General features: G+C 39.1%; 2 protein-coding genes across 6 annotated transcripts in view; both read left to right on the top strand.

Moving 5' to 3' along the window:
- Positions 1 to 13,139: 13,139 nt before the first annotated feature.
- ASB15 (ankyrin repeat and SOCS box containing 15) lies at positions 13,140 to 46,899 on the top strand. Of its 4 annotated transcripts, none has more exons than XM_067746884.1 (11): positions 13,169 to 13,249; positions 15,269 to 16,090; positions 23,694 to 23,802; positions 25,380 to 25,432; positions 25,507 to 25,638; positions 26,776 to 26,934; positions 33,410 to 33,655; positions 35,347 to 35,518; positions 37,095 to 37,665; positions 38,173 to 38,326; positions 44,028 to 46,899. In XM_067746884.1, the coding sequence occupies exons 3-11, from the start codon at positions 23,696 to 23,698 to the stop codon at positions 44,198 to 44,200; spliced, it is 1,767 nt and encodes a 588-aa protein (XP_067602985.1). In that variant the 5' UTR covers positions 13,169 to 13,249; positions 15,269 to 16,090; positions 23,694 to 23,695; the 3' UTR covers positions 44,201 to 46,899. The 4 variants fall into 4 exon arrangements, with proteins under 4 accessions (XP_067602984.1, XP_067602983.1, XP_067602985.1 ...); XM_067746885.1 differs by having other exon boundaries at positions 13,187 to 13,249; positions 15,936 to 16,090; XM_067746883.1 differs by lacking the exon at positions 15,269 to 16,090 and having other exon boundaries at positions 13,140 to 13,249; positions 23,624 to 23,802.
- Positions 46,900 to 59,802: 12,903 nt separating this feature from the next.
- LMOD2 (leiomodin 2) overlaps positions 59,803 to 63,401 on the top strand; it is a 7,684-nt gene continuing 4,085 nt past the window's right edge. Inside the window, exon 1 of one of the 2 annotated variants that reach the window (XM_067746886.1) lies at positions 59,803 to 60,198. In XM_067746886.1, the coding sequence (XP_067602987.1) occupies positions 59,926 to 60,198 (273 nt within the window). In that variant the 5' untranslated portion in view covers positions 59,803 to 59,925. The remainder of the gene's footprint in view (positions 60,199 to 63,401) is intronic. The other variant, XM_067746888.1, reaches the window with a different exon arrangement.

A 63,401-nucleotide genomic window follows, 5' to 3' on the forward strand; every position in this document is an offset into this window, starting at 1 on the left:
GGTAGCTGCTCTTCTAACCCTTTCTTTGGAAAGCCCTTCCACCACCACCAGATGGGTGCATGACTCACTCTCTCACCCCTTTCAAATCTTTGCACAGTTTTACCTTCCCAGTGTGGCCCGCCCTGGCCGTGAGATTTAAAACTGCGGATTGCCACAAAGACATTCCTTACCCTCTTCTCTGCTTCAGTTTTCTTCATAGCCCTTAGCAACTTCTAATATGCTATCTAATTATCTTACTTATATTGTTTTTGGGTATCATCCTTTCTAGAATATAAGCCATATGTGAATGGAAATTATTTTCTACTATATCGCATGTGCCTGAAATAGTACCTGGTACATAATAGGCACCCAATTAATATATTTTTAGTGAATACAGTAGAAAAATAAACAAAAAAATGACTAGACAATTGACAGTAATGGAAACAGGATGAGTCAACAGACATGAAAAGGACTCAACCTCCCTGTTAAACAAGGAAATGCAAATTAATTATAATTTTACTGCCATCTTATGGACAAAAATTAAGGACTTACAATACCAAGTGTTAGCAAGGGTGTAAAGCAACAGGAATACTCATACACTGCTGATGGGAATGAATTGGTATAATCACTTTGGGGAATAATTTTACAGTAGTTAGTTGAAGATGTGCAAAACCTATGACTGAAAGCCATGGGTGGATTTGAATTTTGTCCTTTTGGGCACAAACTGACACTGAGTAATAGATTAGCTTGATCATATGCTCCTCTCTTCTCTTAGAATAGCTGCCCCTAGAAACATGAGCTATGGGGATATAATCTTTCCAGTTCAGATTACCCAAGAATTAGGCTTTACCATAACTTGCATCATAAGTTCCAACTTCTAGTATTTAAATCATCCACTATTACAATTCAGGACAGAGTAAATATATAGTAATGAATATGCATGTGTCAATGGCATTTTAAAGATACACATGTGCATGGATGTAAACACATACATAAAGTAACTATTGATTTGGAACAAGTCATCTGATGTACCCATTTACTTCTACAAAGGTGATATATATATTTGGACACACTAGATTAGATTCAGAAAACCACATTAGGACTGGGAAGAAATGCCCCTCTTTTTCAAACCAGACAATGCTGAAATAGTCACTGGAACTTAGATGAATGGAAGTTTATGAGGTCACAGTCTTTGTTCCCTGTCTCTCCAGATTCTTAGAATTTTTGCCGTTGTGGGATGTGTTCTAGAATGTAGAATCATGGGATTATAAAAGATGCATGTGTTTTCATTGGTTGTAACTTTGGGTTCAGGCTTCTGCCGTATGACATTTGCTGAAGACACCACTGCTAAACAGACCTAGCTGATCCTGGCTAAGGTACTGCATAGATAACCAGTTCTATGTGGTGGGAAATTGTGTTAAGTTTTCTGAGCTAATCCCTTTGCAGAGGTGTGGGGCTATGTATGGAAGGGGCTTGATAGTGGTGTCCTATGGCTGGTGGCTGTAGAATTAGCTACAAAGGGAAATCAACCCTGGCATCTGTGATATCAGAAGGGGATTTGGGAATGTCTTAATGTGAGTAGCAAGGGCACCAAATGCACTATATTCTGAGGTAAGAGTTCCCAGATAAATATTGGAATCCTCATCAGGAAGGAGACAGATGTTCAAAAGTTCCTCTGCAAATAAAGTTAGCAGGCCAGGTAACTTAGAGTTAAAATCTGTAACACAATTTTCTCTGCAGGACCTCTAGCCTACCCAACAAGGGAGTTCTTGTTTCTCCAAAATTAATTAACTGGAAGGGTTAGGACCTCCTACACTGCTTCTTAATGACACAGACTCTTTTGTGAAGGGCCAGATCTTACCCAAAGTTCAACAGTTAGAGTATTTGCCTAGAATATCTTCTCAGGAAGATTTTACCTGAGAGAGGGATGAGAAAAGGAAGAAAACATCTCAGTTTTCAGGGCAGGAGGAGCTCATTCCTGAAAATCTAGAGGGGATGAGTACTGCCTTGGTCACTTTCCCCTTAGTTTTCATGTCAGGGGGCAGAAGTGAAAATAATCTCAACTCAGGGAGTGTTCTTTCCTCTCCCAACTTGGTAACCAAAAAAATTCATTTTTCTGAAGTTAGTTCTTAGAACAGACCTGACATATTAAAATGCTAATAGTTTGGATATTATCCATCTCTTATGCCTCCATTCATATCAGGCGTGTTCAAAACGATTTGGATTTTTTTCCTGGATTCTTCTTTATCTATGCTACGGATACTTCTAAAAAGTGTTTGTACCAGATAACTGGGTGTTTCCAATATGGTAGTTTTTAGAACTTCATTCTAAATTGGGCTGTAAGTCAGATAAAAGCCATTACCCAGTTTTATCTGAGTGGCTATTGGCTTCCAGGTGTTTGACTTGTCTAATGTGTAAAAATGGAGCTAACCAACACTCCCACCCAGATTTGAATTAAGTTTAACAATTGAGATTAAACATAGGCTATTGAAAAATAGAGAGAACCTATGGGACGATGGAATAATAAAGATGTCTGTGGGGACATATCTAGCCCCATTTCTATGACGAAATGCTGCCACTTCTTATTTAAAAGCAAGAAGGAGGGACTTCTGTGGTGGCACAGTGGTTAAGAAGCCGTCTGCCAATGCAGAAGACACGGGTTCGAGCCCTGATCCGGGAAGATTCCACATGCCGCGGAGCAACTGAGCCTGTGCGCCACAATTACTGAGCCTGCGCTCTAGAGCCTGCAAGCCACAACTGGACCTGAGCACCACAACTACTGAAGCCCGTGTCCCTGGAGCCCATGCTCCGCAACAAGAGAAGCCACTGCAAGGAGAAGCCTGTGCACCGCAACAAAGAGTAGCCCCCGCTCGCCACAACTAGAGAAAGCCGGCACGCAACAACGAAGACCCAACGCAGCCAAAAATAAATGAATAAATTAATTAATAAAAGCAAGAAGGAAAAAAAATGATGAAAGGCAGGAAGTTGTTTGAGGAAATAAAAACTATTTTGTGAGACTAAAATAAATATTTATTAACATAAGAATATACTAATAAAATGGTAATAAAACAATAATTATTTAAAAAATATTTTAACAGACTTTAGAAATAGGAAGATAAAATTAGGTATAAGAAAAAAGTTGAAAATGATGAAAAGATATAATAAATGTCAATATTGTATTTTTAACTAGTCTCTTCCAAAGTAAAAGGACAAATTAAGTGAAATAAAATAACCAAGATAAAAATGGGAGGAGGGGGAGACAACAGCTAAAGTAGAGAAGGGACTTCAGAAATATGAGAGGAAGCATATGACTATTTTTAAAAACTGGATAAGCAGCAGAAAAACTAAATAATCTTTCATTAAACAAATGTATATTGATTGCTTACTTTGTATCAGAAGCTGCAGTGGGTCCTAGGGTTCTGTCAGTGAACCAGACTGACAGGTCTCAGTCATCAGGGACCTTTGTTCTAGTGGCTGGACACGCAGTAAAAACATAAATCAATTAGTAAATTAAATTACCAAATGAGATTATTTTCAAAAGGGAATGAATTAACTGTGTTAGGACACATGGATACCTAGCGCAAGAAAACCTTTCTGAGAAGGTGACATTTATTCTGAGGCATGAAGAAAAGGATCCAGTCATAAAATGTGAGTTAAAGAGTGTCCAGGCAGGGCTTCCCTGGTGGTGCAGTGGTTGAGAGTCCGCCTGCCGATGCAGGGGACGCGGGTTCGTGTCCTGGTCCGTGAAGATCCCACATGCCGCGGAGCGGCTAGGCCCGTGAGCCATGGCCGCTGAGCCTGCGCGTCCGGAGCCGGTGCTCCTCAACGGGGAGAAGCCACAACAGTGAGAGGCCTGCAAAAAAAAAGAGTGTCCAGGCAGAGGGAGTAGTAAGGGCAAAAGTGTGAGGAGGGAGAGTGCCGTGACTGGAGTGTGACTAGGGTAGAAGGGTGAACAGTAGAGTGGCAAGGACCAGGTTGAAAAGATTGTGCAATGGGAATGGTTTAAACATGGTATTTTACTGTCTAATTTACACTTTTAAAAGACAACTCCAATTAATATTGGGAGAATGGATTGAAGCAGGGAAGGAATAGAACAAAGAAATGGTTAGGAGACTATGCAGTAATCTGCGCAAGAATGATAATGGTTTGAACAATCTTGTAATAAGATTGGCAGTGGAAGAGGGCAGATTCATTGTTTAATTTGAAAATGAAACCAACAAAAGCTACAGCTAGATTGGATATGAGAGGGGAAGGAAAGGACAAATGAAAGAAGAGCTCCTAGGTTTTTGGCTTTAGCAATAAGGCAGGTAAAAATTCATACCAAAGAATTTTTTTTTTAAGGAAAAGAATGAGTTTCAAAAGTTTAAACAGATAAATATTAGCCAAATTATAGACTAGAGAAATAAAATAGCAAAACCAAAAGATGAGGGTTTCAAAAAGGAATATTGGAACTCATCAGACCCAATATTTAACACCCTCACACAAAGTGAAGCAAAGATCTTTGGCTAAAGCAGCTACCAGCACCCAATGGATATTCCACTTCCTACCTCCTCAAAGATAGGGCTCCCTATATTAAGACGCATGGGAGCCTAAGGTGCTTGGGTCATTTCAGGACCAAAAAGAAAAAACTGACTGGAGGGGACCCTTTTAAAAAATAATTATAAAGCCAAATACCGTTAGGTTGTTCTAGTTGCTTTTCCCTTCTACCCTCAAATGCATCAAAGCCCACTTACTCTGAAGAGTCCCACAGAGGAAAGCAAACTGGGAAAAAAGTCATGTTTTACTGGAAGCATTGAGCAAGACTCTCAGAGAGTAAGGAAAGAATAAATTTAAAGAGTTGCTCACACTAGGGACTGGCACAAGGAGAAATGGACGTGAAACCCAGAGTGATGACAAAAGAGAAAGAAAATCGTCAGCGGCCTCCAAAACTTCTCATTAAAACGGTAGAAATTATTATAAAGGTATCACAGTGGAGTTTTAAAAATATCTTTTAGTTTATAAATTTCAAACCTCCTTTTAATATTCTTTTAGGGTCCTGAATATGAATCCATATGCTTTAAAACTTTTTGGAAACTTTTATCTAAATTTCATGGTCAACATAGCTTTAATTCCCAAGAGCTCCTTTATTTCCCATATATAATATTATATAACATATATATACTGTAGTAAAAAATAGTCTCAGGGAGATTATACATTCAGGCAACTTGGCCTTTCTCTATTACAACTGAATCCTGTAATATAGAGATATAAAGTATCCAAAATTACCTTTGTTCCCCATAGAAAGCCAGTTAAGTTGACTTCATAAGCCATGCAGTAAGTTCGCCAGGAGGTGGTGATAAAGAGACAGATGTTAATGGCAATCTTGGTAACCTTATACCATTGACGGGATGAAGAACTTATTTCTTTTAGATGCTCTGGCAAATTCATTTGCTAAGAAACCTAATAAGCAGTACAGCATAAAGGACTTTGGTCTAAAAAGTCTCAGATACATGTAGACAGCAGGAAAAAAAAATCCAGTCCAGGAATGGCTAGGACCCAAAAGAATTAACCTATCATTTCAAAAGTCATTACTAACAACAGTAAATAGCAGGATAAGGCGGCCTTGACTGTGTGGCCTTCTATGACATTCAAATGTTATTGCATGCATTTTTAATAGTTGGAGGATGTATGAGGTTGACTTCAGGGGCAGTAAAAGAAGGAAGGAGGTGGGGAGTCAGTATGGCACTGTCAGCGCCTGGAGGAAGGAAGGCAGTAGGGAAAAGGAACAGGCTGAAGAAAGGTGAGCACAGGTATTAAAAATCCAGCTGTAAGAACTGGAACCTGCATACCCAGCTTAAGGCCAATCAACAAGGTGGAAAAGGGAAGCTAAATGGAATTCAAATAATATCCTACAAGCACGGTATAGCCGTGATGGTTGTAGGGGACATGGTGGTGAGACTCTTTTTTTAAAATATTTATTTATATGTTTATGTATTTATTTATTTGGCTGCATCGGGTCTTAGTTGCGGCACACGGGGTCTTCAATGCCAATCTTCATTCGGAATCTTTACTTGGGAGCTCGGAGTCAGCCGCTGGACCACCAGGGAAGTCCCAGGTGGTGAGACTCTTGAGGAAACTGAGAGGCAAGCATATATATATATATATATATATATATATATATTTTTTTTTTTTTGCCGTACGCGGGCCTCTCACTGTTGTGGCCTCTCCCGTTGTGGAGCACAGGCTCCGGACGCGCAGGCTCAGCGGCCATGGCTCAGGGCCCAGCCGCTCCACGGCATGTGGGATCTTCCCGGACCGGGGCACGAACCCATGCCTGCTGCATCGGCAGGCAGACTCTCAACCACTACGCCACCAGGGAAGCCCCGGATTTATTTTTAGTCATTTCACTCCCAGCTACACCAGATGAAGCAATCAATGCCACTACCTTCTTTCCTTTTTGTCCCAAATTTATGTTAATTATCTCATATCTGTGTTGTCACGGCATATAACATCAACACTCTGTTCTGTAACCTTAATTCTTACATTTCTTTTATTATTAGTTCTACAGTAAATATATTTTTTCAATATTCTCTGCTGTCGAGGATGGGAAATTTTTCCCCTACCCCTCTTGATTATTTTGGCTGGTCTAGTAATTAAATTGACACAAGGCAGATTAACGGGAAAACAATTAATTTTGCATGTACAGGACTTCATAGAAATATGAGACTCAAAGAAGTGACCAGAGCAGGCAGCTTTTATACCTTTTAGACGAAGAAACAATACATTTGTGAAGAACTGACAAGACAAAGAAGTTTGGGCTTGAGGTATTAAATTGGTAAACAAGTACAAGTTTTGTTTATACACCCTTCTTGGCCCTGCACTTCATATCTCTGGAGATAAGGATGTCTCTTCGCCTTCTGGTACAGGGAAGGTACCTTTCACATGAGAGATTTATTTCCTCCTTTCAGGGGAGCAAAAAAGGGTCAGAGTGTCCTTCTCAGGCCAGCCGTTTCTTACATAACTTTAATTCAAAATAATTAATATGCCAAAGTGGCATATTTTGGGGCGTCCTGCCCTGACCTCCATCACTGTTAATGATGTCCATACATCATAGTTACCCGTCATTTATTGTTTGGCTGAATTAATCCCTTAGCCGTTTGTTTTTTTTTTTTCCTACAGGTGATGATCAAATCTCATCTGAATTTATGCTGATTTGTTATACATGTCAGCAATTTCTGATTACAGCAAAGTGATTCAGTTATATATATGCCAAGCATAGTACCTTGCACATAGAAATTACTTTTAAAATATTTTTTTTGTTTGTTTGTTTTTGTTTTTTGTTTTTTGCGGTACACGGGCCTCTCACTGTTGTAGTATCTCCCATTGTGGAGCACGGGCTCCGGACGCACAGGCTCAGCGGCCATGTCTCAAGGGCCCAGCCGCTCCGCGGCATGTGGGATCTTCCCAGACCAGGGCACAAACCCGTGGCCCCTGCATCGGCAGGAGGACTCTCAACCACTGCGCCACCAGGGAAGCCCAAAAGAACTGATTTTTATATTAATGGCCCTTTTTCATAAAATGAGATAAAAATGAGCTGAGAGAGATTTTTTTCAGAGAGAAAAGGAGTAGGAAAAGGAAGTAACGTTCCTAAATTTAGGAGCATTGTATGTGCATCTTATGAGCCCCTAAACGTAAGAACACTGTGTCTTTCTTCTTCATACTGAGAAGCAGGGCAGAGGGGGAGAAAGATGGGAAATCTCTGAAATGAAGCCTGGACAGTTAGTGAGATGATTCTGGAGCAGAAGACAAACCAAAAGGTTGCTAAGTCCTGTGGTCAGTTCTTAGTCTTCATCTTACTTAACCTAGCAGCAGAATTTGATACAGTTGATTGCTCTCTCCTGCTGCAAATGTGTTTCTTTCCTTAGCTTGCATTCTGTCTTGTGGCTTTGGTTAGCCACAGGGCTCATCCCTTGAATGCCTTTATTTTTATGTCCTTGTGTATTCATTTGGTGAGCTCATCTAGCCTCATGCCTTCATGTATCACTAATTTGTTTTTCCAGCTCAGACTCCCCCCACAAATGTGGACTCACGTTCACCTGCCTCGTTAACCTTTCCTCTTGGACTTTAACAGTATTTCAAGCTGTACGTGATCCAAGCTGAGGTCCCTTTCCTCCCCTCTAAACCTGCTCCTTCTGGGACCTTTTCGATCTCAGTTTATGGCAACTCTATCCTTCCAGTTGCTTAGACTCGATCCTGGTCTCCCTTCTCACAAACCCAACATCAAATCTAAGACAAATTCTGTTAATTTTACCTTCAAACAGAGCAAAAAACCTGCATGTTAGATGGTGAAATGTTGTGCTCATTACTGTATCCCGAGTGCCCAGAAAAGAAAGCCCCCTTGAAAGTACTCATTTACACTGACACTGGGTGGTCCAGACCTTCAGGATTGTAGCCAGACTTTCTAAGCTGCATCAAAACACTTTAACAAAACCTCAAAGCTCAACTTGATTTTATATTTTTGAATTATAGTATTCGAATTCAATATTTTTGAATTAATACTTTGAACTATTTAATATTTTTGAATTATAGGAAATGTGAAAAATTGTCTTATTTGTACTGTAATTGCATATGAAATCCTCAAATCAAGCTACAACTAAGCTGCATATAATGTATGATAGTAGAAATTCCATTTTGGAAAAATCAGAGTGTTTTGTCCCAGGACTGACACTATTTACTAGAGGTAAATCTAAGTCTAGCAGAAATAATTACATTTTTCTAGTTTCCTGACAGAATCACTAAGCTTAACTTTTATACTGGAGTTGTTTGAACAAAATGGTGAATCAATTTTGAAATGTAAAAAATAAAGATCTGAATGCAAGTGGGGGGCAATACCAGGATCTCTTAATGGTAATGAATTTACACTGAAATTTTAAAATTTTAGCATGGTAAGTTTTCCTCATCAAATTCATAAAATTTTTCTGAAACAGGTAAGGTCAAAATGCCCTTTTTCATAATTAACTACTAATTGATGGAATATCATGCATGAGCAACTTCAAAAAATCAAAACGTAACGACAGGTGCACATGAAAAGATCAATTCTTTTCAGAAAGAACAGAAGAGAATACTGGATTTTCAGTAATTCAAATTTTACTTTGGTTGTCAATATAAAGCTCTATTATACAGTGTTGAGTATAATGATGTTTAGTTTATATAAAACAAGATACTAAGATTAGTGAGAGTCCCCTTGCCTTAGCACTATCAATTTAGGATATGTAAGAGGTTAGAAATAGGAAAGATTAGAAGAAAAAGATTCAAAATACTTTGAGTATCCATTAATGTAAAACCGATCTCTCTCTCTTTAAAACTCAAATGTGTGTGCGTGTGTGTCTTTTATTCTCTGACCCTCTCCTCCATAGCCTACTTATGTCTTATCTCTCTTACCAAATTTGGGCTTCTTTTCTACTTATTCTCTCTGCACAAAGGGTAAACTTCTTCAGGACTAGAATAGTGTGTCCCACTGTCCCACCCCATCTTGGCATGCATGCCTTGAGCGGTCTAGCACCACATTCTGCATATACTAAAATGTCTGCATGTATAGAATAGACAACTGAATGAGATAGTTGCTTTAATGTCCATTTTATGTCCCAGGAGTATGATACTGTTAGTAAGCCCTGTGTCTGTAGAGTGATTACTATTTTTTCAAAGAACTTCTGTAATTATGCTCTTATTTTATTCTCATAATGATATGAAGTAATGAGAGCAGTATTATTACACAGGTGGGAACTAAGGCCCAGGCATTTCAACGTTTGCCTTAATTCACAAAGACATGGACAAATCTGAGACTAAAATACAGATTCCCTGCTTTCTTTTAATTCAGGGTTCTTTCTCTTGATGCCCTTGAAATGTCTCTCACAGTATTGAAAATTAAGAGCTTTGTTCTAAAAAAAGAAAAAAAGAAAGGTCGACCTGCTTTCTTAAAATTCACTTTGCGTCAGTTTTAATTGAATCAACCTTTAGCTAAGTTAGACAGGATATAACTGCTAACCTACATGAACAAGTCACCAGTGTTCGGCAAACCGTTTAGCACATATTTGATGCGTGCTTTCTATGTGGCAAGGTCTTTACCAGACACTGGTGATGAGGTGGGAAATGTAACTGGGGGCCAGTACAGAATACTCCCCACTTTTTGCCCATTATTGGTTTAGTGTGCTTCTACAGCACTACCTTACTAAAAACTACCCTCGCATCACTTGCCTTTGTGCTGCTGTGTGGAAGCAAAATGACGGAGTGATGTCAGCAATGCAGTTTCTCCCAGGGGCCTGTGACGTCAGCGCTCCTGATAGAAGGCGGTGCTAATACATTTGACTCACAGTTTCAGTTGTGTTCCAGTCTGAAAAAAACAAACAAAACAAAACAGTAGAAAGCACAACAAGAACAAACAACCAATTATCAAAGTAATGGTAAGCATACTAAAATAAACGATTGCTTTTCTCACCATTTTCTACTCTGTTTTATACACAGCTGAAATAAAATATGCATTTAAAAAAAAACAACAGCCCCCAAGACCAAAATAATGAACAAGTGCAGAAAGGAAGGAAGGAGGAGGAGAAAATCTGAAATATACCAAAGTATAAAAATGAAGCCAAGTGAGACATACACAGTACTGCTCTCTAAACTACAAAATAATAGGGCAGAACAAAGTAGGGTTCTCCAACATGTGTGAATGACACCGTTTTGCCCAAGAGTCAAGATAAAGCTGCAGTCTGATAAGGCTTTTATGGAGAATGGGCTGTATCAGAAGGGAATACGGGGTGCCAAATGGCTTTGTGGGGTGGATGGGATAGTAGGGCTCATGGTAACAAGAGCTGTATTTTAAATTCTCAGTCAAAGGCCTGCAAGTCCCATACCTGTTTTCAGGAACACAGAGTACCTGTGGGCAGGTGAGAAGTGTGGTGGCAGTAGGTGCCTTAAATGTGAAGACTGGGAAGCTGCATGGCTCCCTGGAAGTTCACGTACAGCGCTGCCCAAGTCTCCTGTTCCCAAAATACAAGTGGGTGGTTCCAGGGACAGTCCCTTTAACACTTTGCTGCAACCATTTCAACCTAAGTTTCCTCGTATCAGTTGCTAAAATTATCAACTTGACACAGGACATGCATTTCTTGCTATATATATATATAGAAGGGACACCTATTTGGATGTCGGTAACGTTATAGGTACCTTCCTCAGAACAGCGGTAGTATTCAGTAGTCGTTCACTGCTTGATCACATCCTCACTGAAACTCACCCTCACCTATAAACCACGGGTACACTGTTCAAAAATCCAATTCACTTTGTTTCCATTTGAGAAAACCAGCAGAAAAAGCCAATTTCCAAAACAGGCAAATGTGGAAGTGATTATCAGCATTACGAATAGGTCATTCTCTTAAATGTTTGAATTACTCAAAGCCTGCTTTACTGTGTGTGTATAGATGATTAGCTACTTGAGGAATAGATCTCATTGAAATGGTGAGTGCCATGGTTATTGTATTATTATTATTTTTATTACGGTTATTATATTATTACTCCCATATTATAGATGAATAAACTGAGTCTCAGAAATTTTAAATAGCAAATCTAAGGTGACAGAGAGAGTAAGTGGTGAGGCAAGACTTTTTCATAGGTCTATGTCATCAGTAGCATATTTTCATTTATTTACCACACGTTTCTCTTTTTTATTCTTTCTATTATTTTAAATATTGTACGATATAAGTAGATCTATAATAACTGTTATATAAGTGGATAAAACAGGCATAACTTTATTCACATAAGAGCAGAAATGTCCCTGATATGTACCAAACTACATTTTTAAATGTCAAGTATAGGTCTTTTTTCATAAATTGAATTATACTCTAAACCTTCATACGAATTTTTAACATTATAAGTTACAAAGCTGTAAAAATTAGTTTCACAATGTTGCTTGCTTTTTATAAGAAGTCTTTATTGAAAACTTCCAAATCAGATTAATAATTATAAAATGTGCACAATGTTCTAGCCTTCAACCTTAACTATTTCAAGACACAGTTAATGGTGGTATAAATACAAAATATTTCTTGGGGTTTGCTCCAAGGATGACAGAAATACAGCCTCTTTTATCACAAAGAGGAGGTAGAACCTCTGAATTCACATTTATGGTTTCCACATTTTGAAATAAAACTGGTAAATTCACTACAATCCATGTGTTTATTCATTAACACTAAGTACAGAGAATGAATCAGAGAGATAAGAAGAAAAATAAAAAAAAACAAAAATAAAAGCACACACGAAGCCTAGGGAGTAGAGAGTTCCAGGAAAAAAGGGAGGGATCAATGGCAGCAAATCCAACAGAGGGCCTGAAAAATAAGAAATGAAAAGTGTCCATCAACCTTAGACACTAGGAGGTCAGTGAGACCCTTGAGAAGAGTTATTTTAAGGGAGCGGTGGGGATGGAAGCCAGATGGCCTTGTGAATGCTGACAGTGGCCGAGTTAATCCAGGGATACCCATGTCAAAACAAACTTAAGGCAGATTATTTTCATTAGAAAATCAGTAAGACACTAAACTTTATTTTTTAAAAGAAAACAAACAACCCTTCCCAATTAAAATACTAATTTTCTGCTTGCTTTATCTCTGCTGCTCACTTTAGACTCTATGTTTTATAACTTGAGCTAAAAAGTCTTGATCAGATTAGATATCACTGAATGTCATATCCCCATCTGTGTATCAGACTGGCGGGTATGAAATGCAAATCAAATGAAAAACAGTAAATTCCTACAACAAGAAGATCATATTTAATGAGATTTGACATGAGTCTAAAAGACGAAGAATGAGAAAGAGTGTGTGTTAAAATTGACTAAAAGTGGATTTGGATCTGCAGATGCAGAGACTCACAGATTTGTCTCTTGAACAACTGATTTTAAAATATTTTTAAATTCTACTTAAGTGGTTTTGCTTTGTTCCTTCAGCAAGGACCCTCATAGCAGCTGGGTTGGCAGATCATTTGTTTTCATGAGAGCTCTTTGAACCAATCAGGACCCAGATAATCTTATTATACCTCTGTGGCCATGTGTTTCTTGTGATGAGGGTCCAGAGAAATCTCACTTTACTATGTGCCAGGAATCGTTCATATTTCAGTTGTACAAGGTCAGATCTTAATTTAGCCACCAACTGGGTACTTAATTTTAGATACACAGAGGAACACATTGGCTCCAAGACACTTCCTCTGATTTAGGAAGGCAAGATCCTGGATAAGAATGACAAGATGATAATTCCAAAAGGTGAGAGATTATGAAATATTTTACCTGTTCCTCACCAAGTAGCTTCAGTAGTCTAGTATTGGGAATATTTTGAAGAGATGGAAACACGTATTGTGATAGCTTCTCATTACTTTCTTTACCATTGATCACCTGTCTAGGGCCTTTTTAATTACAGAATAAAGCCAGGGTTGTTTCATTCATTTACAGAATATTAACTCAATTGCATAGTTATTAAGCTTAGTAAAAAATAGTATCATGAGAAAAAGAGATCAAGAATGAATATGCTCATAGAAAGTGTCAGCATAGACACTGTGGAATGTCTTAGCTAGCCCTGGTTTCTGAGAAAAAAATTAAATGATTTTTGTGAATAATTAAATTTTTATCAAGGTGTTTTTAAATCACTTATAACAGAAGATGGATGCTTATTATTCAGATTGAAAGAATTCCTTTAAATTCTTTGAAGTCAGATGGAAAAAAAACGATCTCAGTAGAATTGGAAATTAGCTTCTGGAAATTAAATCATAGTCTTGAGGTTGGAAAGTCCTTAGAATTTATTTGAGACCATCACCCATCTGGCTCTTACATGAATAGATAACTTCTAAGGAACATTCTACGTCTAAAATGAAATGATTTCTATGAAATAGCAGTAATGTGGACGAGGAAATCCTAACACTGCTTTGTGCTGAGAATGTTATATTATTGTCATAAAATATCATAATTCTACACTTTGTTATTTTTATGGGAATACCTTGTTTTGAAATGAAAATCTACCTAAAATATTCATATTTCCACTAGAATTGTTTGATAGGTTTGCTAGTTATTTGCTTAAACTCTTTTAAAAAATTTTTTCTGAGGCTTATGAATATTTGGATTATAAAATGAGACACTTTTGTATTAATTCCATCAGAGTAGCTGAGTCATGAGTTACAGTACAGGGGTCAAGCTGTGTGACCTCTAATGTCAAATGACTGGGTTTGTATCTACATCTCTTCCACTCACTAGATGTACAGACTTGGACAAATAACCTAACCATTGTGTTCCTCAGTTTCCTCATCTGTAAAATGGGGGGGAAGTGTGTCATAGAAATTGCATGACATAAAATATTTAACATACTTAGCTTAATGCATGTCACAGGTAGGCACTTAATAGATATTGCTTATAATAAGTATTAAATTCAATAAGACAAATATTTATTGAGGACCTGCTGTGTGCTTGACTCTCTGCTAAACCTTTGAAGGGAGGGGAGTTATTGGTGTTGTTTCTTGGGAAAAGTCTAGAATGCATTATTTAAAGACAGTAAACTCTTTGGTGCATGGATCCTATTGCCTTGTGTCTAGCAATGTGCCTGGAATATAGCAGACACTGAATACATATTTTTGAATGAACGAATAGGATGGTCTGAAAATCCTCAGGAAAAATAATAATTACTGAGAACTGGTGAGTCAACTCTCCTCCTTTGTCTTTTTGACTTAGTAGAGAAGAGGAATGTAGTAGATACTATGCGTCTGTATTTCAACAAGATATTTGACAGTATCTCTTGACGACGGTCTTGTTATCATAAAGGAGACATTAATAGTAGATCGTGGTGTCTTTGGGAGGATTTGTAACTGGATAAACAGCTTTTCTCGAAGGTTGCTAAATAATAGATCAATGTCAACCTGAAGGCCTCTTTCCTGCGCCAATTTCTCTTCAACATTTGCATTATTAATGGAGCAGGTAGACATATAGAAGACATGCAAATAGAACAATATTTGGAGGGATAGAAAATGCATTATCTCTTAGCAGACTGAAATAAAATTCAAATCTAAAAGAAAGAAAGAAACACAATAGGATTAAATAAAGAGTCCTACACAGAATTGTACAGCAATAATGTGGGGGGGAAATATGACTTGTAGAATTTAGGGGAACAGAGGTCCAAATCAAGTCTGTAAATATAATAGCCCCAAATTCGTCTGAACTTGGGCTAAATTAACAGATCTTCAGTTTCTAGCAAAAGGGAGGTGGTCACACCTGCTTACTGTTGTGTTGGTCTGACTACAGCTGTCGTACTGCCATCAGAGCCCATGGTCCAGAGCCACTTTTAGAAAGAGATGGATAAACGAGTGTGTTTACAAGAAAGCAATCAACATGGTGGAGGAAGGTGAACCCACATCATAGGAAGAACAGTTGTCCAGGTCTGGGCGGAGAAGCCTCAGTGGAGACCTGACAGCCTTCCTGAGAGATGTTTTTTTTTTTTTTTTTTTTGCGGTACGCGGGCCTCTCACTGTTGTGGCCTCTCCCGTTGCGGAGCACAGGCTCCGGACGCGCAGGCCCAGCGGCCATGGCTCACGGGCCCAGCCACTCTGCGGCATGTGGGATCTTCCCGGACCAGGGCACGAACCCATGTCCGCTGCATCGGTAGGCGGACTCTCAACCACTGCGCCACCAGGGAAGCCCGTGAAAGATGTTTAAAGGGCTCTCATGTGGCAGAGGAGCACATTTTCTCAACATGGTCCTGAGAACTAGAACTAGGATTATAGAATACTTATTCGAGGAGATGGATTCAACTTAAGTGTATTTCCTAATTGTTAAAGCTGGCCAAAGATGAAGGGCTGTGTGGGATATAGTAAACTTCCTGTCACTTTGCTGTTCAAGCTGAGGCTGGATAATTACTTGTTGGGCATCTTGGAAATGGAATTTACAAGTGGGGCTGCCTAATGCTCTTCAGCTCTGAAATCAGGTGATTGTAGAGAAAAGGAAGGAGAAGGTAATAAGGAGTGTGTCAGCATACCTGTTCAAGAGCGAGGACAGCTGAAACCACCAGACAACCCCTAGACTTCTACTTCCCCGTTCCAGAGGGGTTCAGTCACAGAAAAATAACAGGTAATGTTTGTTGACTACCTGCAACACGTTAGACACAGCTAATAAGGCAGCTAAGCTGGGAGGGCAAATTCAACTACTGTCTCCAGCAGAAAAAAAATCACTGGCCTGTATATAATTTCAGAATAATGTATGAAGAAATGCAATGACTCATTATTGAGTTTTTAATGGAAAAAGATTTGACAAGCGCCGAACAGGAACTTCTGCCCTGTTCAGATGAAACAAATATTTTCAGGAACAAATATTGTTAGAGGGAGAATATATGTATATCTATATATGTATTTGTATTTGTATATGTATATATGTACAAATACACATAAACATATGTATATGAACAATACTTTTTATTAAGGTCTAGAGATATTTAATTTTTATTGTTATTGTAGCTAATTAATGTAGTCAGAACTTTTTTACTCACCCTACAATTCAACTGTGTAAATAAAAGGCAGCTATTTTATAATCTATAACAGGCTTCATCTTCCTCAGGAGCTGCCATTCACTAATTAGTGGAAAATAAGTTTGGTCTCATGCAGACAGACACAATAACTTAGGTAAGGAAGCCTTTGCTTGGATCAGGTAAACAGATCAGTCTTTCATATTTCTGCTCCTCCCCAAGCCAAGACACTCTCTCCACCAGGGTTTACCTGCTTTACTATAAATATGGGTACTTTCCTCTCTTCTCAATGTCACCAAGGTCTGGCCTGCCAGGAAGTGACCTATCTCACCACCTGTAAGGCTCAGTCTGTGAACCAGATACCAGGCCAGTTTTCTGGAAGACTTTGTAAACTTTGGCTCTATAAAATCAACCTTAGTTCCCTCAAAGTGTCTGGTCATATCTGATTAAATGAACCTCATTCTCGTATATGACACTTATCTATGGCATTATTCTTCAAGGATATGAATTTTAATAACTATATAGTTTTCCATAGCTTGGGTGCACAATAATATCTTCTACAAATTCCCTCTTGTTGGACATTTGATAGTGTTTCTAATGTTTTGGCAGTTTACATATGGCAGAGGTGAACATTTTCACATACAAATCTTTTTCCACATCTCTGAATTTCTATATGATAGATCCCTACATTTAGAATTACAGACAAAAGGATAAGTCTTTAAAAGAATTATGTCATCATACCAGCTTGTGATAAGGGCATGTCTGTGAATAATTTGCCTTTTCACGGGCCATGTCTGCTCTATTCTTTTCCATTCTCTTGTTTATATTCCTCTAGAAATCCACATAATTGTGAACCTAAAACTCCTTCCTATTCTATGTGAGTGTCATTTTCAAAAACTAGCATACATCTTCAGCTATCTCTGTCACAATTGAAATTGCCTTGGAAATCAATAGGAGGGAGTAAAAATGTCTAATTTTCTAATATGAAACTAGAGATAAGCAAAACTAGTATGACAGGTTTTATCACTAATGTTTTTACTTAGAAATTAAGCCTCAGTTAGTGCAGCCCCAAAATTGGATGTGAACTTGGCAAAAACAAACATATGACGTGGAGGAAAAATACAAGGTTAATCTATTCTTTTGCTAATTTTAAGAGTAGAATATATTTGATCATTCAATTATTTATTTATTCAGCAAATACTTAGTGAATTCTTATTACATACCAGATATCATACTTAGTGTCTAGAGAACAATATGTCCACTTCACCTTTTTATATCCTTTCTAAAATGTTGAGTTGTAACTTTTTGAGGCAACATAAAAGTAGCATTCATTTTCTGGACTAACATTGTGTGTGTGTGTGTGTGTGTGTGTGTGTGTGTGTGGTTTATCAGAACTAGTTGTGCCGTTAAGGAAGATGCTATTTCAACTGGTCTAGTTCTCCTTGTCATTCATAGGATTTCTCTCTAATAGAAAAGGCAAATACCACGAAGAGGGAATTGCTGTAACTTATTACTTGTAAATAGAAGTTACCTTTGTCTGTGCGTTGGAACCCAATTCTGACAGTTTCATGTCCCTCTGAAATATCTTGGGGACTAGTTGACTCTGTTGCTGAAATCAGCCTAATAAAGCCATTTATCTGATTTGTCACTTTGTGCTACAGGATTCTGAAAAAGCAAAAGTGTGTAGCCACCAAATAAAAAACAAAGCTGTAACAACAATTTATTTATTTTGATTTCCATATGTCTTCAGTATTACATAGATGAAGGTCAAAATGAAGAAAAATGAGAATGAATATTGTTTTGTGTATGAAAACTGTCTTTTTCTAATAAAACCAAAATGTAAAAATGCCTTTTAACTAAAGCTACTCCTCTCATGGGACAAATCCTTAGGATTCCCTCTGGGACCTCTAATAGATAAGCTCCTTGTTCCAGAACCATTGCACTTTCAACGTAAAAGAAAATTTCCTCAGAATATCAGCGTCCCCAGTTCCACACAGCAGAACCTGCACCTCTTTCAGAAACTCAGAGTGTTTATTTTGGGGCTGGCCCTGTATAAAGAACACCAAATATTACTGTATTGCCCTTTTCTTATCCCCTCCTGTCACCTTCCACTAGATTCAGTCTTAGACCCTTTACCGTCTTCCCCACCCCATGTCACCCTCAGCAAATATTCCAAGAGATCCTGGTCCTCCATGGGGGGCCAGTATGGTGTTACTGGCATTTTAAAAGGGACACTGGAAGATGGAACAATAAGCCCCAAGGGACAGACTCTCTCACTGATGTAACAGAATTACACCGATGTGACAGGTGCTGAGGTAGGGTGATATTTATGAACACAAAGTCCTTCCTTGCAACATGGAAGCATCTGTCCACTCTGGGAACTCTTAAGACCAGCCCTGTTTAGAACCCACAGAGACGGTTTCAATTTTTTATGCCTAAGACAGAGCACGTGAGTGAGTGATGTAAGCAGACTTGGATGTAATTGGAAGCAAGCCAACCAAGCAATTCACGGGGAACGAAGTTATGCTGGGCCCTGTCCAGGGGGAAGGAGGACCTTGGTCCCACGCTTTAGGAGCTCACAGGTTTCAAGGGAAGGTCTGAGGGGCCTCACAAACTCGTCAACAGTATTGTGGCAGCCGGATTGTGGATTGAGGGGAGTTTAGAGAATTCAGCGCCGAGAGGCATCATATACCCATGTTCACCCCTGCATCATACCTGCAACATCGTCCCAACCCCTTGGCCACTTCAGTCAGGCACAAACTGGAATGTTGATCCAATTTTTTAGGCAGTAATGTTTAGATTCCAGGACAAAAAGTATAGAATAAAAGCAAGTTTACGATACCTCAGACCACCGTAAGCAACACAAATCTCTATTGCACGGAGCTGACGATAAAGATTGATGTGTCCCTGGAAGCTATTTTTTATTTTTGGAAGTTATTGTCATCAAGAGCTGACTGTTAAGAGCAAGATCAGAATGTTTTCTTTTAAGTACAACAGACTGTGGGTTGTTTTCCTGCAGCTTTGGAAAGACATTAAAAATGAAGTTACCATACTCTATCCAGACCCTACTTAGCAGTTCTGTGACATTGGGTGGGTCTCTCAACCTCTTGAAGCCTAAGTTTCCACTTATGTACAATAAATCTCTAATACCTACAAAGTAGAATTGGAGGATTTAAAGCAAGGCAGTGTACGCAAAGTGCTTTGCGTGGTGCTTGAAACAAAGCAAGCACTCAATAACTTACGGCTATTATCATAATCACCATTTTTATTATTACCAAAGTTATTCTAAAACTTACAGGATAACCAAATCCTTTTCCCACTATCTTACTCTAGGATCTTACTCAGCCCATCTGACAGTAAGCTAAAAATTCTTGATATCTGAATAATACATTTAGCATTTGGAAATCCTTTATTTAGTGGTTCTTTTCCTGGGGTACATGAAAGGGCTTCAGAGGATCCATGAATTCCCTAAAATTTTATGCAGAATTTTGAGTGGGCATGCATCCCTCCAGAGAGAGAATCCATTGCTTTCATCAAACGTGTTCCTGACTCTAAACAAGGTTAACCAGTGCGTGAACTGAAAAGGCTAACTTTCCAATGATAGTCCCAATTATTTTGTAAATCAGCTACTTATGGAGAATAAATAAATCTCACTAATGGGCTTATCCAGAAAAAGACTGACAAATGATTATCTAGAAAAGGTCAATTAATTATCTAGACTGAGAAATGGGTTTTTTGTGAATAGGTCTTAAAGGATGTCAAAATATTATTTGGCCTTTCCTCAGACTCCTGGTTGGTGCTTTATTTAAATAATTTTAAATAAAGGCTGGCAGTAGACAGATATATCTCCTTTTGCTCTTCTCATTGCATCTTGATGTCTCTGGTTCTGTTCCAATGATGCTCCCTTGATTGTCTGTCTGACACCTTAGAGTACCTGCGCACAGGTCTTCAGTTCATCCCAAGCGTTCAGGAAAATGTTGGAGACAGTTTATTTTAGATGGGAGATGTTCCATGTAGTAGCAAGACTTTCCTCACCATTTAGATCCTGCTGTTGTTAGGGATACAAAATATTTAAGAGTCTTAGATAACATCCTTCTGGATGGTAGTTAAAAGGACATAAAAAAAAAAAAAAAACAACTTTCCACAGAGCAACTCAGTTCTCTAAGGAGCCTGTGGTGTCTCACACACTGGAAGCCCAAATTTCAAACAGGTTTAGAGTTAAGCTGGTGATTTAAATAGGCGAAAGTCTCTGGATCCCATTACTAATCCCAGAGCCATGCAATCTCCTCATCTCCACAGTGACATTAGTGAGACAGGCGACGGGTGATGCCACACTGCTAACTTCATCATCTAATCATGCTGCCAGAAGGGACTCAGGACTTGTCTGCCAGTAATGAGTCAACAACTTTTTCCCAGTGGCCACTGAGAATGGCACTTTCCTATAGTTGATTAGGAGGTGGAATTAGAGAGAAAAGACATAAAGGACAAAGAAAGTAAGGTGTTGTTTTTTTTCCCCCTCAGAAAACTAATAGTCCAAGTGAGAATACAAAACATGAAAATGTGAAGAACTTGCAAAGCTAATACAAAATGAGTGTAAATCCAGATGTTGGAAAAATACTATATAAGAGGAGATATTCATGGATGAAGAGGTCCAGAGAGGAGCTGAAGAATTTCAGCAAGGGCTTCCTTCCAAAGGAGGAATGGCTGGAGCCGGGCTTGAGGCCATGGGGACCATGAGTTGGAACAGCTGGGAGGGCCTTGTGAATGAAGGGGAATCAGATGTAGAAGCACAGATGGGAGAAAAATGAAGCCAGATACAGGGTGGGCATCAGATTCATTTAGTTAGAAGATTCCGCACTTGAGGAAAATGGTCAACTCTAAGAATAAAGCAGAACCTAGATTATGTTAGGTTCACTTATTAGCTCATTCATTCATTCAACACCCATTTATAGTCCACATACCTTAAGATGGTACTTCTCTTGGCTCTGAAAGTAGACTAATTCTCTGCTCTTATTGGGTCACGTTCTCGGAGAAGGTAGACAATGAACAGAGAAACAATAGATTTTTTTAAATACCACTTGAGTCTATTTGGTGAATAAGGTCCCTCGGGTACGTGTCAGACCTTTGAGGTTGCTGAGATACCATGGCTTTCTTTCTGAAGGAGAGTAACCAAATCCTGAGGCCCTTCCACTTTGGGAAAAGATTGGAAGACTGGATGGTAAAAGGTGTCATGTCTATCTCTCCTCATTTATTATCCAAAACACTAAATAATCCGGCCTCTTTTTGTTTAACTTTCTGGTGTTAAAAAATTTTTCAGCTGAGTTCAGGAATCCCACAAGCTATAAGCACTTTGGTGTAGATGAAGAAAAGATGCTGCTTCCTCGGGGAAGCACCCTGCCAGCGTGTACAACTCGAGTAGGGGAGATTTGGCTGGATTTCGTCAACCAGGAACACTTGTATAGTGCACATCCTGCACAACCGTTCATGGTGGCTCTGGTTTGGTTGAAACAAGTGGATTAGGGAGAACTGAACTAGCCATCAATAAATGACGTAAGTCAGTCCAGAAGCCTGTTTTCGACTCTTTTCTTCAAAAGCAGGAGTCCATTTTAACCCTGCTTATTGTTTAACAGTTCCCACAATTAAGCCTCACTTAATAAAGCTGGTCCTTACCACACCCGTCCTTATATTAGCAGTTCCAGCCTCCCTAACTGCATTAAGGATGCGCTTCTGTCAAGGTGTGAGAAAGGATCTTTCCATGGCCAGGAATGCATGTAGCACAAGTCCATAAAGGTGGATTTCCTAGAGTGCCCAGAGAGCCATGTGGTCTATCAAACCCATCTAAACTGGTCAGTAAAGAAGTCCTCCAAGTGCCTAAGGCTGTTTTTGTCAGGTTAACGCTCTCCTGTTTTATTTTATGTTTATTATTATTATTTTTTGCGGTACGCGGGCCTCTCACTGTTGTGGCCTCTCCCGTCGCGGAGCACAGGCTCCGGACGCGCAGGCTCAGCGGCCATGGCTCACGAGCGCAGCCGCTCCGCGGCATGTGGGATCTTCCCAGACCGGGGCACGAACCCATGTGCCCTGCATCGGCAGGCGGACTCTCAACCACTGCGCCACCAGGGAAGCCCTCTCCTGTTTTATTTTAAAGTTCTGGACTTCTGAAAGCTGTTCACTTCATTGTGAGACTAGACAGTCTTTTCTCAAGAAGAACAGTGCTTAAAAGTTCTCAGTTCCTTCTATTTGAAGTTTCCTTCGTGTCTTCTCCACTGGCTCTATCAAATTTCCTGAGGGCAGGGCTAAGTTACTACATTTGTGACATCCTGTTCTCTCCAACTGTAATTCAACAGATGTTCATTGGGAAGCTTCCCCATGCCAGGCACCTTTTAGAGTTGCAGGCGATGCAGAGATAAGTGAGGTAGAGCTCTTCACCTCAAAGAACGTAAATTTTGGTAGAAGGAGTTGAACACAAATACAGAAATAACTGCAATTCAAGGCAGCCAACTCAAACCATGGGTGTGAAGAAAGGACTAAATCAGCAAAAAAAAAACCCCCCACACACATGGCTTCCCTGGTGGCGCAGTGGTTGGGAGTCCGCCTGCCGATGTAGGGGGCACGGGTTGGTGCCCCAGGCCGGGAGGATCCCACATGCCGCAGAGTGGCTGGGCCCGTGAGCCATGGCCGCTGAGCCTGCGCGTCTGGAGCCTGTGCTCCGCAACGGGAGAGGCCACAGCAGTGAGAGGCCTGCGTACCACAAAAAAAGCAAACAAAAAAACCACACACAACAGACAGAGAATAAAGAAAAAGTAAAGAATGTGAAAGGCTCACTGTTCTTTATTCCTAACCCTGCCTGTCTTCTCAGAGTTTTGAACTTCTAATGTGCTGTGTAGAACAATGTCTTGAGAAAAAACATGGGCCAAATTAGCATAAGTCAGAAGTGTGGAAAAAGTAATTCCTGTAAGCCCAACTATAGTCATTACTCAAAAGAAAGTCAAAAATTAGAAAATGTAGACACCCAAAGGGCAGGTAATTAAGGTTTCAAAAGTTAGAATGGGTGTTATATATACAATATGGATTAAAATATTCACTGCATTGTGTTTGTTAAGTGAGGAAAAGTGAATGTATTTTCATTTTGCGTCTTTCAGGTGAACTCTGTATGCGGTTCTGTGGCATTTGCTGATAATAAGAATTTGCCTCTTTCAAAATTATATTCAGTCATGGACGCTAATGATGACCCCGATGAAGACCATCTTACAAGTTATGATGTTCAGCTCAGTATTCAAGAATCCATTGAAGCCAGCAAGACTGTGTTTTATCCTGAAAGGTAACATTCGAATTGACTATCCTCACCCAAACTTTTTCATGGCCTTCATTTTGTTGTAAAATGAAATGAATGACATTTCCGGAGCCCTCCTCCAGGAAAATGCTTCCCTTTCTTTTCTGGCGAGGAATTAAATACCGTACAGGAGCTCCTGTGCACAGGTTTAGCTATTTGATCTTCTACACATCCCCATCTCCTGTGGAATATGGAGATTACCTAGATGGGAAATTCCCAGTTGAATTTGGTTGTATATGATTGCCTATTTCCTAAATTCCTACGGAATCAAACAAGACAATAAATAATGTGAACCAATTTGCAAGCACTGGTTATACGACTAACGTATAGCTAAGTATACAGAATCTGTTCTGCTACTGACTCAGGCACCCTTTATAAGAAATGTTGCACCTTTAAAATACGAAGAATAATGCTAACTCACCTAGCCTGTAAGTTTAACGAATGGGAAAATAGTTGAACGATTTCATTATATATGACAAAGTAATATATAAACCAGAGCCTATTTAATTATCTACTATTCAAGTGACAGCAGCAATTTCACATAAAATTGGTGCTTTGTGTTGGCAAGAGTTATAGAGTCTAAAACTGCGAAAGTAAATTTTTGTCTTGAAGAGCACACATTATACTTCTGACAAAAACAAACTTTAGTTTACCTTTACATTCTATTATAGTATTTAGAATCCTGTATTCTGAAATTCTGAAGTGCTTTTGAAAAGGTTCAGTGCTATAAAATTATTGCTTTTGAGCTTTTAAAAAATGGACATATTACATTTAAATTTCTGGTCTCGTTCATTTTTCCCTCATCTGCAACAGATTTTAAAACTTCAGAGTTCCCAGGAAGGCATTTACAGTCCTAGAATACCAGTGGATGCTTCTGCTTTAATAGAATTAAATCAAGTTCTTATGAAATACCTTGTTGCCTCTGAATAAACACACACACCAGAGAACTTCCTTGAGGGCTGACAATGACCTGCTGGGCCAGTGATTGGGAGTTTGTTCGGTAAATGCTCAGCCTATTTTTCACTTGTGGATCAGTTGCTTAAAGACTCTAACATGCAGCGTAGAGCATACACTCCCAAGTAAGCAATCATTCATTAGCAATTCTTAAGTTCAAAGCAACAAACCTTTATTGAGCATAGTGTTTTTAAAGTTGGGAGAAGCCTTAGAGATGTTCCTATTTAATCCCCTCATTCTACCAATGTAGGAACCACCATCCAGAGAGGTTACTGGCCTCCCCAGGATGACAAAACCACAAAACCTGAACCCAGCTCTTCTGACTCTGACTCCAGTTGTTTACCCCTTTTTTCATTGCCTACAACTAATTTCAGAGACGATGTTATAATCTTCTGTTTCTCCATCGTCACTAGTGTTCTTAGGTCCAATGTATCATAAATACACTCTGTATCTGACTTTTAGACATTTATGTTTTTAAAGTAGATAAAATCAGTTGTGTGCATTTCTTTTAGATCTTGATTATTAAAAGTATGTGCAAAAACTAAATAAATGTTTTGGTTCCTTGAAGTATACCATGAATACAAATATGGCTTGTTTTTCTTTCTCTGTAGATTTGTACCACTAAGTGATCAAAAGAGAAAGCTGGTGGAAGCCATAAAGCAAGGTAAGTGGGTGTATCACCTACAGTAGATTCTACTTGGCCAAGAGATTTGTTATCAGCCCATGTGTTTATTTTAGGTCACATTCTTGAGCTCCAGGAGTATGTGAAATATAAATATGCATTGGAGGAGGCTGATGAAAAAGGATGGTTTCCATTGCATGAAGCTGTTGTTCAACCCATTCGACAAATACTTGAGGTTGTCCTGGATGGTAAGAGAACATAAAATCCCCTTGACCAGACTGAAGCCATAATGTAGATGTTATGGAGTAATCCCAATGAACATAACAAGTGAAAAGAAAAATTAGAATAAAAGATAATTTGCAGTTTGGAAAAGGCAGTACTCATGCTTTAAACTGAGTACAAAGATCAGTACATTTTGTGGGGTTCAGGGCTCACCCTTTGCATCCTCCTAAAAGTATGGCACAGGTTGGTGGGAAGATGTTTGGTGATTATCACTTAAAAGTTTGTCTGCAGCATGAATTAATTTATTTAAAATAAAGCTTTTTGCTTTTAGAAGTCAGTTTTAAATTTTCATCTTGAATTGTCTCTTGAGTTAGTGGTATCCAAAAGAGTATTATTTAGTACAACAAGTAGTACTTACAATATCTATCCTTATATTACGTTAATTTTTTCATAATGCAAACATTAATAATTATTGCGGTAAGCCTACCTAGGGTTAAATATTAATAATAATTCTGATGTTCTAACATAGCATTTTTCACATCTCAGCATCTTATAAACGAATTTGAAAGTGTTCTACTTTTCAACCTTCAATGTTGCTTCCTGATTCTGCTGTAGGAGATAATGATAGCTACTGGATAATTAGCTATCCAGCTAGCCAGCCAGCTAAAAAAATGTTAAAAACAGATAATTAGACAGGTAGACAGATAGTCAGACAGACAGAAATAGATGATGTTAAGCATGGTATTTCTTTTCTGACATATTCTGACTGGATACATTTATTCAAATACTTCTCATTCCCACATTCACAGACTTCATTTGATAAAAAGCAATTTCAGATGCAGTTTAAATAATAATACAAAGGATTGGGGATTTGTTTTACAATTTATTCAGAAATGAGAATTCACAACCCTTTATCATTTTTTAAAAAAGGCACCTTGAGACATAGATGTTGGTTTGCTAGATGTCAACTTGATTAGCAAGACCACGCTCATCTACTTCTACTCACTGTCATTTGCTAGACTTTAATCATATCTCCTTTTAGTCTCCCCTTTTTCATCAGTTGACTTTGTTCAATCTACTGTAGATAATATTGCATCATTCTGATCTATATGATATCCTTTAAGTAAAGATTTTTACCTTTACACAATGCTTTCATATCTCAGCATCCTGTAAGACGCTCTGGGAGTTCAAGACCTCTGATGGAGAAACAGCCTTGACTTTGGCAGTCAAAGCTGGTCTGGTGGAAAATGTAAGAACTTTACTAGAGAAAGGAGTGTGGCCAAACACCAAAAATGACAAAGGAGAGACACCCCTTCTGCTTGGTAAATGACCTTTCTTTCTAGAACTTTTATAATTTGAGATAAATAATATTTAATAAGTATTTATTGGAAACCACTGTGTATTGATTGGCTAAAGTTGTGTGACCCCATCTCCTTCCATTCCCTGAGGTCTTCCCCTAACCCCCATCTCACCTGTCCTATGATTTTGTTTTTCTATCCCACAAAGAGGTCAAATGTGAAAGCTCTTTCAGCAACAATTAATCAGGAGGGATCTGAATGAGGAGTTTTATGAGGCCAGGAGTGCCAATTCTAAAGGAATATTCTCTAACTGGGGTCCAGCTATAAGGAAGGTTGCATGTGTGATGTAGCCTGAATACAGAAGCAGAAAGGGAATTCCAAAGAGAGACGTCAGGTCCACAGCAGGACAAGGAAGAAGAACTGAAAGGCAGGAGATCCAACAGATTCTGAGCACACAGGTGCAGCCCTGGGCACCACTAGGGGGTTGCCACTGTGACACAACACAGGAATGCTTGTAAGCCTGAAGGTGTCGATTATCTATCAGCTTCTTCTCAGGCTTGTGTATCCTGCTGCTTGCTGACAGATAAGAATTAGCATGTCTGTTTGTAGAAGTAGAGAGAGATGAGATTAACTACAAATGACTAAAGATAACCTTTCCTTCTCTTAGGGACATAGGTGTGGAGTAAGTGTTTCCTTCTCTTAGGGACATAGATGTGGAGTAAGAGTTTCGGCTTTGGCACCTGAGATCCTTGGATTTATTTTGCCCCCCATTTTATTGAGATATAATTGACATATAACATGGTATTAGTTTAAGGTATACAACATGATTTGATATATGTCTATATCACGAAATGATTACTACAAAAAGCTTAGTTAACATACTTCGCTTCACATAGTTACACATTGTTTTTTCTTGTGTTGAGAACTTTTTCTTTTTTAATTTATTTATTTTATTTTTGGCTGCATTGGGTCTTCGTTGCTGCTCACGGGCTTTCTCTAGTTGCAGCGAGCGGGGGCTGCTCTTCGTTGCGGTATGTGGGCTTCTCATTGTGGTGGCTTCTCTTGCTGTGGAGCACAGGCTCTAGGCGCGTGGGCTTCAGTAGATGTGGTGCTCGGGCTCAGAAGTTGTGGCTTGCAAGCTCTAGAGCACAGGCTCAGTAGTTGTGGTGCACGGGCTTAGTTGCTCCGTGACATGTGGGATCTTCCAGGACCAGGGCTCGAACCCGTGTCCCCAGCGTTGACAGGTGAATTCTTAACCACTGTGCCACCAGGGAAACCCCAAGAACTTTTAAGATCTACTCTCTTAGCAACTTTCCAATATACAATACAGTATTGTTATGTGAATGTTAATTCTAGCTGTGAGATTGTAGTCATGAACCGCAGTTTCCTCCAGTATAAAATGGAAATACAACACCACCATGCAGAATTGTTATAAAAAATTAGAGAAAAATATAAATATGTAAAACTCTTGCCACATGGTAGATGCTCAGGAGAAGAGAGACGTTATGAAATAGTGTAGGCGTGGCAGGAAGAGAGGGAGAAGCCTTGAGATTGTGCACCAGCAGTCACAGAGGAAGCAAATACAGCATCACGAGATGTGGGTACAGCGAGAAAACAATACCACAGCTCCTGTCCACACTAAAAATCACTAAAATTTTTATTTATTTATTTTTTTGCGGTACGCGGGCCTCTCACTGTTATGGCCTCTCCCGTTGCGGAGCACAGGCTCTGGACACGCAGGCTCAGCAGCCATGGCTCACGGGCCCAGCCGCTCCGCGGCATGTGGGATCTTCCTGGACCAGGGCACGAACCCGTGTCCCCTGCATTGGCAGGCGGACTCTCAACAACTGCGCCACCAGGGAAGCCCTGAAAAATCACTAAAATTTTTAAAACAACCTGAATATCAGTAACAACCCGAATATCAGTAACAGAAAACTTAGACAAGTTGAACATCAGTAAAGTATTTACATTTGACAACATTAACTCAACAACATCAGTGCAACCAACGTTTACTGAAAAGTCCCAGTAAGCCAGCAGGTGCTGGACAGCATGGATAGAAAGATGAATGTTATGATCGTCTTCCTCTCAAACAGTCTAGCAGGAGAGCCTATATATGATTGAAATAGAGTATTAGTGTATTAATTAATTATTAATAGTATTAATACATGCTATAACAAAGGCGTATATTCAACGTAAATTGGGGAAATAAGAAAGCAGTGAATTTGTGAAGCTTCCAAAGAGAAAGTTGCTCTTGAGTTGTGACTCGGGCGGATATAAAGGGGATCGTCGGCAGACAGGGGAGGGAAAATCTCCTAGGCAAGCCTATGCCCCTGGACAAAATTGTTACATGAACAGTGTCACCACAGCGTGGGCGCATTCTGATCTGATTCCTTACTTACTCTTGCCCTGTGTTAGAGCTTTCAGCCTTCCCCAATTCAGATTAAGTTGGACAAACTTATTATTACAGTTAGGGTAGAGGTAAAGCTTCCATAACAAAACAAACAAACACAGACACACAACACAAACAAACAGCAATGACTTCAAAAGAAAGAAGTTCATTCCTCTCTCACACAACATTTCAGAAGTGAGTGGCCTAGGGCTGGCAGGGTGGATATGCCTCCTTTACACAAGACTTTCAGATGTTACCTTTTCCAGCCAGCAGGGGGGAGGAAAGAGGCAGCCTTGGGAAAGCATGTTGGCCTCTAAGAAGATGACCTAGACATTGTACACAGCACTTCTGTTCATACCATGTTGTTCAGATTTTGTCACATAGCCACACTTAGGTGCCAGGGAAGCCGGGATATTTAGTCTCTACCTGGATAGACTGTGAACAGCTAAAACTTGGGAGCTTCTCTTGCTCGAGGAAAAGGGGAAACACAAGTACTGAGGAAGAGATGATTTTTCTCTGCATACATGTTACCAGCCTTTATGTCACAGTAACATGGTGCTTTTCATGAATGAACGGAACTGTTTTTCTGAGCAAGGACAGATACTAAATGGAATATCACCTCTGTTTGTTTCACCACTATTAGTGTGATCTATTATTTTTGTAAAGGCATATACCATGGAGTATTTGCACGTATTTGTTGGTGTTTCTACAGTCTTTGATTTCTGCAAAAAAGATACACTTTTCCAGAGTTTGTATACTATCTCACTTTGCAAATATACAATTATATTATTATATTATTCTCTACATGCTATTCTCAATCCACTCATGTTCTTAAGGGACAACTAAGTCATGATTATCACTCATTTGTTTTCTTTGGGCTTCATTTAAATTTTTTTTTACTGCTTAATGCCCACAACAGAGCATTAAGTATTTATATGCATTTCAAAGTCTCCATTGTTGATCTCTCTACTCTAGCAATAACTAAAGTATGGGAAAGGAACTTGATCGTTGAGTTATCAGAGTCAAAATAGAATTAACATTTGGAAATAATATTTTTAAAAACCAACTGGTAACATCAAAGGTAAAACCAAAGTCTCATGAAGGAAATATTATGGAGGTGTTCACTTACGTCCCTATCATCCACATTTCTGGAGAATAGGGACTCTCCTTGGGTTACCTTCTTCAGGACATTCGTTGTGGGATCTATGTCAAGTCTTTTTAAGTTCATAGGAAAATGGATCATCCATGGCACTTTCTCAGTTTTTTCTTGAATTTTGGGGCTAATTTTGGCTACTCACAGGCCATTAACATATAAAGGAGAGATAAGAGAAAAAAGTGCTCTTTTTAAAAAAAAATTTTGATGCGCAATGCCATTTTTATTTGTCTTAACCTGTCACCATTATCTTTGTCTTTATTTATGGAATACTCCTTAGATGGAAAAAAAAATCACTTTTGGTCCCTTCAGGGCCCTTTTTCCCCATCAGCCACCTGGCCCTTACTTATAGTACTTAGATGTATTACAGTCATGTTATACAGTTACTTGCTGAGTGTAGATAACTCATTTGTGATGATCTGACAGTTATTAAATGTTTTTTGCCCCCGGACTCCCTCTCTACCCATCCCTCTGAACCTGGTGTAGCCTTTCTCCAGTAGGATAGCCGCAAGATTATCCTGGCCGGTGGGTCCCAGGGTACAGAGGAAGCCGAGGGAACTGTCTGGCACAACATCTCAGTTCCACTGCCCTCCATTTTCCGAGAACATTATGCCATTTACAATTCAGTTAACTTTACTTCAGACATTTTCTTTCTCACAGATCAATACATATCCTCTCTACTCCATCTCCTCTTTCAATCTTCAAATCCTTGTCAAGATACTGCAAAAAAAAAATCTCTTCTCTATTGGTATGTCATATGAGTCAGAAGATAACTCACTGCCGAGATTAAGTAAATTATATGAACAAAACACATATATCCAGAAAGAAAATGACAGAATTTTTTTTTTTTTTTTTTTTTTTTGCGGTACGCGGGCCTCTCACTGTTGTGGCCTCTCCCGCTGCGGAGCACAGGCTCCGGATGCGCAGGCTCAGCGGCCATGGCTCACGGGCCCAGCCGCTCCGCGGCATGTGGGATCTTCCCGGATCGGGGCACGAACCCGTGTCCCCTGCATCGGCAGGCGGACTCTCAACCACTGCGCCACCAGGGAAGCCCCGAAATTTTTTTTAAAAAAGAAAAGTGCCAGCAGAGTATAAAGTGTTCAATACTGCCTGTAACCAATGCAAAATTCTCTAATTCCCTAACTCTTCCACTGAGGCTTGTTTCCTCTAAGCATATAAAGATACATATATGTGAAATATATTTTTTACTTCATATATTATTTAATTTGTATTTTGCTTAGCTACATTACACAAGTTCTGTACCTTGTTAGTTTTCATTATTTTAGCCAATTATTTGTTAAGAATGTCTTCATGGGTTAGCTTGGGAGGGGTTCCCCATGATTTTGATTATTATTTCTATGAGAAATAAAATGTATTCTTAGTTCCAAAACTTAAACTGCAAGCAAAGTTTTAATTATTTTAAGTTGAATATGGCTTATATATGCTGTTATTTTCTTGACAAAAGACTAATATCTCTAATCAACATGTTCCCTGAGTCAGACAAAAGGAAAACAGATCATGAGGGAAGAGGTTCATTATTTTAATACTAAGTAGAAAAAATGGAATAGGAGCAAGAAGATACATGAGGACACATTATCTCTTAGTTTGTTTAACTTATTGATGTTTGCAAGAGCACCAGCCAGGATGAGGTAATTCACTGTAATTAGAGCTGCCAGTGGCAGGTGGGTGATTCAGAGAAAGGCATTTGTCAGCAGACTCTGCTTCAGACAGTAAGCAGAAGAAAAACTGAAATCTCACTGCCTGATGGCTTGCCTGCCTCCAAATGAAATAGGCCAAGTTTGTCTTCATCCTCCTTTTATGCCTTTTGGAGCCCTTTCCCTTGCCTTGGCCTCAGAGCCTTTCTGGATTCTGCCTCCTAGCTGCCCGGGATGTTCTATGTGGCCCTACATGTCCTCCTGCCTTTCCCAGCAAAGGCCCAGACTCTGAGTCTCTCTTCAAACAGAAGACAGTGTAGGTTTCTTCCCCAGGCTGTAAATTCCACGAGGGAGAACTACGTCTGTCTTTTTCCTGTTGTCCACAGTGCCTAACTCAGTGCCTTTCATATAGCCAGTGCGTATTAACTGCATGAAAGGATGAATGAACGAATGAATGAGTGTTAGAGAGTGGCACTCGTCCTGCTCTGTTTCTTACTAAGATTTTACTTGACTGATAAGAGGAAAATGCATGACCTCTTTGAGAAGTATTTATATCTAAACTGGGACAATCCATTAACAATCCGAAGGGGGGGAAAACTTTTAACAGTGTAATTTCAGCTATTAGAAAAAAACAGAGAGGGAGAGAGACATCCGATTTAGTGAACTTTGGAAAACATAGTACATTAGCTGTCACTTACTTCACCTATAAAAAAGAACAACTGACCTATCTGGATTCTAAACATTCCTATTTCTAACCTCTCATAAGAGTATGGGAAAGAGAAGTTTATTTAATATTTACTGCTGGATTTGGTGGGGAAAAAACTCATTCTAGAGGGAGAAAAATTTGATAAACATTATTTACACATGTGGCTCCATGATCCTAGAAGTGATGAAATTATAGTAATAATAATGGTTATCATTTATTGAGCTCCTAGTATATACTAAGCATTTTACATACATACATTATTTAACTTATACAAAGGTTGATGTTATTTTCATTTTGTTGATGAAGCAACAGAAGTTTAGAAAGAGTACACACAGCTTCCTTACTGATAGGCATCCTGTTTTCCATGAAACTCTTACCCATCCTCAGGTCTGTCTTAAAGAAAAGGCAGTATCATCTTGCACGCTAACACTTCACAATAGAAATTTGGTATGAGAAATAGAAGGGGTGTGAAAAATACAAGAAAAGAAATCACTAATATCTCTTTTGATATTAAACCTGGTCATTAGTTTAATGCCATGTAAGGTATTCATGTTATAAGCCTACCATTGACTATTCTTTCTAAAATCATCTTCAAGCTGTGAAAATGGGCTCCTATGACATGGTGTCTGCCCTGCTTAAACACCACACCAGCCTTGACCAGCCCTGTGTCAAGCAATGGTCAGCAATGCATGAAGCAGCCAAACAAGGCCACAAAGATATAATAGCTCTACTACTAAACCACAGAGGCAATGTCCACCTAAGAGACGGATTTGGAGTCACCCCGTTAGGTGTTGCGGCCGAGTACGGTCACTGTGATGTGTTGGAACACCTGATCCACAAAGGTACGTAGAAAAGGAATTGCATGTTGCTGACTTTTCTCCTGCCTCTTGGATCTCCTTTTCTCCACTTCTCACTGGCTCCTCTTCCTCTCCTGAACGTATCTGGGCATCAAGCTTTTGTCCCATCCCTCGATAGCCCCCTCAATAGACCCTTATTGCGCAACTCACTTGAACCCTATGCACGGGGACCTACCAATCTGAGTGCCTGGCCCTGACTGCTCCCAGTTTTCACATAGATGGCTCACCAAGGTCTCACACTCATCTTCTCCTAAATTGAATTCCTCTTCTTTCACACTTTTAATAATTTCTCTCAGCCAAGACTGAGAGCTTAGATGTATCTCTGATTCCCCCATCACCTTCTGTTTCAAATATGGTCAGTTTCCATGTGCTACAGCAACCCTCTCTCTCACCAGTTCTCACCTTGGCAGACCCTCTCGTCTGCATCCTCCCATCTTCCCTGGACCAGTGTAATTGGTTCCTAACCACTTTCCTGGTTTCCAGTCTCTCCATCTGCGAATCCATACTGTATACTACAACTCAGCTCCTCTCCCTAAAGGTCAGCTACAGTAGAATAAACGATTCAGAAAATCCTCAGTGGCTCCCCACTGCCCACTGAATCATGCTCAGGTCCCCACTGCACCATCCTGAATTGTTTTTCCAGGTTTATCTCTCACTACTCCTAATATGTATCCTGCACTCCAGTTAAATAGCCTAGCAATATTCCCAAACATACTTTGCATTCATTCTTTCTGGGTTTGGGTCAGGTCCTCGCCCTCATCTGGAATACCCTCCAACACAATTCAAAGTTAGTGTCTTGAGACACCTCCTCCCTGAAGACTAATTCTTCCCAACAGAGTGTGATGTTGTCCTCCTTTGAAACCTCCAAGTGCTTTATGCAACAACGGAACCGGGAATTAAGATTCCGACTTCTTAAACTGGTTTCTGCCACCTACCTGTTGTCTGACTCTTGCCTAGTTACTTAAGCACCTGGGTCTCAGTTTCCTCATCTGTAAATAAAGGCTAGGACAACATTATCCTCTGTGGGGAAAAGACTAACATTTTTGAGGCACCCCCCAAATGCAACTTCATTTAATTATCAAATCAGCCCTATGAAATAAGCTGTATTACTCTAGTTTACAGATGAGGAGTTGGAAGTTCATAGAAGTAAATAGCTTGCCCCAAACTCTCACAGTCAGCAACAAAACCACAATGCAAACAGACCACTTTCCCCTACATCAAGCCTTCTGGTCCTGATGTCACTTGAATATTATACAGTTTGTGTTCTTTGATGATATTTTGTCTCATTTCCCCTCAGAGCCACTTAAGAGAGTCAGATTTATTTATCTTAGCATCTTCTGCTGGGTCACACATGGTGTTTGCACACAGAAGACAGTTGATGAATATTTTTTTAAATCGAGTGTTAACTGCTGCCTTTAAAAGTCTAACTGTACCTTTTTGGGGGAGACTTTGTTTATCGTGGAAATTGACTCGAGTTCTCAGATGTTCTTATGACAGAAAGATTTTCTAATAGAATGAAACACGCTGCATGATTGTTTATTGAAAAGACTGAGAACACAGGTGTTCTTAATTCTATACTTTTAAGTCCTAACCAGAAAGGAAAACCACAGGCTATTTTTAAGATTATCTTGACAGTCTGTCCAGCTATCACTATGCCGCATGTTTTATACTGCCAGGAGGGGATGTGTTTGCTTTGGCGGATGATGGGGCATCAGTGTTGTTTGAGGCAGCAGGAGGGGGCAATCCTGACTGCATCTCCCTCCTGCTGGAATATGGAGGAAGTGGAAACATACCTAACAAAGCAGGGCATCTTCCTATACACCGAGCTGCCTACGAGGGACATTATCTGTGAGTAATAAATCATAGCATGATCATTTCAAGTGGAAAAACACAAGCTTGTATATATGGTATAATCCCAAATCTATCTATACACCTCCCAAAATCCAAAAAGAGAAAGGCAAAATGTTCACAAGTTTTGTATATCTATATATTTGTTTGATTTTTCCCATTCTTTTTGTATTCTTTTACTTTAAAAAATTTCCACATTGAATTTATACTACTTTTAAAAATGAAAAGATATTTTCTTTTAGAAGAAGGTAAGTTATAAGTGAGAATTCTGCACAAGCCGCCCAAATGTGCCTTTTTGGTTTTTTTAATACGTTTAACAGATGGCTACAGGTTTCTAAAAATTTTGCCCTTGGCCAAGGGTTAAAATTTGTGTTACTCTAATCTTTATCAACACCAACAGATATGATAATATAATGTCAAATTTATTCTTGAATAGAAAAGTTTCATTATAAATTTAGGTTTCTTTATTCCCCAAAATAAAAAGGCCAGATATACTTTTAAATCACAAAAATGTGCCACAACCAACATATCAATAGAAATCTGTAATCATTATATTAAACTACCCACCATGAAAGGATGGTTTTAGGTAATTAAGTATATTTCATAAGTTCAAAAATTTTGAAATCATTAGGCTTTATCACAATTTCAGTGGTGACATTGGTTAAGTAGCCAATGACACGTAATTGACACTAAGTGACACGTTGTCAAAGTTCATAAATTCACATATGGTCGCTCTGAATTAGGCACAAGAGATCAACTTATCCTTGCCTGTGGCTCTCATACCTCTCTAGTTCATCAGTCAAGTGTGAAATTCACAGCTATTTGTCACAGGTTCTTTGAAACATAAGCTGTGGTTAGTTGTCTCGGTTGAACAGATGTAAGGTTGATGGAACAACAAAGACTCTTCTTGTTGCCAATAATTCAATTTCAAGTAAGCAGACAGGATGTACATGGCCAATATTCAAGCATACATTGCTCAGGAAGCAGTGAAAGGGGAGTAACAAACGAGAATTCAAGAGGCCTAAATTGTAGTCATTGCCCTACATCTATGTGACCTTGGACAAGTCATTTCACTTCTCAAGACTTCATATGGCTCTGCTGGTATTAAAGGGGTTGAACTCAGTGATGCTCAGGGTTACTTCCATCTCTAACTTCCTGTGACTCCATGTTATAATGGTCAAGAGTGTGAAGCATTCTTCTATGGCATCAAATGGACTTACTTTCCTATTATATTTTTTTCGTTACATAGCATTGGTTGATTATAGATATTATGCTGTTCAGAGAAGAACTGAAAGATAGGGAGGGTTCCTGAATAATTACAATTCTAGGACCAAATATATAAGATCCAGTATTTTCCCCAGGAATATTTAGCCTGGGAAGCTAAATCAAAACTAAACTAAATTACACTAAACTGAAAAGTAGTAAGTCAATGGACAAATATTAAATGTTTTTGTGTAAGGTTATCTAGAGAAAATACAGGAAACTAAGTGAATTGCATTCACTTGTCTAGTGAGGAAGCTGGTTTATTTAATTTCTTGATTTTCTTCATGCCGTGTGGATATTTGATTTCTTTTAGTGCACTGAAATATCTTATTCCAGTAACATCCAAACATGCAATTCAGAAAAGTGGGCTAACGCCAATTCACTCAGCAGCAGATGGACAAAATGCACAGTGCCTAGAACTGCTTATTGAAAATGGTTTTGATGTCAATACCCTGCTTGCTGACCACATTTCCAAGAGCTACGATGATGAACGGAAGACTGCTCTCTATTTTGCCGTTTGCAATAATGATATCCACTGCACAGAAGTCCTCCTGGCTGCAGGTGCAGACCCAAACTTAGATCCCCTCAACTGTCTTCTTGTGGCAGTGAGGGCCAATAATCATGAAATTGTCAGGCTGCTTCTCGCCCATGGAGCTAATGTCAATTGTTATTTCATGCATGTGAATGACACTCATTTCCCCAGTGCCATTCAGTATGCCCTAAATGACGAGGTAATGCTCAGGCTGTTGCTGAATAACGGCTATCAAGTGGAGATGTGCTTTGACTGCATGCACGGGGACATCTTTGGAAATTCGTTTGTATGGTCAGAGATAGAGGAAGAGATACTGCCGGGATGGACGTCTTGTGTCGTAAAAGATAACCCGGTGAGTTACATCCTTCTCTTCTTCATATTGGGTCATCATCCTAACGTTTGCTCATCAGGGATGTTAGAAGAAAAGAAAAATCAACTCCAACTTTTATATTTTTCTTGTTCTTGAGTTTTTGTTTGCAATGATATGGGGAAATAAGCATAAAACTAGGCCAAAAACAAAGTGTATTTTTCTTGAATTCGAAACCGAATGTTGAAGAATGTGGGAAAATATATCAATAATTTATGCTTATTTGGTGGAATGTTGGGGCTAGAAGCATGGAAAGAAGCATGATTCTTCCACATCGTGCTGAATACAATCACATCAGAGCCACGCGTGCTTCAGGGCTCCTAGTTTCACAGAAACAAGCAAACCGTTTATTTTTCTTTTTTTGTTCATTACAAGGAGGGAACTTTCACTTCCTGTAAAATGACAGATAATAATTTTTCAGAACAAAATTAAGTGTTTTTGTATATAGTGTATTAAAAGTACTACTAAGTTAAATTTCATCACTTCTCTCAGTTCTGTGAGTTTATTACAGTTCCTTGGATGAAACACTTGGTAGGCAGAGTTATTCGTGTGTTAATGGATTACATGGATTATATCCCTCTGTGTGCTAAACTGAAATCTGCACTAGAAGTACAGAGAGAATGGCCAGAAATCCGTCAAATACTAGGTAAAAGCAAAAGTTTTTCCTACAAAATTTTTTATGGAGAATGTATATAGGGGATATTTCTTTTTTTTTTTTAACCTCTTTATTGGGGTATAATTGCTTTACGATGGTGTGTTAGTTTCTGCTTTATAACAAAGTGAATCAGTTATACATATGGGGGATATTTCTTAATGTCATTTTTGATACTTTTTCATAGCTACTTTGTTTTCAGAATTATCTGTTTTTTCAAATCATCCTTAATACTTCCTCTGATAGAAGATACTAATTTTTTGCTTTCCTTGATAATTTCCAACTCTTTAATTGTATAATGAGTAATCCTATTACTATATTATATTCTGACTAGAACTCACTTTTTAAAAGTTAACTGCTATATATCATAAAGTATGTAGACTGTAATCTCCATGTGGGCAGGGATCTGTTTTGTTTATTTTTGTATTCTCAAGGCTTAGCATAATGCCTAATAAGCAGTAAATACTCAATAAATATTGAGTAAATGAATGAATGGAATGAATTGGAATTATCCTTTTTGATATGCTCTCTTCTGGGTCTTGATTGACAAATTCCTACCATCAAAAGTATGTATGACAAGCAGGCCATTTTGTATTCTCTAGGTTAAAGTTTACTTATAATCATAAAAGTGAATCATATTGCAAAAGTTTCAATTAATGTACATCTAAAATTACTCCAAATTCAAATAGAAACTAGAAAAAAAATCATAAGCTGGAAAGGTTTTCTCTGTCAAAATATGGGTTTGGAAAAATGAACTTTCAAAACCTACATGGACATCACTTTATAGAGCTTGAAGAAGCATCATAGAACTTGGCATTACATTTAAATATTCTGGCACTCTTAATACACCTAAATCAAGTTTAAATGTGAAAAACCGTGACAGCCTAGCCTTTAGGATCAGCCAAATTTTATGCAACTTAGTAGATTATATTTTATAGGCAAGAAGATGAAACTGAAACGTTGAGCTGATTCACGTACCATATTTGTTAGGTATAAAGTTCTATAAAAAGAAACGGGCAATATAGTGGTTTTCATCTAAGCACTTTGTTTCCATCAGAGTCTCGTACATTAAAGTATATAATCTGAATTTGGACCATTTTGACTATGGTAGCAAGAGACGTAAATTGGAGGAAGGATGGAGACTTTGATGGGCTAGAAAGAGTGATAGTTCAACTGAAAGCAGATTTGGAGGGAAGCTTGGATTTTCCTCACATGGCGTTTCCACTGGAATGAGTTGGACGGTACAAGAGACTTTGTGGCAACTGAAACAGGAACCTTAGAGAATCTGATGAATCATATAGTATCGTGAGCCTAGAAATCGACCTCTGGGGTCAGATAGACCTAGAATGGGATGGAACTCTGGCCTTGCCTAGGTTAGGATGGCTGGGTCATATAATGCATATGTCATTCAGGGCTGATATTTTCATGGAAACAGCAATAATTTATTGCATCATTTTTGTTTCATTGAGGGGAGGGGAATTTTTTATTTCCTGTAAAAAGACCAAGATAGTCATACTAGTTGTGTAACTTTGAGCAAGTTACTTATCCTTTTTATGAGAAGGTTTTCCCACTGCAAAATGGGGCTAGCATAGTATTCACCTCATAAGGTTGTTGTGGGGATTTAAAGAGATGATGCACGTGAGGTGTTTAGCATAAAGGCTACAGCATTAAAAACACTTATAAATTTAGCTATTTTAAAAACTAAATTATTAGCATTTTATGTTATTTTTATTATGGTAAGGTTACATGAAGTATCGGAAATGTATATGTAAAGTATGTCATGAATCCCCACAACTTGTAGAGTTAAGTGTTATCGTTGCTAATTTTTATAAATAAAAAACTAAGGCTAGGGCTTCCCTGGTGGCGCAGTGGTTGAGAGTCCGTCTGCCGATGCAGGGGACATGGGTTCGTGCCCCGATCCGGGAGGATGCCACATGCCGCGGAGCGGCTGGGCCCGTGAGCCATGGCCGCTGAGCCTGCGCGTCCGGAGCCTGTGCTCCGCAATGGGAGAGGCCACAACAGTGAGAGGCCCGCATACAGCCAAAAAAAAAAAAAAAAAATTATTATAAGAAAAAATAGAAAGAGGAACAGAATAACATCCCCACAGACAACAAAAGCACCAGAAAAACATGCCCTCAGAACAGATTAAAATTGAAACCCTCTGTTTCAAAACAAGCTAAAAAGCATAAGGAAAAGACACAAGACATGAAAGAACAACACAAGTCAGTATTAGAAAAATTCAGAAATGAGGTAACAGTACTGAGGAAGGAATTAGAAAGAAAAACAAAAAATTTCGAATATAAAGACTGAACTGGAATGAAAGCAAGAACTAATAATGCAATAGATAATGACTTAGGACAAATAGAAGATGAAATTAAAGAAAATTTGAAAAATAAAGTGGAAATAAAGGGATATATAAAAGGCTTTGAAAGACAGGGACAGTTTTGAAGACAGCTAAAGAAAAAGAAAACCAAATCAAAGGAACAGAACAAATACAAAAATATGTACTGTGAAAAACTTTCTGTAATAAAAAAAGATTTGAAGCTGAACATTACAAATTACTCTACTCTTTGGTCATGTAGGTAAAAAGAACAAGTGACTTATAAGGGAAAATTCAGATTATCTTAAACAATATTACTCTTCTGATGACGTTCTCAAGAATCTCCTAAAAAATAAGCTTCAGACAAACAAAATAACTAAAGAGATAATGACATAGGACCGGTAACGAGCATTAAACAGAAAACCAAGACTAAGCGCCAGTTAAAAGGGAGAAGATATACAATGGTTATACTGTCAGATAATGTAGATATGACACAACTGTTTTTAATGGGAGAAAAATGGAAAGAGCACACACAAAGACATTTTTAACAGAGCTCAGAAATTATATTGGTTGGTAGCATGATGTTAATATTGTTATGCTGAGAATGACAGATGTAGTCAGTACCTAGGATATTCTAATTCTATTATTCTTTGTATCCTTGAGAACCAGCATTGCCAGTGTGGAAGAAAGGGAATACAGATGTAATACGGAAGAGCTTAAAGAAAAATTCTGTAGCTCTGAATTTGAATTGGTACTACTAGTATGAACTCATAAACTATTTTACCTTGAATGCGTGTGTGTGTGTCTATCTGTCTACAGAAGAGTCTTAGAAATAACGACAAGCCCAGTAGCAGTGCATATCCCTAGCACCCAGACTGTGGCTTTGAAATAGCATTTCCTGGAAAAAGAAGCCAGAGTTTTTTGGAGAAATGGATGATTTCAGGTTTGGGGAAGGAAATATGCAAGGTGAGTCAGGTATATCTGGTCATGCCAGATAAACTCTCACAGACTCATGTCCAAAGAATTCAGGAGCCAGCTTGAGGCTCCCACTGGCCAAATATGGGACAATTTAAGCTTCAAAGGATAATTATTTCAATGAATTGAAACCAATTAAAATATTTAAATATAATATTTAAAAAATTGGTCAGCTCCAAAGGATAAGAAAATCAATTCATCATCTTGAAAATTAATGAAGGAAAAGATACAAACATTTATTCCACCTTACCTGTATGATTTGTGCCACCAGTAACCAAAGAATACATGAGCAAACATATCCTTTTATAAAAGTATTCCAAATAATAAATTAAAAAGAAATGATATAATTAGATATCACCATCTTGCAGCCCTCAGTAAGCTGCTAATACCCCGTAATGTGGTTCTCGGTGCAAGAACACGGCACCAGCTATAGTTTTGCCAAAGAGATCAAACCTGAGTCTGATCAAGCCTCTGGATCCAGCTAATAATCTGCAAGAAATAGAGAAGGCAGTAGGACACAGAAGTGCACCATGAAAATGCAGTCTCAAAATTCAGGCTGTGGGAAATACGGCATTTTGGATATTCAAAGATTAATTGAAAGGAAGAAGAGGATAGAGAGAAGACCCTGCAGATTAAAAAAGCCTTAAAGAACACATCAAATTCAAAAAAATATTGTCAATACTATAGGGTAGGGATAGCACACTGAGATGATGAAGCTCTAAAGGAAGTGATTACTATGAAAATCAGAACAGTAGTTCCTTATGGGGGATGAAGGAATGAAGTTTGGGATGGATTGTGGAGAGAATTCTGTTATGACTGGGGAAGTTCTTCTGTTCATGACCTGAGAAATGATTAAAGATGTTCACCTGATAATGACTTATAATAACTTAAGAAACTGTACGTTTGTGCAGTGGCTTTATCTATATTTTATTTTACAATAGACGAGTTAAAATATTTTGGAGATTGTAAAGGAAAAAACCCTAAGGCTTAGATAAATTCATTTCCCAAAGTTATAGACAGAAAATAATAAAGCAAGGATTTGAACTCTTAGGTCTGTCTCATGTCAAAACAAAGGCTTTTTCTCCAATACTACTGTGCTTCCTGTCATAGAACAGATTCTGCTTCTAATTGGTGATTCATTGTCCATGTGTTTGTGTTGCAAAAGAATGACCAATTCTTATGACTTTAAAAAAGCAATCCAAGTAAGAATAAGACCAGGAAGTTTTTTTGTTTCAGTCACACATCACTGCAACTAGAGCTTAAGTCAGTTGATTGCTATGAGTATGATTAACCACTGGATGTCAGGATTCCTCCAGGTATACGTAGGGCAGAGGCTTTGTAAGGGAAAAAAATAAAATGGTAATTTTTTAAAAACGATGGGTTTATTCTGCCTATTTTGATAACAATAACTTTGCCTCAATGGTTTTTCAAAAACACTGTTTTAATTTTTTCAAGATAATTTGAATGTTTATAATCTCAAATAGAACAGAAATATGATCTCTTTGATTACTGAATTGAGTGATCGTTCACATTATTGAATGATTACAATGTACCAAGCACTTTTCTAATACTTTACATGAATTAATTTGTTCGATCTTCAAACAACCCTGTAAGGTAGGGTTATCCACATTTCCCAGGTGAGAATACTGAGACCACAGAGGTTAAATAACTTGTCCAAGATCACACAAATACGAAGTGGCAGAGCCAGGATTTTAATCCAAGCCGACTGAGTCCAGAGCCCACAACTAAGTCCATGTGCAATGCTGCCTTTTCACTAGCTCATGTTGCTGGGATAATATATCGGTACTGTAATTATACTATAGATAAAGGTACTAAGAGATAAAGTAAGAGTTGAAAATAAAGGTTAACATCAGCCATTTGAATAACATTAGTAGATTTTTTGGAAAATATAAAATGTTTAGGTATCAGACACTGAAACAAACCTAAGATTGAATAATGGATATATGGAAACATTTGTGTCAGATGTTTCACAGATAACTATTCATCAGAAAGATTGGTAGGAGAGAGCGGAAGTAAAGAAATATATCTTTCAAATACTCAATTCTAAAAAATAAATAGAAGGAGATGTGAGCCTTTGCTTTGTTTAATCAAGTCCATTCATTCGTTTAACATATTGTAGTTGAACACCCTGTAGGAGCCAGACTCTCTTTCTGACACAGAGGCAGACTAAACGTCTGCTTCATGGAGCTTACATTCTAGAGGAATGGTCTGGAAGGCTTAATTGCAATTTGAATTTTACTTAAAGTCACCAGTTGCTAACGTGTGCATGCCTGTTTTTTAGAATGACACTATTAATATTATTCTAAAACAGTCTGTATCTTACAGGTTAATCCATTAATATTGTTTTTATTTTTTGCTTGTTTTTCCCATTCACTTTAGAGAATCCCTGCTCCTTAAAGCATTTATGTAGGTTAAGAATTCGAAGACTTATGGGACTCCAGCGACTCTGCCAGCCAGCCTTAATGGAGAAGCTCTCCCTGCCACCAACTATTCAAAGATATATATTATTTAAAGAGTATGATCTCTATGGACAAGAGCTAAAATTGCCATAATTTAAAATAATATTTTTAAATGTGATTTAAAAAATGTGTTTAAATGAGATTCCTTCAGAGAATTTCTTGGAACCATTTTATATCCTTATGTGTATTTAAATCCATTGACAATTTTATAACTGGATCCTGGGTTCTTTTGGGAGCACCATATTTTACATCTCTAAGGACCTTTTACATTGTGATTTTTTAAAGCTAGTCAATATTTTGCATTTGAATTTCTATTGATTGTCTTCACTTGCAGTAAGTCTTCAAACTCTCCTTATCAAGTGACCCCTACAATATCCATGAGCAAGTCTCTCCTATGTTTATAAAACCAAGAACCACTTTCTCAAACCCACATCTCCAGCCAGTTGCTGCCCCATTCTCTCCTTTTATCGCCACACGGCGTAAAAGAGCTCTTTCCTGTCCGCAGATTCACTCACTGTAATCTGGCTTCTGCTCCTTCCACGGCCCTTCCCAAGGTCCTTAACAACTTGCTTGTTGCTACTTTCAATGAGCATCCTTCAGTCCTTTCAAGTGATTCCTGCAGCAACTGACTGATTGCCTGCTCCCTCCAGGAAACAGTTCTCCGGATACTTTGCTCTCTTGGCTCTCTTCCCACCTCTCTGGCCTCCTTGTCTCTGGCTTCTTTCTGCATTGCTTATCTCCTGCCAACTCTTTAGTAATACGTCTTAAGTCCCCTTTTTTTATGCTAAGTTCTCTGGGAAATTTCATCCATGTCCATGGTTTCGTTTACTATCTACATGCTGTCGAATGTAAAATTAATATCCGAAGTTCAGCTTTCTCTCACGTGCTTGAGACCTGTGTAGACAATTGGCCTAAGGGACCTTTGAATACAAAGATACCTCAAATGCAGCATGTCCCCAAATGAACTCACTGTCTTCCTCCACAAAAAGGCTCCTTTTCTTACCATCTCTAGCTCAATAGTTAACCCAATTATCAATTCAGTTTCCCAAGTCAAAAGCCTGGACATCAACCTTGACCATCTCATTTTCTTTACCCAATAGAACAAATCACCAAGTCCTGGTAAGTTTATTTCATGAAGTCATCTTCTACTCAGTCTCACTAATTCAGCCCAAATACCAGCTGTTATCTCCTTTCTTCCTGGGACACTGTAGTGCTACCCAGCTGGTCCTTTTCCCTGCTATCTTGCCTCATCTAACACACATTCTACACATAACATCCCAGAGTAATCTTTTACAAATGTAAGCAAGTTTCACTCCCCTGCTTAAAATCATTCCCATTGCTCTTAGGTAAAGTCCAAAATTCTTCCATGGCCCTTCATGATCTAACTGCCTGCCTTAGCCTTATCTCCTGATATCTCCCTTACCGTCCTCTTTAACCATGTTAAACACCTTTTAGAAGTTTATTCTTTGAACAGTGATTCCCAGATTTTTCGATTTCATATGTTAGTAGTTTTTAGTAATTTTAAAAATAGGGTCATCTATTTATCACTGTCATTTCATAAGAGAGGGGCCATTTTAATGCCAGGAAATGGGGCTGCCTTAAACTCAGTTATTAAAATTGAATGACTTTAGGGGAATTCCCTGGCAATCCAGTGGTTAGGACTCCGAGCTTCCACTGCAGGGGTCACGGGTTCATTCCCTGGTTGGGGAACTAAGAACTCTGTATGCCGCACAGCACAGCCAATAAATAAATACATACATAAATAAAATGTTTTAAAAATCTAAAAAAAACTAATTGAAGGACTTTAGCTTTGAAAAGACTTACAGTTTGGTCTTCATTTTCCCATTGATGAGTGAAAATTTCATTCTGTCCCGACAAGTCTCTGAGGTCTTTTATTTGGGAACCACTGTTATAGAAGAAACCATACTCTCTTGTACCTCAGGGTTTTTGCATGTTCTACTTCTTCTGCCTGGAATCCTTTTTCCATCTCCTTCTTCCCCGCTCCATCCTTTATCCTATAGGTCTCAGTTTAAATGTTCTTTCCTCTAGGATGGAAGGCCCCAGAACTGCCCTTCTTATGCTGTATTACAGGAGCCTATGTTCCCCATCTGTCTGCCCTACTAGACTGTAAGCTCTATGAGGGCAGATTTGTTGTGCAGTGTTTTCTTAGGGCCAAACACATTCCCTAAGAGCATAGAGAAAGTGCAAAAATTACTTGTTGAATATACTGAAGGAGCGAATGTCATATGAGAGCCAGACAAAAGTAATCAGTGACCTCATGGTAAAATGATAGTTTTGAGTCTCTGAATTGGTTATATAGCTTTATAATGTAATTACTTAGACTCATTCTTCTTAGATTTTTCTTATTTTTATCTTAAGGGTTATTGTATTCTTTCAATAGTAATACCTCACTGGTTTATGAACTTTTCAAATTGTATTTAGCTCTAGTTATAGGTATGAAAAAAAACTGTATGATTAGAGCTATAGTTTTAACAGCTTTTATTCCCTAAAGAATATATTTTCCTATAGATTAAGCTCTAATGTATTTAAATAGAACTATAATGTTTTGTGTATGGGATTTCGTGATTCCTCTGTTGCTCTCCTACTTGTGGCTAAAATACATTGTTACCTATAAATATTGCTCTAAATAAATTTTAAAAATAAGGATGTAAGTGTGCCATATGATACTTCAGATATTAAATAAACTAAAACTTTGATATTTAATGTATTATTGTATAAATACGTTCAGGATACTTCAGATATTAAATAAACTCTAGTACGCAAAAGTTTGACATTGGCTTTAATGTGTTTTATGTAAATATATTCAAGAAACACTTGAAGGTAAGGATATGAATTCACTGCACAGGCTATGGGTTGAAAGTGGCTCTTTTGGTATTTGTGAAGCAGGAGAAAAATATATCCTATGAAACTGAGGCAATCACTATATCCAAAATGGATTGGGTCTTTTTCTTATCACATTTTGAAATTTTCTAGCAGTGTTTTTGTTTTGGGGTGGGCTGGATGGTAAGAGAAGTAATTTACAGCTAGTTAGGACTTTGTTTCTCCTAGAATATGTCACTTTATCTGGGAGAGGGCAACAGCTGCTCCCCCCAGTGAGCCTCAGGAGAAGCCAAACATTCTACAGTGGTACCTGTTTAACCACTACCATGTTTAATCAACATGATAGAGTTTTGATGACATCTTCCCAGGCTGCCAAGATGATCATGGCTGTTTTGGTGACTGTGGATTTTGTTTGTATCATACAGGGTCTCTGGTTGGAAACAAGCAGATATGGCTTCTCATTTGTGTGTGTTTTGTTTAGTTTTTCAGGAGGCGATCTTTAAATAGTATTTCCATTTCTGACTCACAATAATTTCATAAGCACATTGAAAACAAGTGCCCCCTGAAGAATATGGTTTAATCGTTTTAGATAATCACAGGACATGTTTCCATGCACAGGATGGCAACGCAGAAGATGTGAAAACAGTTGTGTAAATGTGGTACAGCAAATATTCATAGGTAACACTCCCTTTGATGCAGGTTTTTGAAAAGTCAGTACATAGGGGTGAGACAGCATGGAAACTACCCAAGAAAGGTGGAGTCTTTTATGACGTAGAGAACACACTTAAACCTTGACCCTTTATTAGACGTTCCTACTGAAATTTTAGGTTCAAGTCATATTACTCTTATGTATATAGGCACCTTCCAATCAGAAATTATTTAGAATGCAAAAAAACCTCTAATCTGCTTCAAGTTATTTACGAGACAAAATCAAACACCACATGCATATATCCATACTTTCAGACACACATGTATGCATATATATATATGACATATCCGCATCTAGTATACATACATCCATGCATGCATTATAGTGTGGCATATTACTACAGTCGTATATAATGTAGTAGGTAAGGACATATACTTTGTAGTCAAACAGACCTTTCTGGCCTTAGTTTGAACCAGGCTCCACTAATTATTGGCTGCTTGATTTTGAACGAGACATGATAAGTGTAAAAACACCAAATCCAACACAGAGTAAGTGCATGTGAAACTCAAGCTCTCATTATTATTGTTGCATAGTGGCCATGCCAGTGCCAGAGTTGCAGGCCTCAAGAACCTTGGTCTTATGGCAGAAGTCTGAAGATTGTCATGCTTAAATGGGAAAATATGAAAAAATAATAATGTTAGAGGTATAGATGGCATCTCACTATCATCTGTAAATACCTTGAGAAAATGCACAGAATGAAAACAGCAGAGAATTGCCCCTAGCGCATAAAACCCCACATCTGCTGTTGCTTAGTAAAGCCCCAATCATCAATCGTTAAAAGGGAAGAAAGGGCTTCTCGGGGGAGAAGATGTGTAGAAGGAACAGACTTATTTGACCTCAATGGCCTGTGTTGTGTAATCTCAGGGAATGCTAAAAATGTCTGGGGATTTGCTGTTTTTGGAAGGAGACAGTCTAGTAATCTGAATCTGGGCACTGGGAACGCCTGAGTTCTAATGTCGTATTGACCAAGGAATTCCACCAGAGGCACTGGATGGGTGCTCATGTTCTGTGTTTTCAGATTCTAGTAAATGACGGACAGCCATTTCTCTTGCCTTGGAAGTCTTTCATCCCAGGATGTCCCAATGAGATTTAAGATAAAACTTCTTGGAAGCAGCCCATAGTGTTGGATAAGCTAGAAAGTGTGGAGGGTGATAGATGTGATACTTACTTGAGGATTGAGTGGGTGTGAGATACCAGTATCCGGTTCTTTCTGTTTGAAGCAAAGTCTGAACTGGCTTCTCAGAGAAACTCTTTTTCATGCTTTGTGGAAGTCAAATAACTAGATGTGACATTTAGTAGTCAACAGTCTATGTTCCTGAATGTTTGAATAGCCCTCACGATCTAGTTACACCAATTGGTTTAATATTGTTTCAATGAAGTGACAATTTTAATCACCTTTGACTGGAGGATGGAAATATTTGCTTAGACTTTAACTCATTGGAAGCCCCTCAACTGGACTCAACTCTGTCCCCACAACTCCCTTATTGGGGGCCTGACCTTCACAATCACCTGAGGTACCCAAGAGGCAAAATTGAATCTACGGGTTGGAGGTTGACCTGATTAAATTTGAACTGCAACTGTACAGAGTCCCATTCCTATAGTGACTCTAGGAAATCTGAAGATCCTCTCTTCAACAGGAAAAAAAGACTTTTATTTGACAATCAAAAATAGAGTTTAAAATACAAGTAAATTTAAGAGAGGTAGAATAATTTTAAAACCTTTCTAAATGACAGGGTTTGGTAAGGGAAAGATGGTGAGAACCCCAAGTCTATAGAAGGAAAAGGGTAGTTATTTCCTACAGATCATTTGTTCTATGAATGTGGAAAGAATTTCGAGAGAAATCTAGTTCATTTTAATACGTTCTAGCAAGAGTACTTCAATAACAATGCCTTTCATATGTCCTGTGTTTTATAGCTCACAAAGCATTTCACATACATCATCCCACTTGATTCTTACAATTGCTGTAGGAGAGGACAGGAAAGGAGTTCATGAACTCTACTCTACAGATAAGGAAATCATTTTTTACAGTTAACCAAGGTAGTAAATGCCAGAGCTAGGATGCAGTCTGGGACTCCTGACTCCAAATCCCAAGTCTTTTCCACCCCATAATTTTTAGTACAGATTAGGAGAGCATTGTTCAGAATAGTCAAAAAGTGGAAACAACGCAAACGCCCATCAACTGTGAATGGCTAAACACAGTATGGCCAAATCTACACAATGGATTACTATTCAGCAACATGCTACAACATGGACAAATCTCAAAAGCATTAGGTTGAGTGAAAGAAGCCAGACACAAAAGAACACTATTTTGAGATTCCATTTATATAAAATGTCCAGCCAAGGCAAGTACATAGAGACAGAAAACAGATGAGCGGTTGCCTGGTGCTCGGGGGGTAGGAACAAAGGGTGACTGCAAGTGGGCACAGGGATCTTTGGGGGTACTGGAAATGTTCTAAAATTCTATGGTGGCGATGGTTGCACAACTTGGTAAATGTACTGAAAATAATCATTGAACTTTACACTTAAAGTTGAGTGAATTTTATGATATGTGAACTACATCTGAATACATCACTTAAAAAAAACAAAAACACAATAAGAAGAGCATGCCTCTCACTGACAGGTGGTACCATGGTTACAACCTCGCTGAGGTCGCCCAGCTAAACAACGGAATCATCTGGCTCAGAGGAAAGCACTTGGTTCTTGTGCTGGCAGCACATGATTTATTAGTTCTGCTCTGCTGATAAGACCATTAAAAGCAGATGAGGACACAGCATTCAAGGGCAGCACCGTGCTTGCCGCGTGCACCAATCTCACTGGCTCTCAAACACAAACAAACGCAGGCTGCTCTGCCGACCTCTGACATTTTCGTGCTGGTTGTAATATCACTTCCTCACCTTTTATTATTACCATTACTATTATTATTGTTTACAAAACACACAAAAACATACAGATTGGAGAGCTAAAAATGAAGCTTTCCTGTCCCATTGAGGGCCTACCTTGACAAGAATCATGTTATCGTGGGATGGGTCCTTTGTAACACTCATGAAAACTAGCTCTGATTCCCTGGGCGTTCAGTGGAAAGAAAAACAAGCAGAAATGGGGGGAGGGACGGCATTCCAGGGGAAATCAGAGAAGGTAAACTTTCAAAAGGCTGTGGATCTCAAGAACACAGGGGAACTGTGGAAGGAAAGGTCAGTGAGGAACTGTGAGTCTGTGCGAAAAGACAGTGCCTTTGATTTTCTGGATAAATTTGCCAATGAAAAAGCTCAGTAACCAGACACCAGCTCTCAAGCACTGACTGTCCCAACACTGGGCGCACCGAGTCCCCACATTCCTGGACTTTGACACTGAATTTACCTTCCTAGCCCCTTTTCACAGTGGGATCTCAGCTGTTCTGCCCTTTCAGTTACCACTTCCCTTCAGGACTGGAGTGGTATTTACGACACAAAATCAAACATGCATATATCCATGCATATATATCCATACTTTCAGACACACATGTATGCACATATATATATATGACATATCCGCATCTAGTGTACATACATACATGCATGCATTATAGTGTGGCGTATTACTACAGTCGTATATAATGTAGGAGGTAAGAACATATACTTTGTAGTCAAACAGACCTTTTTGGCCTTAGTTTGAACCAGGCTCCACTAATTATTGGCTGCTTGATTTTGAACGAGACATGATAAGTGTAAAAACACCAAATCCAACACAGAGTAAGTGCACGTGAAACTCAAGCTCTCATTATTATTGTTGCATAGTGGCCATGCCAGTGCCAGAGTTGCAAGCCTCAAGAACCTTGGTCTTATGGCAGAAGTCTGAAGATTGTCATGCTTAAATGGGAAAATGTCATGCTTAGAGGAGGGAGCCCTCCCGGGGCACAGATCCAAGTCTTGGGTGGTCTTGGGTGCCGACCCTCCACATCATTATTCCTAATACACAGTGAGCAAACCTTCTAAAACTGTCATATCAACACCCAGGGTTACAACTAAACTAGTTGATGAAATGAATGAAAGCCTCAGAACTTCCAGCACGCCCCAAGTAAAATTCCCTTTATTAGGACATCATATAATATATATCAAATCTGCTCCCGGTTCCATAAGTGGAATTCCATTTTTATGACCTGTGTTATGAGCTGGAAAACCTGATTGAAGAAATTCAGCTTTTCTTTCCTCACTATTGTATTTTTCTGCAAACCATTTTTTTGTCTTTACAATTTTAACATTATCAGTTTACCTTTCCATTTACTTGCATGGGGCTCATTTTCACATGCTTGAATTAGTTCAGCAAAAGATACTTGAACCTACTCCACGAGAGGGAAAGCATTATCTGTGCTGTTAACAAATTTCTGTCTTTCATCCCATCTGTCTTCTATTATGGTACATTTGGAAATGACAAACTAGCAAATCTCAGTATGAGAAGCAGCTTGGACTTACAGAACATAACACTAATTATCACTTCCTAGCTGGGTATGCTTAAAGGGAATTTTTAACCTCTCAGAACTTCAGAACCCATTTTCACCCTTTGTAAAATGAAAGGCATAGTGTCTCTTTCATCGAGTGTTGCCTCGCACGCAGTAAGTGTCAGCTACACACAATTTTTTAAAAGGAGATCGGATTGCTATGTTAGACTACCTGGTACATTGAATTTTGTAAACTATAAATTATACAGTTGCAAGATATTATTGTTATAAATAGCTCTAATAATTTTAAATTTGACTCATGCTCATGACCACAGGCTGGCATTGCTGGGAGACTGGCTTGGCGGCCAAGCCCGAGAGAGAGAAGACTTGATAAGGGTATTGCCAGCTCTCATCTGATCCCCATGGCCTGCCTTGTTGTTGTCTGTGCTGAGGCTGACCTTTGCCTGACATTCCCCCGGGAGCCTGTCTCCAGCTAATCTGAGAAGCTCCCAGCAGACTGAGTGAAGTCGGAAGCTTAACTTCCTTAGGGGTCATTGCATTGGTACAGCAGCTTTAGGACCAACCATCTGCAGGAAATGTTGAAAACCCAAATGCTTCTGCCTAAGTGAGAAACAGGTTAGATCTGGTTCAGGAAGCAACCTGGCACCTGTACAATGAGAGAGACGAGCTAAGCCTTAAAGAAAGAAAGAAAGAAAGAAAAAGTTAGGAATGACTGTTAACAGTGGATAGACAGTTGACATTTGTGAAAATAAGAGAATTTCCAGTTTCCCAATCTTGCAAGTGACCCCGTGGCATAGATTTTTGTGCTTCCTCATCAGCCAGTTGAGGACAATTTAAATAAGAAAGGCATCCATGAAATGAACAAAAATGGCTTCACGAGATATGAACACATAGTGACCAGTTGGGCTAATTTGTCAGTCTGGGGGCCACACTCAGAGGCAGACTGATCATGAAGCAGGAGCTTCTGGGCCCTTGTGGCTGTTGGTGGTCCCAGGAGTAGTGGAGTGTTGGGAGCAGGGTGGGACAGCCAAGAATCCAGGTTATAATTAGGTAGCATTTCTCCATAAGCACTTCATGAGCTGCTTCAGAAGCAGAAAGCTCGAATCACCTAAGATCTAGTAGTTTGTCGTGATTCTATCAGTGTGTTATATACAGCCTCATAACTAATCTTGTATTTAAATGTTTTTATTATTATTCTTAAAGAGGCCTCCCACACTGTAAAATCTCCAGGCTCTATAAGACCCGGGTCTACCCCTGCCTACACTGCAAACCCTCTGGGCTTTGTATTTTTTTAAACGTACTTCCTGAACACCTGAGAACTATGCTAGGCCTTGGGGAAGGTGAATGCGCAGACATGGTTCCTTCCTTGGGAGAAAACGCCTTTCCTGTGAAGACGATTTCATATGAAGCAATCCCAAGTGGGATGCTGCATGGAATGGAGTTTTTTTGGTTTTGTTTTGTTTTTATAAGAATGGCTAACTTTTTTTTTTTTTAGATGTTGGGGGTAGGAGTTTATTAATTAATTTATTTATTTTTGCTGTGTTGGGTCTTCATTTCTGTGCGAGGGCTTTCTCTAGTTGTGGCAAGCGGGGGCCACTCTTCATCGCAGTGCGCGGGCCTCTCACTGTCGCGGCCTCTCTTGTTGCGGAGCACAGGCTCCAGATGCGCAGGCTCAGTAGTTGTGGCTCACGGGCCTAGATGCTCCGCGGCATGTGGGATCTTCCCAGAACTGGGCTCGAACCCATGTCCCCTGCATTAGCAGGCAGATTCTCAACCACTGCGCCACCAGGGAAGCCCCTGGAATAGAGTTCTGTGGCAGTTGGGAGAACTAAGCTGGCCTCGGGAGAGGCCTCCTCTCGGGAGTGTTACTTAAGAGCAAGGAGGAAGACGCGTCGGCCTTGCAGGAGAGGGGAGGGCATGCGCAGTGGCTTGGAGAAGGAGCCAGCCTGGAGTTCAGAAGCCCAGCTTGGCTGAGGGTGAGGGTTGGAGAAAGCAACCCAAGTTGAGGCTGGAGAGGTGGGCAGGGCCTGATCCTGGAGCGGCCAGAGGGCACCGTGAAAGATTCTCTCTGAAGGACAATGGAAGCCATTCGAGGGTCTTAGGCCGAGAATGACCTGTTGAGATTTGCGTTTTCAAAAAATTACTCTGGCTATATTGTGGCAAAGGGAAAACTTTCAGTCATCAGAGAAAATGAGGACAGGAGCTTAGACTCAAGTTGGGACCAGGGGAGTGGTCACACATGAAGTAGGATTCAAGAGCTTGGGACCGAATATGACAATGTTGGTGAGAGAAGGTGACACACAGCCTCCACAACTGGATGGATGAGGATACCGTTTTCAGAAATGTGAAAGCCTTCGGGGTGGGCGGGGGGAAGGTGGAAAGAGAGAAATCATATTTGGAGCAAGTCGAGTTTTTGGTGCCGGTGACACCCCCAGATGAAATTTATCTTGGTAGTTTCATAAATCATTCTTGAACTTGAGGACACAGATTTTAGCTCAGTAAAATTACATGTCATTATAAATCTTGGCCCTTTGGGATACTTTCAAATCATTGAAACTACGTATATGAAATCTGTGAGTGACAAGTGCCTACGGCAGAACAAAGCCGAGGACCAGGGGAAATGAAAGCTTTATAAATGTGCTCCTGCAGTACATTCACTTAACTCTGCTTTGTGGTTATAGATCAGAAACGCCTATACGATTTTTTTTCTTTTCCATTAGGCTTTGTTATAGGACATTGAATATAGCTCCCTGTGCGATACAGTAGGACCTTGTTGTTTATCCATCCTATATATACTAGTTTGCCCAAAACATTTTGAAATACGAACAATTCCTGAAATTACCAAATGCTTCCTGAAATGTGGTGATTATTAAAGAAAACGTATTGATAGGAACTTTCAGCATTTCTGAACATTAAGAGCCAAAAGTACAAACCAAGAAACCCACCTTTAGGGAGAGGGTCTCCCGCCTTGCCGAGCATTAGGCTGAAGTAGTTATTACTTACAAGTGGAGTTAGGAGGTCTCTGATCGCTGCCTAAAAATATTATTTATTGAAATACCAGGTGTGCTGGCAGGGCTGGCAGTGCTGATTTTTGGAGATGCTGGTGAGTTTTGCTGTTGTTGAGTCTTCGTGAACACGAAGACACTTGCTGATGAACCGTTGCCTCTATTTAAGAAGGCAAATTCTGGCTATGGGATAATGTTAGAGATTTTTTCCACTTAACTTTAGACGATAATAAAGTCCCAAACTCGTTGACCTGGCCCTTCAAACAAAAAATATTCAACATCGATATACATCTACCAGGTGCCAGACATGATGGTGGTGGCTACAAAAAAAAAAAAAAAGAGTTGCAGGGGAGGCGAGTTTCTGCCTAGCTCTATACCTCCTCCCACCTCTATATCAAAGAATGCCCTGTTTTTGTTACGTTTTTGTTTTCATACTCCTGTGCGTTTGCTCCGGAGGCTGCTCTCTCTGCCAGGAAATCTCTTTAGGGCTCCTGTGCCTTCTCTGACTGCACCCACGTGGGCTGCCTTGCTTCTCCATCTGTATTTATTCCCCGGCTCTTGTCTTGCTAGCACCTTGGCGAAGCTGTCACTGCACTGTGTTACTGTCAGCTGTCTGCCTCTCTCCCAGGAGTATGAGCTCCTGAGGGCAGGGACTAGATCAATTTCTATTTATCTGTTTAGAATCCTAGCTTCCAGCACAGTACCTAGCCACACAGCAGGTATTTGGTAAATGGGTGTTGAGTAAAGAAACAAATAATAGCATTTTTGAGAGGAAACTAAAGGGAAAAAAAGGTTGAAAGAAAAAAAAAAAAACTGTTTTCACCAAAAAGGGAATTGCTGATGTCCTGGGAAATAGTGTGTATCAGATTGACAATCAAGAAGCATGAAAAGAATTCTCTCCAAGATAGAGAATTTTTTAAAGAGAAAATGCAAATCTTCAGATGGCTTATAGTATTGTGGACTCTAAAAAGCAATTCTACTCAAAAACACAGTGTGATCAGGTAAAAATTCCAAAACAGAAAATGCTGATGCTAGGAGCACATATGAATGGGAATTTTTTCCCTCAGTGTAGACAAGGTTGCAAAGAAATCTGAATTATTCATCATACTTAGGTCTGGCCAGGGTTAGGCAGTGATGTTTAATTACTCAGCAGAATTTTATCCAATGGATTTAAAGTTTCTGGAGAAAACGTGAAGAGGGATCCAGTGAACTAAGCTCATCCAGGAGTTGTGATTATTATCGTAATCAGAGTGATTTGTAACACACATATTAGAATATCTGAATGACCATTGTTCTTAAGGTAGTGTCTTGAGAGGCCATAATTCTTTTCAGTGATGCTGGCACAGAGAAGAACACTTTAATGTCTCCTCTTCCAGAGCTATTTTCAGAGTCATTCATGGGCCACCCAAGATTTGGAAGAAGAAACTCACATGAGACCATATTTATTCTGGGTTGTTCCAATGAGAAAACTAAAATATATGTGTAGTGATTTTTCAAGAGATCAGTTTCGACACAATAGAAAAAAGAATTTTCTAATGATTTGAGCCATCCTACAGTGGAGTGAAATTTTGGTAATGTACAATTTTCACTGAAAGTGTTCAAGCAAACACTAGATGACCATTTATAGAAGTGATAGGGGATTGATGTGTTTCAAAGTCCCTTAAAAAGCTGAGAATCTGTGATTCCAAGGATATCTGAGTCATTAGTTTATAGTCACGTTAGTTGTGTATTATAATCTGCATCAAGCCCTCACTTCTCCAGGTCTGTGCTCATATGTCACCGTATTAAAACAGAGATCTTTCCTACATGAAATATTACTCTCACAATCTTCTTCCTTCCCATTTACCCTGATTTATTTCTCTCCATTGAGCTTCTGTCTGATATGTTCTGTATTTACTTGTTTATTTACATATTGTCTGTCTCCCCCAACAAGACTATAAACTCCACAAAGGAAGGGACTTTGCTGTTTTTCTTCAGTGCTCTAACTCCAGCTCTTAAATTAGAATCTGACACACAGTGTATGTTCAGTAAGTTGTCGAATAAAAATAATACTGAAATATTACAGAAAAGTTATAAACACGAGAGAAAGAATAAAACACAATTTCATTTTTTGGTACATAATTGCATCTCTCTAAATTTGTATACTGGTCAACATAGCATATGGGCCTAATACAGAATTGTTGAAGAAATGAACCTGTACTATTATTTTAATGTATTTTTTCATCTTTTTTTCCAAAAAACACATAGGTTTTTACATAGTTGTAATCATCATTTTTTAACCTAAAATGTCATTATTCAGCCAAATAATTCATCTTATTCACCAGATTTGGATATAATAATTTGATGTCATTTCCAAAAATCAAACCCATTTTCACATTAAAAAGATTTGTCACCATTAAGGCTACACAAAGGTATATGCTAGAAGCCACAAAAAAAACAATGAACTCATCATTTCTAATATCATAATCATCTCTCTCACTAGTATCATTGAAAAGAGTCATAGTTATTTTGGGAGGCAGACTACCACAATGAGTTAAGGTCATAAGTAGTTAGCCAAAACATTCTTGCAAAAAAAAAAAATTGGAGGACTTCCACTTTCTGGTTTCAATACATACTACAAAGCTATAGTAATTATGCCTAGGTGGTATTGTCATAAGAAAATAGACTTACAGATCTATAGAACATAATTGACTGACCAGAAATAAACCCTTACATTTGTGGCCAATTAATTTTCCACAAAGGCACCAGTGCAATTCAATAGGAGAAGGCCTAGTCCTCAAAAAAAAAAAAAAACGAAGACAATTGGACATCTGTATACACAAAGATGAATTTAGACCATCACCTTACACATATGCAAATATTAAGTCAAAATGAGTAATAGACTTAAATATAAAAATCAAAAACTATAAAACTTAGAAGAAAACATAAGAGTTAGTCTCTCAGACCTTGTGTTAGGAAAAGATTCCTTAGTTATGATACCAAAAGCTCAAGCAATAGAAGAAGAAATTGAGAAACTAGACCTTATCAAAATTAAAAACATTTGCTTTTCAAAAGACACCAACAGACAATTCACAGAATGGGAGAAAAATCTGCAAATCATATATCTGATAAAGAACAGAATATACAAAGAACTCTTATAACTCAGTAATAAGAAGATAACCCAATTTAAAACTGAGCATAAGATTTGAATGAATATTTTACCAAAGTAGATACAAGATGACCAATAAACACATGAAATGGTGCTCAGTGCCATTAGTTATTTGAGGAACGAAATTTAAAACTATAATGAGCTACCATTTCACAGGCACTAAAATAGCTATAATCAGAAAGAAGAGCAATGACAAATTAGAATGTGGGGAAACTGGAACTCTCATCATTGATGGTGGGAAAGTAAATTGGTGCAGCGGTTTTGGAAAATAATTAGTTTCATGAAAAGTTAAACGTAAATTTACCATATAACTCAGCAGCTCCACTACTGCATACCTACCCAAGAGAAATGAAAACACATGTCTACACAAAGACTTTCACATTGTGTGTTCATAGCAACATTATTTATAACTACCCAAACCTGGAAACAACCCAAATATTCACTGACTGCTGAATGCATAAACAAAATAACATAATTATACTTGTGTTGATAAATGTATATTTCTGTACATATACATTTTAACCGATGTTTATATATCTCTATGCTAAAATGATATATTTATGAAGCCCTGTAAACTATGTATATATTTCATCACATTCATAAGAATATGAGCACATATATAATTTCAAATTAGCATCTCTTCAGTTTTCAACCCAGATGCAAATCTAGTTGCAAATTTCTAGCTCCACCACTTCTTAGCTCTGTGGTCATGGGCTAGTTACTTTACCTCTCTGAATCTGTACTAGTAAAATATGGGTAATAGTGTACACCTGCCAGGGCTGTGGGATTAAATGAGATAAAATGTATAAAATGCTCAGCACTAGGCTGGCACAGTGTCAGTCCTTAATAAATCACACCCAGTATTATTATTTGTCTTTTTGGAGTTTTAGTTGCAAATCTAGTTGTTTACTAATATTCAGGGGTGAGAAGAAGGAAGCCATTTTGTGCAGAGGAGAGAGCTACATCTCTCCTTCTAGCTGTCCAACTTTTTCACTTAATTTCTCAGAGCCTCAGTTGCCAAAATCTGTAAAGGAGGATAATGTAAGTCATCTCACAGGACTTATGATCAGGAAAATTACATTCAAGTGCTTTGCAAACTGCAAAATGCAAGGTAAATAGGAAAGTGCTATATTATTATAGCCTTCTGTTCCCATCAACGCCACCCACAATATGTTTTCAGGAGAACCAGAATAACTAGAGGGATGTGCAGTCATTTCTTATCCTGGGAGATTATAAGGAAAGAATCTTTTTATGACAGTGGTGGTGGTAGCGAGGCATTTTCAAAATAAATGTTACCCCCTTGTTGTCTGAATACAAAGCAAGAACTGGGCTACTCCCTATCTGAAGCACTGTCTGCCTGTCCTCATGAGCTATCAGGCTCAGCTAAATATGTCCCTGGCCAGTATGTGAATAATCCCCACTGGTTCTGAGACCTCCATCCACCACCGATGTGACATTCTTTGTGTTCAAATGTCTAGCTGACGTCTGATGCTTAAAACAGCCTATGTCTTCACCCCTCTCTGCACTGTCACAGCCTGTACCACCACTCTTAAAAGGCTATCGCAGGCACTCCAGGCACCAGTTGCTAACCAGCCTACCCACTTGTTTCCCCTGCCTGCTGCTGGCTGCCTTGAATGTCTCGTGCTCCGAGCTCCTTGTGGGTCTGACAGAGCAGGGACCATGTCTACCTTCGGCTACAGGAGAGGACTTAGCAAATACGAATCCATCGATGAGGATGAACTCCTGGCTTCCCTGACAGCCGAGGAGCTGAAGGAGCTAGAGAGGGAGCTGGAAGATATTGAACCTGATCGCAGCCTTCCCGTGGGGATGAGGCAAAAGAGCCTGACTGAGAAAACACCCACGGGGACATTCAGCAGAGAGGCTCTGATGGCCTACTGGGAAAAGGAGTCCCAGAAACTCTTGGAGCAGGAGAGACTGGGGGAGTGTGGAAAGGTAGGCTCTCAGATTTTTTTTCTTTGGCTGCTCCCACGGCCCTACCCCGAACCCAGGAAGCTGTTTTTTCTAACTTTTCAGCCCTCCTCACTTTTCTTTTCTTATAACCCACTTGTAGCTGCTATTGAAAATCTTCTCAGGCTGAAATAGTCATCTAACTTTTATGGCCACCCAATGGATTATATGTAAAATTCTTAGTTGGGGTCCCATGATTGACAAGGATAGGATCTTCAAGAAGAAAATAATTCACAAGCAAAGCATGGGTTTAAATATTTTGCCAAACATAAGTCTAATTTGAGTTATAAGTTGGGGATGCGGCATAATAGAAATGTAGATGTATTTATATATGTGTATAGTTATGTGTGTGTGTGTATAGATAGTGGTTAACTAAATTTATTTTCTTCTATAAAGACGAAAGGGTGTACTCTCGTTGCTTGGACTGTGATGGTGACTATAGTAAAAATAATTCTTTTTTTTCCAACAACAGGAAGTGTGGGGTGGTGAGAAGTATATGGGGCAGAGAGTCAGGGGACCTTATTTCTACTCCCTGCTCTGTGCCTAACTTTTAAGATCTTAAACAGATAGTCGCTTCTGCAGGGTTCTTTTTCCCATCTGTCGATGGAGGACATTGGATCCAGTGTTTCTTTTGTGAATCAAACACCCTTTTGAGATTTTGATAACTTATGGACCTTCTAAAGAAAATGAACGTGTGCTTGTGTAAACATACACAAATTTTACATAGAATTTCAAAATGATGACACACATCCTGAAACCCACCTAAGGACCCAAGTTAAGCATGCCTGCGTAGATGATCTCTAAGATTCTGTTCTATTTTATAATGGTGATTCTAAGGCCAGGAAATGTGCTTATATTAGAGGTCAGACTTATTAAGCTCTTGTTCTCTGACCTGTAAACAGTTACTTTGAATTTGCCAAATGAATCATTCACAGAAGGAAGTTCAAAAAACTAGGCTCTGGGAAAATATTGTAGTAATGACAATAAGAATGTCAAAATAACAAATTCCTGAATTTGTGGAAGAACACTGGTCAGGAGCAACAGTTTAATACCTCTGTGCTCCACTGGAATCATCTCAAATCAAAATGGCCCAAAGCCAATGGCGAGACTTCCATGGTACTAATCTAGGCGCTGTTAGATGATCTTGATGATAGGGTGTGTTGGCCACATTTTTAGCAAGATATGTGTGAGTCTTGTCCATGTCAATCATCGCAGGAAGGGCCACTGGGATCAGGCCAGGAGCTGCCAAGGCCACGGTGGCCACCTGCAATGAGGGGCTGAAGGAGTGGGGTGGTGGTGAGAAGGAAGGATACACATGATGGGCCAGGATTGGGGTTGGTCAGTTCTTCCACAACCATGATTTTCAGAGGTCTTTTTTTTCTTTTTTTTTCTGATGTGGAAATGTGTGTCCAAAATCTGATCAAATACAAGTATGACATTTTCCTAACAGTTCTTAAAGATGTTCCTTAATAAAAAGATTAAAATTGCCTCATAATGTCCAGGACAGATAGCCATTGGAGCAATGACCAAGCAAAGGCATTTTAATGGCATAATGTCTTGAGATCAGTGGAAAACAAAGGGCAAAGCCTGTTGTCAGCTGTTGATGAAACCCACTAGCTCCTGCCAAAGGTTTTGCTGATCCCTGACCCCTGCCAATAGCTTATCAGCTCAATTAGAGAGGCTTTATGTTGATGAACTTTGATTCCTTTCTCAGCTAGTTAACTTTTCTCCCGCTACCCTTTCCCTGCTGGCTAGTTGTCTCTGGAGTCACAAGGAGCGCTGAGCAGAAGCTTGCCAGTGGAGGGTGTCGATCCATTTCCACTCCAGGAAAAAGCTCAAAGCAGCTGACTGGTGGGTAGGAGGGGGAGGGGGACGGCAGCGTAAGTGAAGAGCAGCCCAGTACGGACCATGAGAAGGAGACAATTATTAGGCTCCTCCTGGCTCTGTAAACGCTTATGAAAATCCTGTTCAACCCCTAGGGAATGACAGCCTCTGCCCGGCTGGACTCACACAAACTTATCCTGCATTAAACAGCTCCGAGGGGCCTTGCCGACCCAAAGATGTAGCTCCCCTAGCTTGAGTGTCTGCCGGGCTTCAGGCATAGGTGCCAATGAGTACATTCATTTTATTTCACTGAATTCTTACCTTCTGGACATGAGAACTGAGACTAGGAGAGGTGAAGAAACTCATTTGAGATAAACAGCGTCTAGCTGAAATTCAAACCAAGTTCTGTTGGCACAAAGACTGTGATTCTCAGAATGTGGGTATATCAGCATCACCTGGGATCTTCTCAGAACTACTAATTCTAGGGCTCCCCCAGACCTGCTGAATGAGCAACTCTGGGAATGGGGCCCAGCACTGTGGCCTCACAAGCCCTCTGGGTGGTTATGACACACACTGGTTTGAGAACCACTCAACTCTACTGCAGTTTCTTTGAGACTCCTCTCCACAGAGGTTTAGTGATTTGTCTAAGATCAACCCGTTCTTTATGCGTAGAACCAGAACCAGAACGGAACCAAGCCTCCTTTTTCATGTAATGGTGCCAGGGAGGTAATGAGGAGAAATGGTTAGATACCCTCTTCTTTTTGCCTAATTTATGCCCTAAGTGTACCAACATCGCCCCCCAGCACCTCATGCCCCCCCCTCCATCTTCCCACCCCTATATTCCTGCAAGGATCTGTGTTAACTACAGAGCAGTGGCAGATAGGTGATCTGGAACAGTGCAGTCAGTACAAATGCCAGAATAATTTTGAGACTAGGCAATGATTGTTTTTATATCCTCCTTCCTCCCCCTCTAGACACCTTTCTCCCTTCGCTGTTCTTCTCTTAGATGTCCCCCACCCAGGATGACTAACCATCTCAGATTGTCTGGGACTATCTAGATTTTAGAACTAAAAACGCTGCTTCCTGGGATACCTTTCAGTCCTGGGCAAACCAGGACGGTCGGTCACCTTCCCCCGACCCCAGCCCCATCAGTAGTTTTCTCCTAGGCCTTGTCCCTTCTCTCAGCGGCTGTTAAAACCAATGTCAATTTAGAGCCATTCCGTTAACAAATGTTATTGAGTCCCTACTACGTGCTGAGCGCTGTGCAAGGTGAACAAAACAGACATGATCCTTCTCCTTACCCCACAAGCAGTCTTTTGAGAAAAATGACAAATCATTAAATAGGTACTTTATTGGAGGAAGTA

This window comes from Pseudorca crassidens, chromosome 8 (genome assembly GCF_039906515.1).
Source record: "Pseudorca crassidens isolate mPseCra1 chromosome 8, mPseCra1.hap1, whole genome shotgun sequence".
Lineage (NCBI taxonomy): Eukaryota > Metazoa > Chordata > Mammalia > Artiodactyla > Delphinidae > Pseudorca > Pseudorca crassidens.

Excerpts from the sequence above, each read along its gene's own strand:
- ASB15 (XM_067746882.1), top strand. Across the intron at positions 23,803-25,379 it reads ACTGTGTTTTATCCTGAAAG|ATTTGTACCACTAAGTGATC; the intron begins GTAACATTCGAA and ends CTTTCTCTGTAG. Across the intron at positions 33,656-35,346 it reads GGAACACCTGATCCACAAAG|GAGGGGATGTGTTTGCTTTG; the intron begins GTACGTAGAAAA and ends TTATACTGCCAG.